At 34.1% G+C, this 72,089-nt stretch overlaps 1 protein-coding gene across 15 annotated transcripts; it reads left to right on the top strand.

Annotated features, from left to right (window-relative positions):
- Positions 1-13,416: 13,416 nt before the first annotated feature.
- Positions 13,417-47,145, top strand: LOC110608867 (disease resistance protein At4g27190). Of its 15 annotated transcripts, XM_043954439.1 has the most exons (11): positions 13,417-13,863; positions 14,016-14,066; positions 21,308-21,494; positions 21,650-21,716; positions 39,567-39,622; positions 39,715-42,346; positions 43,342-43,814; positions 43,857-43,905; positions 44,039-44,551; positions 45,744-46,430; positions 46,771-47,145. In XM_043954439.1, exons 6-10 carry the CDS (start codon positions 39,731-39,733, stop codon positions 46,425-46,427), a joined length of 4,335 nt encoding a protein of 1,444 aa, XP_043810374.1. In that variant the 5' UTR covers positions 13,417-13,863; positions 14,016-14,066; positions 21,308-21,494; positions 21,650-21,716; positions 39,567-39,622; positions 39,715-39,730; the 3' UTR covers positions 46,428-46,430; positions 46,771-47,145. The 15 variants fall into 15 exon arrangements, with proteins under 15 accessions (XP_043810374.1, XP_043810366.1, XP_043810361.1 ...); XM_043954431.1 differs by having other exon boundaries at positions 13,424-13,863; positions 21,308-21,475; positions 39,699-42,346; positions 43,342-43,905; XM_043954426.1 differs by having other exon boundaries at positions 13,424-13,863; positions 39,699-42,346; positions 43,342-43,905.
- Positions 47,146-72,089: the final 24,944 nt, after the last annotated feature.

Below are 72,089 nucleotides of genomic sequence, written 5' to 3'. Positions count from 1 at the left end.
CCGTATGCTTATGTGCACGTTTTCAATCTTGTCCTAAAGAGTCTCATTTGCATGCCGTTAAACGCATTCTTAGATATTTAAATTGTTCATTGCATTTGGGGTTATGGTATCCTAGAAGTTCTTCCTTTAGTTTATGTTCCTACTCAGATGCCGACTTTGCCGGAAGCATTCTTGATAGGAAAAGTACCTCGGGTACTTGTCAACTTCTAGGACAATCTCTTGTTTCTTGGTATAGCAAGAAACAAAATTCGGTTGCACTTTCAACTGTCAAAGCCGAATATGTGGTGGCGGGTCTTTGTTGTAGTCAAATCCTTTGGATTAAGCAATAATTAAGAGACTTTGAAGTATCTCTTGATCACATTCCTATTAAATGTGATAATACAAGTGCAATCAATCTAACCAAGAACCCCATTCAACATTCTAGAACTAAGCATATTGACATTAGACATCATTTCATTCGTGATCATGTGTTAAATGGTGATGTTGTTCTTGAATTTGTGGATACAAACAACCAATTAGCTGATATTTTCACTAAACCCTTAAATGAAGAAAGATTTAACTTCATTAAAAGGGAATTGGGAATATTAGATGGTGTTGCTTGTTGAGTGTAATTTTTTTATTATTATTATTTGTTTATCTTTTTGAATGTTTGTCAGTTTGTTTAATTTAGTTTTAATTCCTTTTTATTTAAAAAATAAAAAAAAGGGGGGGAAGCCCAAAAATTCCAGATTCGGAGGCACATTCGGCCCCCTAACCTTCAATTTCATAGGCAATATGAAAAGCGGGAAATTTCTTTTGTCTTTTTCTTTTCTCCTTTTCGGCCGCCTAACATTTTATTCGGCCGCCGAACTTTGTAACGTTTTGGCCGCCGAAGCTTAGTTCGGCCGCCGAAACTGCGCATGCCTTAAAAGCCCCCGCGACAGCTCATCGTCTTCCTCGCGCAACCTTCTCTCTCCCCCGAAGCTTTCTCTCTCTCCCCGAAGCTCCCTTCGTCTCCCTCTCAAAAATCTGCTGTTTCTAAGCCATTTTCCCTTAAAAAAACCTCCATTTTTCATCTTTTCTTTCACTCAAACGCCTCAAAACACCTTCTTTTCTTCTCAAGGAACCCATTTCGACCTTTTTCCATTTGGGTAAGTTTTTGTTTTCTCTCTCTATTTTTTATGGGTTTTTCATTATTTTCTGTTGATTTGTTTTTGTCCTTAGATCTCCTATTTGCCTAGGGCTGTGGTTTTTTTATTTTTTATTTTTTTATTGGCATATAAAATCTGCTGGATTTTTTTTTTTTTGTGTTGTTGCTCTCTTAATTTATACATGTTGATTAGCGGGGTTACTTTATTTGGTTAGTTTAGTTTTATGTTTTTTAAATTGTGATGCAAATCAAACCCAGGTTTTTTTTTTCTGATCCTGAATATGAATATGGTGCAATAACTGGTTAGCTGGGTTATCCTATTGTTAGCTAGGTACATATATATATATATATCAATGCCTGTTTTTGAATATGAGACTGTGATGCTTATTGGTTGTGATTTTGTGTTGATTATGGGTTGAGTCTGTGGTAATGTGTTGCTTATGGTTAGCTTTTCTGTTTTTGTCATTGCCTCTTTAGTTGTAGTTTGTCTGTCTAAAATGGGTAGAAAATCCACGGCTCGTAGACATCCATATTTTAGAGGTCAATCCAGTAGACAGTCTGAGGCTCCTAGGTCCCCCTCCCCTGACCCTCCTGCCTCTCCACCCTTTGAGTTCCCTGTAGTTCGAGAGAATGATCCTGCTTTTCAGCCTTTTTCTCTCAGGTTTGTTCATCCTGAGAGAACAGTTCATGCTAACAGTGTTCAGCTCTTTCGCTCTCAGGGATTCCTTCAGCCCTTTAGAGTCCAGGGTTGGGAGCACCTTCTTATCACTCCATCAGACACCCATCCTAGGATTGTTAGGGAGTTCTATGCAAACCTACACACCTTCACCCGTCACACTCCCCCCCACCTGGTCAGTTTTGTAAATGGTCAGAGAGTTTACCTCACTCCTGACATCATTGCTCGTCACCTAGGTATTCCCAACTCTGGGGCTGTTGTCTCCACCACTCATAAGTGGATCACTGGTGAGCCCTCTTCCCTTCACCAGACTAGAGTTATTTCAGGAGACACAGACCTTGAGGAGCCCTCTAGGCTTAAGGCCTGTGACCTCACCACTCTCCCTAAAGTGGTTCACCACATAGTCACCTATGAGGTTCTCCCTCGAGCAGGTCATCGGACTGCTCTATCCTACTTTGACATGTTTGTTGTGTCCTGTCTGATAGAGGGTTGAGCTCTTAACCTGCCTCATATTATGATTCACACTATAGCAGACTCCCTTAGGCTGAGTCGAGGTTGTCTCCCCTTTGGTCGTCATCTTAATCTTCTTCTTCGAGCTCTAGGGGTTGACCCAGGTACCGAGTCTGCCTTACCCTTGTCCAGTGAGTATACCCCTTACACTGAGGCTACCCTCCTCCACATGGGTCTGACTAGGAGAGGCAATGTTTTTTATAATTCTAGGAGAGATTTTGCAGCCCGCAGAGCAGCACGAGCAGCAGCACAAACACATGATGGTTCTGATAAGGAGTCAGATGATGCTACTCCTGCTGATCTTGAGACAGAGCGAGCTCCCAGAGGCGATGCTAGTACCGGGCGGTCCACCGAGCAGGGTACATCTTCTCAGACTGCATCTGATCTGTATGATGCCATGGGTCGTCTGGAGTTGCAGGTTGCTCAGATATCTGATCGCCAGATTCAGATGTTTGAGCGCCAGACTCAGTTGGAGCAGCAGGTGGGACGACTCACAGACCAGCAGCAGACCCTGATCGAGCAGCAGAGACAGATTTTGCAATTCCTTCAGCAGTCATCTGGAGTGCCACCTTCTCAGCCTCCTCAGTGATTTTCTTTGTTTATATAGTTGCTCTTTTTTTTTTTTTTCCTCTTTTGGTATTGTGATATTTTTTGTTTTTTGATGATGTCAAAAGGGGGAGAATGGTATAATGGTATCATATATGTATATATTTGATGTTTTGGATATTGGCTATATTAGTTTAACTCTTTTGGTTTTATGGATGTTGATATGTATCAACATCTATTTGACTCATGATTTTTGTGCATAATTATAGCTCTTCTTGAAATGCATTTTCTGTTGGAACTCATTCACTCATATAGGATCCATTGCATCTCATTGCATTGAGTCAAAACCTCCCTTATGTGTCTTCTCACATTTTAAATATGGCATAAAGTATTTTTGACAGGGGGAGCACATTAAGGGGGAGTGTTTTTTTTTTAAATGCACACACTACACCTATAATTATTATTTTATTGTTTACCAATTGTTTGTCATCATCAAAAAGGGGGAGATTGTTGAACCTAAATGCTCTAATCCTTGTTTTGATGATTAATAAACAATTGGTATGCTACTAATTATCTTCAAAAGTGTTTATGTTGAGCTTGTAGGTCCCTTCCTAACAAGAATGAAATTGCTTCAATCTCAAAAGGGAAAAATGCATATTTTGGAAGCATACTACAAGAAAGGGATCATAATGTAATTTCTTGTTTATGTTTTGTCAAGTTATTCATTGTGAATTTCAATTAATTAGTTGTGATGGCTCAAGGTTTCTTTCATTTCTAAAAATTTTTCAGATACGGCCAAATCTTTAAATACTTGACTTTTGGGGACTAAAATGAAATTTTTCAAAAGAAGTGTTTTTGAAATTATTCTTTATCAAAATCAAAGATAAAAAATGTGGGTTATAAAAATTCAAACGGATTGAAAAATGGAATTTTATAGCCTAAGTTATGATTTTTCAAAGAATTTAATGAAATATTTTTGTGCCTCCTAAAGCCAACTTTCGGCTTCCGAAAGTCAGGGACAGAGACGAAAGTCCCACATGTTCGGCCGCCGAACATTGACTTTCAGCCGCCGAAAGTGTGTTTTCAACTTGCAGCCTAAAGTCCAACCTTCGGCCTCCGAAAGTAAGGAACAGAGACGAAAGTCCTGTATGTTCGGCCGCCGAACATTGGCTTTCGGCCGCCGAAGGTGTGATGCTCCCTAAGCTAAACGTTTGGCTTCCGAAAGTGAAGGACAGAGGAAAAAGTCACCTGTGTTCGGCCGCCGAACATTACATTCGGCCGCCGAAAGTGTGGTTTTAGGTCTGCCTCCGAAGCCAAAAGTTCAGCTTCCGAAAGAGAGGGACAGAGACGAAAGTCCCACATGTTCGGCCGCCGAACTTGGACTTTAGGCCGCTGAAAGTCTATTTTTAAAGGATGTTGTTCTTCACCTCAAGAGGTTCGGCCGCCGAACTTTAGCTTAGGCCGCCGAACCTGAATTTTTCTGAGAACGATATAACGGTTATTTCTGTACTCAAACGGCTCTATTTGCATTTAATGCACTCCCAATGGCCATATTTATGACTGAACTAAAAATACAATGAGTTTTAGATATGAAAAGGTTACAACAACCATCTAAGCAAATATTTATTGAGATTACAGCATTTTTCACTCTCTCTCTCAAAACCTTGAGCCAAAGCATTAATTTCTTGAAAGCTCGTTTTGAGTTGTAATTGTTTGGGTTTACAGAGTGAGTAAAGGTTGTTGAGTGATTCTATTGTGGTGGGTGTGGTATTGAGCAAAGAATTGCTTTTGAGTAAAAAGGAGATTTGTAAAGAGCAAAGGCTTGCTCTAAGATTGTAAGGGTTTTAATCTTCACCCAAAGAAGATTTGATAGTGGAGTTGAACTCTCAAGGTGGGCCTTGAGGAGAGGACGTAGGCTTGAGATAGCTGAACCTCTATAAATCCTTGTGTTAATTTTCTTCTTCCCTATTGCCTTCTAATTTGTTCTTTTGCCTTAATTTTTTTTATAAACCCAATTCACCCCCCCTCTTGGGTTGCTTCAAGGGACAACAACGGCCTTTGCTCCCTCCTGTCCTAGGGCTGCCTATACACCTCTGGCTCCTTATTCTGTCTGCTGTCCGATCTCCTTTCCTCTATTGCCTTCCCTCTGTCTGCAACCTCTTTATCGAACCTACTGGTTGTCAAGGCGTCATCTTGCCTTATATACTTCTCAGCTCTCTTCATCAGTTCAGCCAGTGTAGTGGGTGGCTTTATGCATAGTGACCCAAAGAACTCAGGGGATGTGGTCCCTTTTTGCATGGCCTCCACAGCCCGACTTTCATCCAGCTCCGACATTTGCAAGGCTTCTGTATTAAAACAGTCCACATACTCCCTTAAGGATTCATTCTTCCTCTACCGGACGGTTTCCAAATAACTGGTCTTCCTCTCAGCCGGAACCCCTGCTATGAACCGGCTGATAAAAACATTAGCAAGGTCCCTAAAGCTTCTAATACTCCCCGCTTCCATGCTGTTGAACTAAGCTCTTACTGGTCTTGTTAGTGTCATGGGAAAGACCTTGCACATCAGGGCGTCCGACAGAGTTTGGAGCTCTATGAATGTCTTGTAGTTAAGGATATGCTCCCGTGGGTTTCCTACTCTGTAATATGTGGCCATCAGCAGCATCATAAACTTTTTGGGGATGGTTTCTTATTAGATCCATCCAGAGAATGGTGAGGATGTGGGTAGGAGGGTCTAGCTATTGTCTTTCGCCCCCAGCTCGGCTAAGAACTGCTCCTTCATTCTTTGTAACTTCTGGTCCACATCCACCTCCTTCTGTCTCGGCCTCTTCTCCAGGCAGTACCCTTCTCCCCATTCTTCACTCTTGGTTCTCCTGACTGTCCTTGCAGAGTAGCTCTCTGCTTTATCATTTTCAATGTGTTCTCTCACCCTTCTTCCTCGGGCTCTGGTTGTCGGCTCTTCCTCTCTACCAGCTCCCCCGCTCCCTTCTTCGGTCCTCTTGCTACTTTGCTGAGGGATCTGGTAGTTGAAAGTGGGCTGGGGCTCAGTGGTATGGACCCCTTCAGCTACAGGGGATATGTTTAATAGGGTATTGAGACCCCTCTGCTGCAGCATCTACCCCAGTCAGTGGGCAGTATTCTGTAGCTGAAGCACCATGGTTTGGAGTTCTTAATTGGATAGGGTGGCTCTTGGTACATTCTCTGCCGAGCTCGGCGAGGGATTGAATAATACTGGTGGTTGTTGACCCTCTTGAGCAGAGCTTAGATCATTTGGGATATTATTAGTGTGGTTTGCCATGTGGATCTCAGTGGGTATTATGAGAGCAGAACTCCGGCGATGAGAATATCTCTTTCATTCCCATAGATGACGTCAATTGATATTCTGAAATCCAAAAAATATAATTTACAGTGGCTGTATCAGTTTAGATGGAGAGGAAGATGTTTCTCCCCTTATCTCATGTTCACTTTTTTTATTGAGTCAATGTGCAAGTCTCCGTGCAGTAGTTAGCAAGTTTTTATATTGACTCAACATCGTTATGAGAGAAGAAAAAGGTTTTTATATTGATTATATTGATTGTTTTAATTTTAAATTATATATATACTCTTAAAATTAAAAATAATTATAGTCAAATTTCAAATTTCTTAATTTTATAAAAAAATTAAAAAATAATTTATAATTGTTTTTATTGTATACAACAAAATAAACTTTCCTTAAAAAAAACAAAATAAATTCAAATAATAATACAACAATTTAAAATATGTATATTGCTGCTTTAGATTTTAAGATTTAGCTATAATTCTATATATTTGATTCAAAATTAAAATTTTTAGTCATCATACAGAAAATAATTTATGTTTAAAAAATATTTTTTATAAAAAATACTTTATAATAGAAAATATTTTCACACGTGAAAATTTATTTTTATTATTTAATTTTAATTTAAAAATATAATTTATTAATTTAAATACAACTTTTTGAAGTATTTGAAAGGTATGCTAAAATAGTAATGATTAAAGAAATGCTTGTTAATTAATTATTTTATTATTATTATTATTTATTTTAAGAAATATAGATATATATGAAGCAACTTCTTGAGGAGGGTTTGCTTTAGGAGGTTAGGTGCTTTTATTTTCTTTTGGTTGACGAGCTCAGTCTTTACGCTCCTTCATAGTACTATAAAGAAATCAAGTGGGCCCGCATCAAAGATATCAAGCGTTCCATTTTCACCTTCGCTTTCCAATTTCCCTTCCTTACTTGAGAAGGCTTTTATGTTTTGAGAAATTATTATTTTTTTAAATTATATTGTTTTTATTGTTAATCAAAATATTTAAAAAAATAATTTTGAATGCAAAAATTAAGAAAATTATATCAATAGAAAAATTATTTGACTTATATGACAGAAATTAAATTTATTTAAAATTTAAAACAAAAATTAAAATAAAATAATTTTGTTAATATAATAAAACATTATTAGATAATAAAATAGACAACGTTATCAATGAATTTTAGTTTATTGATACTAAATAGTCTTTGGATTGTGAGGTTTCAATTTTAAATTATCAGTTAAAATTAATAAAAATAACGTTGTTAAATATTAAAAAACTATATAAATGATTAAGTTTAAATTAAAATTTAATTTGAAAAATGGGTATAAATTTTCAATTTTTTTACAATTACATTAGGAATCTAAAAGGACAGGAGTACTTGAATAATTTCACCAAGCAAAAGTTGAGCAAATTGATAAGGATTCTATTCCTAAACTCAATATTATATTCAAATTTCCTATAAAAAAAGTATACATAGTAAAAAAAATACTATAAAAAAAATATATATATAATTCCAAAACACATCAGTTTCATACTAAATTAGGGCAGCCCAAGCCCAGTTCTCTTTTATTTTTGAACAGTGTATATTGATGAATGATGAGTTATCGCCACCTATATTGCAGTCGAGCCTTTTAGGAGGATTGGGCTTAAGATTTATTAGAACCCATTATGCAAGTTGACTTGTTAGCATGCAATTTAGATTGACTAGAGACTGAACTCATCATAGAGAAACTAACTCATTTGACGTTATGGAGAATAGAAGAGTAAACTCAGCTATGCCACGACTCTATCAGCACGAGTAGCGAAAGAAAATTTTTATGTAATAGCGACATGTAGTATTGAAAGTAAAGTGACGGTTATACATCATTAGAGGATAAAAAAAAAAGAAATAAAAGAGAGAAGCGTGAACCATTCGGACTAAACTTATTTATATCAAAACTCCTTTTATCCACTAGTGACGTCTAACCGCTTTTCTGCTACAATGTCAACTGTCTCTGTCATTCAGATTGGTATGTACGGGTGCGTCAGAGTCTCTTTCCACCCCAGACGGCCATTTAATTTTCCGCGGCGCATGCGGGCAGGGCTGCGAGGTGACTTAGCCTGCTCTCTTTCCCCTTGTCACATTACTAGGCTAGGCTTCCTTGAGGTGGGCTTGCATGTGAGGTATTCCCGACCCGACTCTTCTGACAGGGCTGAGACGCGCGTCATGGGACTGGTTTTTCTTGAGAAGGACTTGACTGCCTTGAGTCTGTATTCTTCTTTCAGACCCGGCCTTGTCCTCAGGTAAAGAAAGTCTGGTGATCATCAATTTAGTTTAGTTAAATTTTAAATGGAATCGACCAAATGCTCACCCCTAATGATTCCTTATGTATAGATTGTCCATAATGCTATGGGTTGATTCCTTGCTGGGAGTACATATATTTATAAGTCAAGCCTTAAAAATGACTTCACGATAATTTATCATATACATGAAAAAGTAACATGTAATATCTTTTATTTTTATTCTAATTTTTATAATTTATTACTTGAAAATATTTTTAAATATTAAATATTAGAATCATATTTCATATAAAATAGAATAATAATTATCTAAATTTTATTTTACTATAAATATATATAACTTATATAAATTATTATTTAAAAATTTATTCATTAAAATAATAATTAATAAATAATTTTATTGCTGATAGAATTTTATATTGTTATTTTAGATATAAAAGTATTAAATTTTATTTAAAAAAATTAATAAATAATCTACGGGAAGTAGCTAATTCATATAATTTTTTATTTTAATTCTAATTATTATTGGTAGCAACTTTCAATTAGGAATAATATGAATAAAATTTAGAGTAGTTAGATCTCTATAGAACAAATTAAAAATAAGAAAAGGATTTTTTTATATATATAAATATATAAAAGTATTTAATATATTTATAACTATATTTTTATATTTATGATATGTTTAATTTATATAATTATAATATTTTTTATATATTTTTTAATAAAAATAAATTAGTAAATTATAGCTGTATTGTACCGTAATCAGTATTGATGTTTGTAGCCTTAATGTTTCTACACTCCATGCTGGACTTACAGTTGCAAAGATAAACAATTTTTTTTTATTTGTAATTTAACATTCAAAAGTATTTTTAAATTTTAAGCACAACAAAATTTTGTCTTATATAGGATATAATAATAGCTATTTAAAATTCCCTTTAATGTATAAAATTATAAAAATTATTACCTAAATATCATTCATTAATATTTTAAATAAAATTATAACTAATAATACTTTTATTATTAATAAAATTTTTTGTGTGAAGTTTAAAAATAAAATATAAAAATATATATTAAGATATTAAAATAAAAAATAAATAATCAACAAATTGCAAGAGTAAATACATATAAAAGAAAAATACAATAAAAGAGGGTAGTTTTCACTGTAAAAAAAACTCTAGTCTCTCTAACTTTTCTCTAGAGAGGAAATCTCTCTGTCTACTCTTTTTTCTTTATATGGCTCATCCATTTTCTTCTGTCATCTCTCGTGTGGCCATCCCCTAGCGAGAGACAATCGTCCTTCTTTCATCCAAAGTAGTGGATTTTCTCTCTCTACTTTCTAGATTGCGTGTCTAAATAAGTTTTTCTCTTAGTTTTAGGTAGATCTGAGCTATAGAGGATGGTTTATATTTGATTTGTTTTGTTTGTTGTTGTTGCTGTTTTTCTTGGTTCTTTTTTGTTGTTTCTATATAGGTGGATTTCAGAATTTCTTGAAGATTATTTTCTGCATGCACCGGAAAAGAGTGGATGATTTGGTTTGGATGTCCTCCCTTTTAGCCAGCCTCACCCTTTGATGCCTATTAGAGTTTCAAATGGTAACAACTTACTTTCTTGGTAGTGGAAAAATCTAAATCTTTTTATTCTGTAGAGAATTTCTAGGTTCTATTGCTCTCTCTCTATGATGAGAATCTGATCCTCAAGGCACATTGTTTTGTCAACGAGCTCTCCTCCACAGCTTTTTAGGCGTTTCTTTTGGCCTTGCTCTTCTTGGGATTATGTGGTCCTTTTGAGGTTGGTTTTCTTTTTGGATGGGAAGGGTTTGATACTCTCAAGGTATTTGCTTCTTATTTTGAATACCGACAAAACTTTCGACTGTATCATGCAACGTAATCCAAAAGATCTTCCCACCTTCTGCAAGCTAGGATTTGGATGTTGAGCTGGGCTTCAACCTACGTCACTTAGGCTTAGTTTTTTAGGCTTTTGTAATTTTAGCATGTTTTCTTGTGATGGTCATGAGTGTAAGTTCTATAGGTTTTAAGTCTTTAATATAACAATTTTATTTTCTGACAAAAAAAACAATAAAAGAAGGTATAGTGTGAAAGGCTCTTAATCACACACATAGAGGTCTGAAAGAAAATCTTTTATTTATTAAGCAACATTAGGCTTTTATAGGCTTTACATGATAAGATTACTAGTAACATCCATTTACAACTCGTACAGACTAATTCAAAACTAACTCTATCTACTTGACTCCTAACTACTAGGAGTTTATTAGCAAAACACTGACAACTTTGAAATAGTCAAACCCAACAATGCCTCCCCTAAACTGAACGCAGTAGCATTCAATTTAAGCTCAGAGGTACTTCACACACTCCAAGCTCTTCTCGCAGCTTTATGAACACATCAAGCTTTAGGGGCTTAGTCATTATATCAGCTACCTGCTCCTTTGTGCCATAATGAACAAGCATCACAACTCCCTCCTTCGTAAGATCCCTTAGAAAATGGAATCTGACATTAATATGCTTACTCCTGCCATGTAGAACTGGGTTCTTGGACAATTTAATTGTTGAATAATTATCACAAAGGATAGTTGTGGGCTGTTGTTGTAGACAACCAAGTTGCTGCAGAATCCTTTGCATCCAGACACATTGATAGGCACAAGATGTTGCCGCAATGAATTCAGCTTTCGTGGTTGATAGTGTCACCACCGGCTGCTTCTTTGAGGCCCAAGAAACTGCCCCTCTATTCATAAAAAACACATAACCACTCGTACTCCTCTTATCATCGATGTCCCCTGCATAATCACTATCTATATAGGCAGCTAAATCTGTTGTATCACCTCTCTTGTAAAGTTAACCCAAAGACACAGTACCCTTAAAATAATGCAGCACCCTTTTTGCTGCTTGCAAATGCAACTCTGCTGGACCGACCATATATCTACTTAACAAACGTGTCACATACATTACATCTGGCCTTGTAGAAGTAATATACATGAGACTCCCAATTAATTGTTTAAATAAGGTTGCATCCACCTTAGCTCCTCCTCCATCCTTCGAGAATTTAGAACCTGGTATAATTGGATTCTTAACTGGATTTCCATTATGCAAGTGAAACCTCTCCAACAACTCACTGGCATATTTCTTTGACTTAGATAGATACCTTCTGAATTTTGCATAATCTCAACACCAAGGAAGTATTTCATCTTCTCTAAATCCATCTCAAACTCATCTTTCATAGAGTTCTTAAACTTCTCAAACATGTAAGAATCATTACCAGTAAAGATCAAGTCATCAACATACAGACTTACAATTAAAACTTTCTTCCCTCCTTCTTCTGACTTAATAAAGAGAGTATGCTCATAATTGCACCGTGTAAAGCCTTATTTGAGAAAATAAGCCTCAATTCTACTATACCAAGTACGTGGTGCCTATTTTAATCCATAAAGTGCCTTTCGAAGTTTGTAAACCTTCTGTTCTTCACCCTTTCGAACATATCCCATTGGCTGCTCCACATACACATCCTCATCCAATTCACCATGAAGAAACGCACTTTTAATATCAAGTTGGTACACACCCCAACCTTTTTGTGCTGCTAATGCTAGAATCATCCGAATTGTATTCCATCTTGCAACTGGCCAAACACCTCATTGTAATTGATCCCATGCTGTTGAGCGTAACCTTTTGCAACCAACCGGGCCTTGTACTTGTCCACCTCACCATTCTCCTTTCGTTTGATCTTGAAAACCCATTTGACACTGATTTTCTTTGCCCCAACTGTTGGTTGTGTAAGCTGCCAGGTCTCATTCTTCTCAATAGACTCCATCTCATAGTCTATAGCTTTTCTCCATTTTTTTTCTTTTGTTGCTTCTTCAAAGGAACAAGGATCTTCATAGGAAGCAAACATCGCAAGATTGTTTGACTCATCTTCTTCTTCTGAAAGTCCTTCTCCTGATACGTAATCTTGCAAGTACGAAGAGTTTGAAGCTGAGCACGCTGCACCTGAGCATTCCCCTGATACTTAACCTTCATTTAGTCCCACAATTGTTTGGCCGTTTGCTTTTGCAAAATTGTCTTCAGAATGGTCTTGTCAATGGAATTGAAGAGATAATTCTTGGCCTTCAAATCCTTTAACATTGTTTATTCTAAGGTCTTCTTCTGAACTGGTGTTAGTGCTTCTTCATCAGCTGGTTCTGTGTAACCTTTTTGGACGACACTCCAGTACTCCTTTGATCTAAGGAGATTTTCCATGATCGAACTCCAATGATCATAATTCCCATTAAACTTGGTAATGCATGCTTGTGCGAAGCTGTTAGTTTCAGTCATTGTCACACACTACCTACACTCGCAGTGTTTGAGCATTACAGACCTCTTTGTGACTCTGATACCAAATTTGAAAAGTTCTTAATTATACACATAGAGGTCTAAAAGAAAATCTTTTATTTATTAAGCAACATTAGACTTTTATAGCCTTTACATAATAAAATTACTAGTAACAACCACTTACAACTCAGTAGTGTTTATTATAGACTAATTCAAAACTAACTCTATCTACTTGACTTTTAATTACTAGGAGTTTATTAGCAAAACACTAACAACTTTGAAATAGTCAGAGCCAATGTAGTGAACATAATTAGAAAATGGATGATAAAAAGGAAAAAAAAAATTATTTATATATATTAATATGAAAACCTGAAACAATAGATAAAAAAAAAGTAAAAATGAAAGTTTAAGTATTTTTAATGAAGAAATTAGAGTTAAATAACATAACTGAAAAGGAATAAAATTTAAGTGATTAATTTAAGTGATTTAGAGTGAAAATTAAAATTATACTTCAAAAGTGATAGGAATGGACAGTTTTGATATAGGGTTTATATATACTTTTTTTTAACCGATAATTATTTTTATTAAAAGTGACCAGTATTATTTGGATTAATCCGCCAATTCACATTTATTTCATGATATTATTATATTATATATAAAATTTAATAATAAACATATGAAAAATAATAATTAGTATGTACAATAATTACAAATGACGTGGAATGCATCGATCTTCTAACCTAATAGCTCAAAAGACATGGTTGGTGAATTATTTCGGGACCACCTAAAAAGACATGGTTGGTGAATTATTTATGTTCCCTTCCCTTGCTTTTATATTCTCTGATATGCATCGACCTTCTAACCTAATAGCTATTTTTTATCATTGGATACCTGTCTGTGGTTGAGCTTTCTGCACTAGCTGATCCTTTTGCCGTTGCCGTTGCCGTTGCTGTGTGTAAAGAGATGGAAGAGTTCCTGCTTGCTAGCTAGCTACTCATCCCATGCCTGCTGATCATTCTCATCAAAATCACCGCTCCAAAGGACTCTACATGTTGCAGATCTTGGTTTGTTCTTCAGATCTAGGTTCATTATTATTATTATTTTTAATTTTATTAGTTATAGGTTAATTTTTAATTATTTTTTATTTACTTGCCCTCCTTTTATTTCTTCTTTTTTTTTTTTTTAATTTTAACTCGTTTTTTTATGTTTTTTTGGCTTAATTATTTGTGTTCCAGCTCTTGGTTATTCCAGTAACAAAGATTCTCATCATTTCAGTACATTTTCTGGTAAAATTACTTTCTCGCTCCAAATAATTTATCATTTGTGTTTACTTCCATTGATATAGTCTCACTCAATTGATATTTTTGTTGTATTATATGATGAATTTGGATGTCTTTGCATGATTTTTTTTTTCTAGGTAATTCATGCAGATATATATTTGCTTTTCTATATTTTTTTTTTCAAATTTTTCTGTTTGATAATTTAAATTTTAATTAACAATTCTTAATTAAAATTTTTATTTTATATAAATAATATACCATAACAAAGATGAGATAATATAATTTTTAATGTGCAATTAATAATACTTTACCATATTTATTATAATACTTATAAAATTTAGAATTTACTAAAAATCTTATTTGAAAAATATATATAATCAAATTAAATTAAAATAATCCCCTTATCCTAAAAGAAATAACCAAAATATTTTATAGTTTTTTTATTGATTCTTGTCCTGCACTACTTGTTTTTAGAGGTATTTAAAAAATCATTTAAATAAAAAATAATTATCCACCTATAATTTATATCTACATTTAAATGTAGGAAAGAGGGGAATATTAAGTTTATCAAAAATACCCCTACCTTTATATTATGATTATAAATTTATTTTCATTTAAAATTTTTAATTTAATTAAAAATTATATTAATATTTTATTCAAATTAAAAGTATGAGTGACCTCACACTATCATTATTTCAATATATATATATATATATCTTTTACAAAAGCAGTTAATAACACTTTCAGAAATTATGAATTTAAAAGACTATTACAATAAATTATATAAATATATTAAGAAATAGCATACCATGTAAACTAACTTATTTTCTTATTTTCTTTATTAATTAAATTTATTATTTTTATTTACCATTATATTGATAATTGTCATATATTGTATGATCTTTATAATAATAATAATAATAATAATAATAATAATAATAATAATAATAATAATAATGTAAAATAAGAGAGAATCATTATTTAACATGTTTTATTATGATAATTATCGATTGGTTTTAGCATTATTTCAATTTTTATTAGTAAATTTATTAATGTTATTGAAATAGAGGTTCATTAATTTATTATTCTATAATTTTTTAGAAAAACAAATTTAATATTAAGGAGATAAAGACATTTTCCTTAATTAGCCATCCAACAAAATGCTATATAAATGAGTTTAAAATATATAATTATTTTGGATAATTTTAACAAATTATTTAATTAATTTATTATTTTATAATTAATTTATTGGATAAAAATGCTTTCATAAGATAATATATTAGAATTTTTATAATTTTTTTTTAAGTATTTAGATAATCTTAAAATTATGATAATCATTTTACTATTAGATTTAAAATTATTAATATGTTGATAATTATTTTGTTGATAATTATTAATATGTTGATAATTATTTTCTAATAGTTTAATAGTGTGATAACTATTTTAATATATTAATATATTTAATTAATATTTAAATTTATTATTTTCATAATCATATCTCAAAAAATTATTTTTTAATTTATTAAAATTGAAATATTATCAAAATTATTAATTTTTAATAATTATCCTTCTCTATATGACAACCTATATATATAATAATGGATAATGATTTTATTATTTAATTTATTTTTAGATTTATTAAAAATATCAAAGTTTTGAATGCTCAAAAATACATCAAGGTTAAACTTTGAAGACAAGAATTATTAAAATATATTTAAATATTAATAATAAATAAAATTAATTAAACTAAAAGACAAAAAAATTTAAATGTACGTGTATCTAAAATAATTTGTAACCCGTAATATTCCATCCGTTTTACACTTTACTTTTTTGACACATATTAAAAATAATAATTTTTATATTAATTTTTTAATTATATCCATTTTTAAAAAAAAATTTATTAAACAAAAAGAGAGGTTTTGATAATTATTGAGAGGTTATTTTAAGATATAATAAAATTAAATAAAATTATATATTAATTATATGTATAAAAGAAAAATAAATAATAATTTTTGAATAATAATAAAAAATTAAATAAAAATTATCAAACAAAGAGAACAGATTTTAAAATTTAAATTATTTTAAATAATAAAATCTTTATTTATTTTCAAATTTAAATTCAATAGTAAATAAATAAATAATCTAGCGGTATGATATTTTAATATTTTTTTCTTTTCACTTTTATATATAGTGTAGATATAGATAATTAAAATTAGTAGTAACACAAAGTATTAATAATAAATGTATAATTAATTAAATAACCATTATACAATGTATAATACACAGTAAAAAAACTAGTTTTAACTAAAATTGTTGGGAGTTTATATTAATATTTAATCCTATTAAATTATTTTTTATTATAATATAAAATAAAATTAAAAAAAGTTAACTAAAAAAATAAAAGAAAATTTATATTTATACACAATTTTTCTTCATTGCTATTATTTATGGCTAACATTTTTAGAGTGAGTTATATTTTAAAAGTTTTAATAATGATATTTTTTGTTGTTAAATAAATATTTTTTGTCACTATAATATGTTATTAAAACGTTAACCTAAATTATATTCTAAAACTTTTTACAATAAAATATTTTTATTTGATAAATTAAATGTATACCAGATTTATTTTGAAATAGTTTTAACACATTAATTTTTTATTTCAAATCTGTGAGTATAAGGGAAACTCATTTTTCCTACAAATGTATTTACTTTGTCGCTATTGATTTGTGATTCCAACAACACGACTAAATCCGACCAACGTTTCTCCACAAATAACCTGAAAGCATTAAAGAAAGGGAAGCTTCATGCTCCTTGGCAGTTCCATATAAACACAGACATATTAAAAATGTAAGAGAAGAGAGAACGGGAAACAACGAAACCAAACCTTAGTCCTGTAGGTAAGGATCCACAAATGGTTCCTTCTCAAAATCACTACAAATGTTGACCAGTTCCATATCTTCATTGTCACCATTTTGGTCTACCCTCATTTCCTCATCCACGGCCAGCTGAGTGGAAATGGATGGTAAAGCTTCCTACATAAGAGCCCCATCACTAGAGAGTAAGCTTGGTATAGAGGAAAAAGGAATCAAATAGGAGCTAAGGCTTGTATTTGGTGGTTTGCTATGCATAATATTGTTCTTATTTTTAACCGAGGTCCCATACTTATGGCTTTAGTTAAGGGCCTCCTTATTTATAGCTTTCATCGAGGGCCCAATACTAATGAAAAAATGATTCGTAGGGTCTAAGGAAGTCTTCATGCATGAGATATCTGCATGAGAACTCTACATGGGATTTGACATATGTGGGGAATCTGCTAGCGTGTTGATTTGAAGGAGCATACCTTTTCCTAGGATCTCCACCCTATCCTTTTTGCTTCGATTGTGCCCCTACTCAATATATATCTGCCTTTTTCGCATATTTGACCTTCCCTTTTTCATGGGTATCCATTATAGAAACAGGCCTAGTACTAACCACAAATAGGGCATCAACTGATTGATTCTCATAAGCTAGAGTTTCCATCTCTACATCTTTTGTTAAGGAATCAAATCGAGATCCTTTACCAGCCTGATTAATGCTCTCCGAAACTTTCCTAGTATGCACTTTCCTTCCTCTATGAGTCACAACCATCCATTCCTCATAGGCAGTTTCCAGCATCGGAGGAGTCTACTCTTTTGCATTTAAACTTCTAGGTATCTCAGAGCAACCCTTTCTGAAAATGTAAGTAGGTATAGAGTGTCTTACCCGTCAACATTGAAAATAAATGTGAGGTAGGTTTTCATACTCAATCAACTGAACTCTACCCCTAATATCCACTTTAGAGAAAAGCGGCTTGGTGATATTTATTGAAATAACCATTCTCCCATACTACCCTTTTAAAACCACAGAGATGGTTTCAACGATTTTAACAAGCTTACCAACTGACAAGCCAACTCCGTGGAGCATTTTCTTGTTGTAAAGATGCAGGGGTAGGTCAGGTAATCTGATCCAAACCGCTACTGATTCCACAACATTGGACGAAACATCAAAGGAGGGATGCCATTATTGAATCTATAAGTAGCTTCCTAGCACCACCTAAAGCCCCTTTATAAGGGCTCTGCAGTACCCTTCATCATCAAAAAAGTTGGCCAGAAAGAAGTCGTTGCCGAGATCAAAGAGATTGAACTTCATCATATTCAAAAGCTCCTTGAGGCATGTCTCAAGGGCTTTGAAGCCCATCTTTCTTCCTAAAAGGCGATGATAAGAGCTTTGTTCTACTTTCTTACTAGGTTATTCTCCAACTCATCCGAGAAAAAATGACCGGATAAAGGCTTGTCAAATCAATAGTAACCTCCGATTTATTAAAATCAAAATCAGTAAACTGAACTACCAATGATTCATGATCCATATATGCAACTCCTAGAACTTTATCCTTGAAAGACACATTAAATTGCACAAATGAGGGGATGTGATCCCTATGCTTCACCTTCTTTGTGGTGCGATTAGAGTTAGGATTGAAATCATCTAATCCTTTTCGTTAGGAGAGCGAGGGGAGCCATACTCATTTTCTTTATCTAATTTTAATTTTAGTGAACTATTAATTTTGCTAAACTACAATTTTTCATAAAATTTAAAGTAAAAATTAAAAAATTAGCTTTATATTCTATTTGTCCTTTCTTAGACACTTTTTTTAAGACAACAACTCATCTTCCCTCTTTTATATATACTAATTTTATTTACTTGCAACACATGTTTTTTTACTCGTTTTAATTTTTTATATATTTTTATTAATTTTTACTTTTTTATTCTTAAAATATTTTTATTTTTTTAAAAGAATATTACTTTTTAATAGTTATAATTTTAATCTTTAATTGTTATAATTAAAATTTTTAATTAATGACTAAATTTTATATTAGTTACAGATTAAAAAGTTTAATTTTATTATATATTTATAAATATTTTAATAGAGTGATTCATAAATAAGAACTATATAGTTACTTTTAACAAAATAAGAAGCTATTAATAATTTATCCTAAATAAAAATTACAAATATATGAAAATAGGGAAAAAAACTTTGTTATAAAAATTGAATTTATAACTCTTACATTTTCTATGAACATATAAATTTAATTATATCAATAATTAATAAATTTTCTATATAATTTTATTATTAGTTTAATATTTATAAGATAAATAAATATTAATCAAAACAATTTTTTAAATAATTTAATATTTTTATAACCATATACTTTTAACTTATAATAGAAATTAAAAGTAGAGATGCCAACAGGTAAAATTACTTATAAATATTATTATATTCGCAGCCAAACTCAATTAATATTTTCAATATTCAAATTCATTTTATTTTATATATTTTAATTAATAATTTATATAAAAAATATTTTTAATTAATAATTTTCTTCTAAAAAAAATTATATTTCAAAAAAATTATAATCTATTTTTTAAATGAAAATATATGTAATAAGATAAGAAATAATTGAGCAATTCCAGTATATCTTCTCTATTGAGATAAGTGTGTATATATATACAGATTATAAGGTTTTGTTAAAGTAACTTCTAAAAATTATCTATCAATTAATTAGCCTATGATTATGTAATCTCCTATGATTATATATAGATTATGTTCACACTCTAACACTCTCCCTTAAGTTGGAGTATAGACTTTTATCATGGCCAACTTGTTAGAAATATATTCTATTCGAGACCCATTTAAAGTTTTGGTGAGTAGATCACCCAGTTGCTATTCTGTCTTTACATAACTGATGGAGATTAAATTTTCTTGAATCTTCTCACGGATGAAATGACAATCAACTTCAATATACTTAGTTCATTCATGGTATACTGGGTTGGAAGCAATGTAAAGAGCAACCTAATTATCACACCAAAGTTTCGCGGGTGACGCAACATCCATACTAACTTTCTTCAACAGATGATTTATCTATAGAATCTCATAAGTAGATTGAACCATGACCCTGTATTCTGACTCGGAACTGGATTTGGATACCACATTTTGCTTTTTGATATGGAACAGTTAGCCTTAGACTTTACGGCAGATTTGGACCGGACCTAACTTTTGCTGCCGACATCCGATAGAGACCCACGATAGCTTTTCGGAAAGGGAATTTTGAGACGCACGACTTTCAAAAATGTGACAATGGCCATAGGCCTGGTCACAAAGTTCGATATGGAAATTTCATCGTTTAGGGGGTCAATTTTGCAGTTTAATTATTATTTTTAGATATTTTAGGTATTTTTATAATTTTGCATATTAGGGTTTTATTTCTATTATAAATAGCCTCCCTTGGCTATTAGAAACACACTTTTCAATCTTTAAGAAATTTCAATAAGACTTTTCGTCTTTTAGCCTATCTTTTCTCTTATTTCGTCTTAGCCAAACGACATTGGTTAAAACTCCTGACGGAGTCTAAATAGTCCTTTATCAGCTTTTTACTTTTCGAAGACACTAGGTTTCCTCCAACAAATACACAGTAGCCTATAGTCTACCTTCTATCACTTTTGGATCTCACCCAGTCAGCATCAGAAAAATACTCAAGTGCAGTATGTTCATAATCACTATAGAGCATATCGAGTCCAGGAGTCTCTTTTAGATAACATAGAATTTATTTTAGAGCGGTCCAATATTTCACAGGTGCATATATAAACTGGCTTACAATGTTTACTGCAAAAGTAATATTTTATTACTATACTAAAATAATTTTTTTTAACTCTAAATTAAAAATTGACGTAATTTTAGAAATTACTTTTGTAAATAGGCTTCTTATTCTAAATGGATTGCTTATAGATATTAGAAATAAATCTTCTGTTATAAATTATTTTAGCCAAAGTAATTTTTACCTTATTTTTACCCACTATTAACCTATACTTAATTTGTAAATAAAAATACCTATTAATTTTAGGCTAAGTTGGTGCTAATATTTTTTAGTGTAGTCCTATCCAAAAATAGTTTAATTGAATTATTTTTATTTTGATAAATTATTGCATGAACATATGGTTTGATTCAAGTGAGTATGAAAATTTTAATTAAAATTAAAAAAAAAATAGCTAAAATTGTGAAAGTGCATAAAAGGGTTGACTAAAATATATAATTAGCTTTTATTTCGGGACCCCCTAAAAAGACATGGTTGGTGAATTATTTATGTTCCCTTCCCTTCCCTTCCCTTCCCTTGTTTTTATATTCTCTGATATCCATCGATCTTCTAACCTAATAGCTATTTTTTATCATTGCATAGCTGCCTGTGGTTGAGCTTTCTGCACTGGCTGATCCTTTTGCCGTTGCCGTTGTTGCTGTGTGTAAAGAGATGGAAGAGTTCCTGCTTGCTAGCTAGCTACTCATCCCATGCCTGCTGATCATTCTCACCAAAATCACCGCTCCAAAGGACTACATGTTGCAGATCTTGGTTTATTCTTCAGATCTAGGTTCATTATTATTATTATTTTTAATTTTATTAGTTATAAGTTAATTTTTAATTATTTTTTATTTACTTGCCCTCCTTTTATTTCTTCTTTTTTTTTTTTTTTTTAATTTTAACTCGTTTTTTATGTTTTTTTTGGCTTAATTATTTGTGTTCCAGCTCTTGGTTATTCCAGTAACAAAGTGAGAAAATTGAGATTCTCATTGTCATTTCAGTACATTTGCTGGTAAAATTACTTTCTCTCTCCAAATAATTTATCATTTTTGTTTACTTCCATTGATATAGTCTCACTCAATTGATATTTTTTTTGTATTATAGGATGAATTTGGATGTCTTTGCATGATTTTTTTTTTCTAGGTAATTCATGCAGATATATATTTGCTTTTCTTTATTTTTTTTCCAAATTTTTCTGTTTGATAATTTAAATTTTAATTAACAATTCTTAATTAAAATTTTTATTTTATATAAATAATATACCATAACAAATATGAGATAATATATATTTTTAATGTGCAATTAATAATACTTTATCATATTTATTATAATACTTATAAAATTTAGAATTTACTAAAAATCTTATTTGAAAAATATATATAATCAAATTAAATTAAAATAATCCCCTTATCCTAAAAGAAATAACCCAAATATATATATATCTTTTACAAAAGCAGTTAATAACACTTTCAGAAATGATGAATTTAAAAGACTATTACAATAAATTTAAAAAAATAATTTTCAACAAAAAAAAAATTTAGAAAAGTAATTCTTGAATAAGAAAAAAAAAACTTATCTATCCCTCCAAGGTCTAAATGAAATTAGATATAAATTTTCATAATTTCATATTGATTAATTATCATCTTATAAATTTAAATTTTTTATCTAAGGATGTAATATTATGACTATTATTTTAATGTTTATTTTTAAATAAATATAAATTATCATCAGGATATAACTGATTTATATTATTATTTTATTATTCAATAATATTTTTTAAATTAAAATTATTATCTAATAATTTAATTTTATTAACATATTAATCATCTATTCCTCCACATTAATTTGGATTAGTACTCAGCCAATATCTACCTGTAGTAAGAGTATGGATAGAGCAAATACTATTCAACTTGACAACCTTATTTTTAAAATTTTGAAATTCCAAAAATAAATTTATTATTTTTTACTATATTCTTTATTAATTAAATTTATTATTTTTATTTACCACTATATTGATAATTGTCATATGTTGTATGATGATGATAATAATAATAATAATAATAATAATAATAATAATAATAATAATAATAATAATAATAATAATAATGTAAAATAAGAGAGAATAATTATTTAACATGTTTTATTATGATAATTATCGATTGGTTTTAGCATTATTTCAATTTTTATTAGTAAATTTATTAATGTTATTGAAATAGAGGTTAATTAATTTATTATTCTATAATTTTTTTAAGTATTTAGATAATCTTAAAATTATGATAATCATTTTACTATTAGATTTAAAATTATTAATATGTTGATAATTATTTAGTATATCCTATAATTTTTACCTTTTAAATTTGAACTTATTATCTAATAGTTTAATAGTGTGATAACTATTTTAATATTTTAATATATTTAATTAATATTTCAATTTATTATTTTAAAAATCATATCTCAAAAAATTATTTTTTAATTTATTAAAATTTTAATATTGATTTAACATATGGAGATTTAATAACTTGTGTAAATTTAATAGGATTAAGGTTATGTAGAGATATAAAATTACAAAATAAATTAAAAACAGAAAACAGACAATCAAGAAAAGAATTAGGAAACTGGTGCGAACAATTTGGATTTGGAAGTACAAAGAAACCAAAACAAAAGAAATATAAGTCTTTTAGGACAGATAAAATTTACAAAAAATCTAATGATCATCAATATGAAAATAAAAATAACAAACAAATAAATAAGAAAAAACAATTTAGAAAAAGAAATTATAATTATAGAAAAACCAGGTCAAAAGATAAAATAACATGCTATTTATGTAATCAAAAAGGACATTTTGCTAAAGAATGCCCTGCAAGAAAAAAGATACATGAATTAGGATTAGAATTAAAAATTGACAATATTGAACAATTATTAGATAAAATAGACCAGATTAATTTATCCTCATCAGAACTAGATGATAATTATAGTAGTGACCATTCCTCAGAAACAATAGGAAGTAGTGAACATAATTGCAAAGGAGAAATATGTGTTTGTAATAATAAAATAAATATGTTAACAGAATATAACCAAGTATTAGAGCAAATAGAACAAGTTCAAGATTCTAATATAAAAAGAAAATTTTTCAAAAAATTAACAAAAATAATAAATGAAGAAATGAAACAAGGAACAGAATCACCAACAACTTTTGAAGAAATAGAACAAATGTTTAAACAAAAGAAACCAATAAAAACAATCTCTTCTATGGATTTACAGTCAGAAATTAGACAATTAAAATTAGAAGTAAAACAATTAAAACTTAGATGTGATCAATTAGAACAAAACCAAAGCTTAGAAAAAATCAAAATAAAATCAGAAGATGTTGGTTCGGATAACGAAAGTGACAAAAAATTAAAATTTAATCATATTACTAGAATTAAATTTCAAAAATGGTATGTTAAAATTGCTTTAACAATTAAAGATTTTAAAATAGAAACAATAGCTATGTTAGATTCAGGTGCAGATATGAATTGTATAGACCAAGAAATAATTCCTAGTAAATATTTTCATAAAACTAAACAAATCCTATCAGCAGCAAATTCGACTAAAGTAAAAATAGAATATAAAATACCCAGTGCACATATTTGTAATAATAATATTTGTTTTAAAACAAGTTTTATGTTAATAAAAAATCTTAATACCCAAATAATACTAGGAAATCCTTTTTTACAAATGTTATATCCTTTTAAAGTGACACAATTAGGATTAGAAACCAACATTTTAGGACAAGATATTATATTCAAATTCATATCCCCAATTACACATCATGATGTAAATTTATTTCAACAAATAAATGTAAGCAAAATAAATAATATAGAAAATCAAATAAAATTCTTAAAAGAAGATTTGCATTCTAAAAAGATTGATGAACAATTAGATACGCCACAAATACAACAGCAAATAAAAAACATACAAGAAAAATTTGAAAAAGATTTATGTTCTGATTTACCTACAGCCTTTTGGAATAGAAAACAACATATAGTGACATTACCTTATGAACCAGATTTTAAAGAACAAGATATTCCAACAAAAGCTAGACCCATACAAATGAACCAAGAAATGCTCGAATATTGCAAAAACGAAATTCAAGATTTATTAACAAAAAATTTAATTAGACCAAGTAAATCTCCCTGGTCTTGTGCGGCTTTTTATGTAATAAAAAATGCAGAATTAGAAAGAGGAGCACCTAGATTAGTTATAAATTACAAACCTTTGAATAAAGTTTTAAGATGGATTAGGTATCCTATACCTAATAAACAAGATTTATTAAACAGATTATATAAAGCAGAAATATTTTCAAAATTTGATATGAAATCCGGATTTTGGCAAGTCCAGATAGCAAAACAAGATAAATACAAAACTGCTTTTACTGTACCATTCGGACAATATGAATGGAACATCATGCCTTTTGGGTTAAAAAATGCACCAAGTGAATTTCAAAAAATAATGAATGACATTTTTAACCCATATGATTTTATCATTACATATATAGATGATGTTTTAATTTTTAGTCAGAATATTTCTCAACATATTAAACATTTACAAATTTTTTATAATGCCATAAAAAGAAATGGACTAGTTTTATCTAAACCAAAGATGAAAATATTTCAAACAAAAGTTAGATTTTTGGGACATGAAATTTATCAAAATACAATAGTACCAATTTAAAGAAGTATAGAATTTGCAGACAAATTCCCAGATAAAATTAAAAACAAAAATCAATTACAACGGTTTTTAGGATCTCTAAACTACATTTCTGATTTCTATCCAAAATTAAGGATTTTTTGTAAACCATTATATAATAGGTTAAAAACAAATCCCAAGCCATGGAGTAATGAACATACAAAAATAGTCTAAGAAATTAAAAAATATGTAAAGAATTTACCATGTTTAAATATTTGTAATCCAAATTTTTCAAAAATAGTAGAAACAGACGCTTCAGATATAGGATATGGAGGTATACTCAAACAAAAGATAAATGATAAAGATTGTATCATCAGATATTATTCAGGATTTTGGAATCCAACCCAAGAAAAATATTCTACAATAAAAAAGGAAATTTTAGCCATAGTATTATGTGTTACTAAATTTCAAAGTGATTTATTAAATCAAAAATTTACTATTAGAGTAGATTGCAAAGCCGCTAAAGATGTACTAACAAAAGATGTAAAAAATCTAGCAGCCAAACATATATTTGCAAGATGACAAGCTTTTTTTATCTATATTTGATTTTGAGATTACTCATATTAAAGGAAATAATAATTCTATTGCAGATTTCCTGACTCGAGAATTCTTACAAGGCAAATAATGGACAAAGGAAAAGATACTGAAAAGATATCTTTGAAATCTCAGACAAATATTTCTAAGACCAATTTGACAAATTTACAATTATTTACTTCTGGACAATCTTCTGTTCCTAGACCAATTTTTACTAGTACTGCAAGTATTATGCAGAGACCAATGGATCATATATCAAGTGCTCTAGTTCTGCAACCAAGTGACCCAAGACCCAGATCACCAAGGCCCAACTTTACTTCACTTAACAAATTCAGCCCATTACAATCCCCCACAAGATTAATAGAACCAGTAACACCATCCACCTTTAAACAAGCTGTTACAGGCCCATCTACTTCAAGCCCAATAACTTCACAAGAATTGGCTCAATCAGAATATAAATATAAACCCATTGAAGACTATGTACTCACTATAGAACCTGAATATTGGGCCCAAAATCCCAATTTAAATGTCTACCAGTTTTGTGAATCCATCTTTCCCAAAACCCATTATTATATTCCCGATAATTTCCATAAATCTCAGCAGTATTATGAAGCCATCCTCATCAACACAAACTCCATTCTTATTCATAATAATTTTGATCCAAAGTCTCCTAACAAACTGAGATATTGCAAGGTACGTATTTTAAAAATATGGACACTTTCAGATTGGGGACAAGAGCCCCATAAGACAAAAGAAATGACTTTGACCAATGGACAAATGAGACAAATTGTTAAATACAATTATTATGATTATCAAAATGCTTGGGAAAGAACATTCCTGAAGCAAAATGACCAATTATCTGTCTCTTTCTTTTTCTTCTTTTCTGACAATTTTATATATCCTATACCATATTGGTTCCATCAATGGTGGAATAAATTTGGTATAAGCAAAGAGATTATTCCAGATCAAATCCAAAATGCACAAGACCAATTCTTTGAGAAAAACAAATTACCAGATACTATTAATTGTTCACCCAAATGGCTAATTTATTGCCATTACTTTCATATACCATGGATCCTTATGATAGAATACCAAATAAAAGACCAGTCTATTGACAACTTCCAAATACCAGTCCTTATCAGAAAATATAAAATCAAATGGTGGATCAAGACTGATTTACAAGCTTGTGGCCCAAAAGCCATAGAACAATTCTTTCTAAAACATCCTGAATATTGCAATACTGCAAATTTAGGTCTATCCACTATAACCAAACACGAAACCTTTTTGGCAAAGAAACAACAAATAATGTCTCAAATGGCTGCATGTACTTCAGAAGAAGAATATAGAAAATTACTGGAAGAGTTAAAAGAGACAAGAAGTTCTACAGCATCACCAATTGATCTCTCTAATGAAAATGATGATTTCTTTACTCAAGTGGAAATGTCACCGACAAAAGACAAAGGACAGCTCAAAAGAAAAAGCATCAAAGAACTCAGTAATTGGCCGACAAAAGCATCACCGACAAAAGACAAAGGACAGCTCAAAAGAAAAAGCATCAAATTGAATTGAAGAAAAATTTGAAATCCGCTTCTATAAATAGAGCTATGTATTTCATTAGGAGGGCATCGAAAAATTTCTCTGAACTCTCTTTGATGTTCTTCATGTTTCAATATCCAAATTTTATTTCTTCTACAAATTGTAAGGAGACCATAGTTTACTACAACTTGGTCGTAGCAGTGTAATTGTATTACAAATTTAATACAAAGTGAGTATTTGTATTTACATCTTGTATTATATGAACTGATACTTGATAAGTCCGTATTGACGGCAATATTCTTTCTCTCATCCCACTCCACTCTAACTTAACTTTGGGCAATCCAAGTTAAGATTCCAGGAACCCTAGCCATTTAAAAATATTCATCATCAAATAAGTATGCTCTGTGGTTGCAGCTTTTGCTGATCTTCCACATCAGAAATTGTGTTAATCATTTAGTTACAATTTATAATGTACTGTTATCTTTATTATAGTGTTTAAATCATATCTAATGTACTGTTATCTTTATTATAGTGTTTAAATCATATCTAATTCCGAAAATGGTATCAGAGCCAATTGAAGTTCTATCTATTCTAATAAACTCAAATTAAAAGTTTAGGGTTGAAACTGTGATCACGAAAGTTGTAAGTCAGGCAGAGAGGTGTAAGTCCTGCAGAACGAGTAGAGAAGGAAGTGTATGTGAAAACCCTAGAATTTTAAAATGAGTCTGTTTAGAAGAAATAGATCTTCTAGGTCCCGAAACTCAGATGAGGAACTTATAAATGATTTAAACATAACTAAAGATAATAATAGAACAATATTATCTAGAGAAAGTAATTGGAATACTAAACAATTAGCTAATTGGAAACCACCTATAACTCCAATATCTACTATATATAAGAAAGGAATTTTAGATTTTAAATCTGCTAGAGCTATTAAAACTAAAGAAAAAGTAATATCTTTATATTCAGAAAACCAATCTATGAGTTTACTAAGTAAGAAAACAATAATAAAATATATTAACCAAGGTTATAGATTTATGCATATAGGATTAGTACAAATTGCAATTAAACCATTAACAGTAGAAGGATTAAATACCAGCATGCATGTAGCTTTAAGAGATTGTAGACACATAAATTACAAAGATTCTTTGTTAGGATTATTTGAAACCAGTTTAACAAACGGACCAATATATTCAAATTGTTTTCCTAATTTTACAATATCATTAACAGATCCACACATAATGAAAATATGAACGTTAGATATATTGACACACAATTATAATATGTTAAAAGGATCACACATTTATGAAATATTTTATAGGTTAAATTATAAAATAATGAACACAGGTTTATGTCCTAATGCAATAGACCATAATAGAGTAGAAGGCGAAACAATATTCTGGGAAATAGATCAATCTAAAGCAAATATAACTATTCCTAAAACTATACAATGGAAAGATGTAAGTTTACCTGAAAGCTGGAAATACCCAGTAAAAACAATACCAAATTTACCTTTCAAAGAAAATAAAGAATTAGATTATATTATACAAAATGAAGATGGTTCAGGAGAACTAAAATTTAAAAGATCAAATTCTTTTCGGCAAACCAATTCCACTATTTATCAACCTTCTAGACATTCTATAGAATCCTCAAGAAGAAGACAAAATATAGAAATACAAACAGATACTAGTATTTCTAAGGAATCTACTGTTCCTCCATACAAAGGACCCTTTTTCGGCGAAACATCTGGTACCAAACCTCTAGAAGAAACTTTTGACCAACAAACCAAACCACAAAATACTACAAAAGGAATAAAAATCCAAGAAGGCATTTTTAGACAAGGACAATTCAGTCAACCATATGAAGATAATGATTTTACCATAAATACTTTATCACATACCTATAAATTTGAACTTATTATCTAATAGTTTAATAGTGAGATAACTATTTTAATATTTTAATATATTTAATTAATATTTCAATTTATTATTTTAAAAATCATATCTCAAAAAATTATTTTTTAATTTATTAAAATTTTAATATTATCAAAATTATTAATTTTTAATAATTATCCTTCTCTATATGACAACCTATATATATAATAATGGATAATGATTTTATTATTTAATTTATTTTCAGATTTATTAAAAATATCAAAGTTTTGAATGCTCAAAAATATATCAAGGTTAAAATTTGAAGACAAGAATTATTAAAATATATTTAAATATTAATAATAAATAAAATTAATTAAACTAAAAAATAAAAAAATTTAAATGTACATATCTAAAATAATTTGTAGCCCGTAATATTCCATTCGTTTTACACTTTACTTTTTTGACACATATTAAAAATAATAATTTTTATATTAATTTTTCAATTATATCTATTTTTAAAAAAAATTAAATTTTATTAAATAGTATTGAGAGGTTATTTTAAGCCTATGATAAAATTAAATAAAATTATAATAGTCGATTTATATATTAATTATATGTATAAAAGAAAAATAAATAATAATTTTTGAATAATAATTAAAAAATTAAATAAAAATTATCAAACAAAGAGAACAACTTTTAAAATTTAAATTATTTTAAATAATAAAATCTTTATTTATTTTCAAATTTAAATTCAATAGTAAATAAACAAATAATCTAGCGGTATGATATTTTAATATTTCTTTCTTTTTACTTTTATATATGGTGTAGATATAGATAATTAATATTTAATCCTATTAAATTATTTTTTATTATAATATAAAATAAAATAAAAAAGTTAACTAAAAAAATAAAAGAAAATTTATATTTAAAAAATTATAAAAAATAGTATTTTTAGTGATTTATATTTGAAATCATCACTAATAATAAATTTAGTGACGGTGCTGCTGTTACTGCACAAAATTTCTTCATTGCTATTATTTATGGCTAACATTTTTAGGGTGAGTTATACTTTTTTTTTTTGAAATAGAAAATGGGGGAGTAAAATTTGAAATCTCTTATATTTACTCAGATACATTTACCATCATACTAAAACTGTGAGTACAAGAGTTATATTTTAAGGGTGAGTAATATTTTAAAAATTTTATTGAGAATATTTTCTGTTGTTAAATAAATATCTTTTGTCGCTATAATATGTTATTAAAATGTTTACCTAAATTATATCTTAAAACTTTTTACAATAAAATTTTTGTACTAATAATCTTTAATGACTAACATATTATTTGATAAATTAAATGTATACCAGATTTATTTTAAAATAGTTTTAACACATTAATTTTTTATTTATAAAATTTAAAATAAACTGAGTATTAATCTTAGAAGAAAATATTAAAATAAATGAGTATTAATATTTTTGATAAAAATAAAATTTTATTAATAATAATCTTTTATTATTTTAAAAATAATATTTATAAAATACTTGATAAGAAAAAATTAGTCCTATCTATCAAATTGTAAATAACTAAAATTAAAAATAAATAATTAATGTAAAATAAAAACAAAAATTATTAATTTTAAGTTTTATTATATTAAGATAAAGTTAATAATTAATACACTATTTATTTTACTTACAATTTATTTTATAATTGCACTATAATAATTTGATAATAATTTATTTATATAATTGAGAAATTTAATTATAAAAATTAGTTTACAATATATTATATACATTTATCTATTATATGTATTTACAATTAAGTTAGAACATATTATTATATGATAAAGTCAATAAATTTTAAATAAATTTTGGAGCTTAACATAAAAAATATTTGGTAGTAATAAATTTAAATTATATGACCATTAATTATGGATGACGATTGATTGAGTATTTTTAAATATCTGATTCAATATAAACTTATTAGAATAGGTTTACATAGCATATAATTAAGTTAATAATATAAATTAATTAAGAGTTTAAAAATTGAGGCTTAATTACATATGAAATCGTAAAAAAATCATAATCATATCTTCTTTAAAATTAGATAAAATCATAAAAAATTAAAATCATTTTTAAAATATTAAAAGTCAAGTTGATTTTGGTTTTATCCGCACCTTTGGCCAAGCCTACCTTACATATTGGAGCAATTACAATTTTTTTTTTTTTTTTGGTGAAGAGAGGAAAGGAACAAAGGAAGTTACCCTAGTTCTATGCTGGTGATGCCAGTAGCTTCCGAAGAGACTATATCCATAAGCCTGGCTAGAGACTGATCGATGATATCTAACCTCACTTTAATACTCGTAGCCCAATTTGCCATATAATCTACACGCCTGTTAGTCTCTCGTAGAGCATGAGTGAACTGAGCCTTAAGTTCGCTGAGGACAGAACATGAATGGTTCTGAGTGTTGAAGCATTGGCGTCGTTCACCTGGGTTTTACCATTCAACATATCAATAGCATTTAGACTATCGCTTTCCATAATGAGGTTATTGTAACCCAGAGCCTTTGTGACCTTTGGGCCATGAAAGATTGTTTCTAGTTCAACATTGAGAATCGATCTCCTGTCCAGAGAAGCAATAAAACCTTTGACGCAACCACCTGTCGAGTCTCTGAAAATCCCTCCCCTAAAAGCAAGGTGTTCGTTTCTAGTAATCGTTGCATCCGTGTTCAACTTGACTGTGTTCACCAATGATTTCTGCCAATTGACCCTTTATGCAGTTTTATATGGAGAAAGGCCATGGCTAGAGATCTTACTTAGAGCTAAGCACGTCTCTTTGGCTTCAGTGAGAGCACAATTTATAAGATTATCCAAATTCATGGCCTCCCTCATAAAGATGGAGTTGCGATATATTTCCACAATCTCAGACGATCAAGCAGAAGAGTAAAGGCAAGAAGATGTTATCTCGTGTATTGAGAGTGAGCTCTAAGTTCCATCTCATCCGGCTCTTGATCGAACCCTGACTGAAGAAGTCTCTCACCCTGCATTTCGGCAGAATCCTTTTCCTAACCTGGGCAGCCGATAGGTAGTCCCTTAGAGCATGTAGGGACGTCTCATTGTCTAGACTGCACATCTCACAAAGCATTGAGGAGTATAGATCCTTCACTCGACATTCATCAGAACTTTGTCAAGTGTGTATATATATAGATTATAAGGTCTTGTTAAGGCAACTCCTAAGAATTCTCTATCAATTAATTAGCCTATAATTATGTAATCTCCTAAAATTATGTAATCTTCTATGATTATATACATATTATATTCACACTCTAACAATATATAGAAAAAAATTTCTAAATTATATTATAAAATATATATTTTATATTAAATTAATTATTTATATAAATAAATTTGGATGATTGATACTCAAAAAATAAAATTAAGAAAATAATATTCTTCACAAATAATAAAAGTATGAACTTAAACTAATTACCATTACACCGAACAGAATTTAAAAAATTAAAAAATTAAAAAATTAAAAAATTAAATCATTTATAAATTATCTAACCAATATTATGAAATAATCATATTAAATGGAAGTAATTAATTTTATATTAAATTAATTACACACAAATCAAGCCTGAAACCGTAAAGGGTCGACAGGTCGTCAAGACATCAGACAGGTCAGCACAAGTCGACAGGTTGTCAAGACTGGTACAGGTCGACAGATCATTAAGACTTCGGACAGGTCGATGCAGGTCATTAAGAGGTTGGACTCTCAGGATGTCTGGTAAACATTGGTTGACAGGTCACTTATAATACCCCCTCAAGATGGAGCATGAAGGTTCCGAATGCCCAACTTGCCAAGAAGAAAATGAAATTAATCGTTGCCCAAGGCCTTGGTGAAGATATCAGCCGACTGGATGGAACTACGAACATCAGCCATGCGAATGTTGCCACTGAGTATTTCATTGCGAATAAAGTGGTAGTCCACTTCGATATGTTTGGTGTGTTCGTGATAGACAAGATTGGCTGTAATGTGCAAAGCAGCTTGACTATCACAATACAATTGCATAAGCATAGTTTGAGACACTCCAAGAGAGATTAGGAGGCCTTTAAACCATTTAAGTAGTGATCATAGACCTGTATTCAACCTCACTCCTCACAAAGGAGTGAGACACAGTCAGCTACTTCTTAGTCTTCCAAGAAATGGGAGAGCCACCCAAAAGAACAAGATAGCCAATAAGAGACCTGCGGGTCAAAGAGTAACTAGCCTATTCAGAGTCACAGTAAGCGGTCAAGGCAAGGTTAAAATTGGTAAGCATCAAGATGCCCTGGCTGGGCTGGCCTTTGAGATAACGGACTACTCGGAGAGCAGCCTCTCAATGAATTTGCATTGGTCGTTGCATGAACTGTGCAAGAATATGCACATAGTAGGACAATTTGAGCTGAGTAATAGTTAGATAAATAAGATGACTCACCAAGCACTGATAGGAAGTAGGAGTAGCAAAGGTAGCATCCTTCGCAAAAGCCAGCTTATGACTTTATTCTAGAGGAGTGGCAGTCGGTTTGAAACCCAACAAACCAACATCAAAAATTACATACAAGGCATACTTATGTTGACACAGAAAAAGGCTTTCAGTGGTGCGGGTTACCTCGAGTCCTAAGAAGAATTTCAGGGTATCTAAGACTTTCATGTGGAAACAGCGGCTCAAGTACTCCTTGAATTTTTGAACAGCAAAAAGATTATTGCATGTGATAATGAGATTATCAACATTAATAAGAACATTCAAAGGAAGCGATCCAACGTGAAGAATGAATAAGGAGTAATCTGAATAGAATTGTTGAAATTCATAGGCTTGTAAAAAAGCAGCCAGCTTGACAAACCAACAACGAGGAACTTGGCGCAAATAGTAGAGAGACTTGCAGAGGTGACAGACTTTGCCAGAGGAGGAAGAGCAAAGCCGGGTGGCATTTTCATGTAGACTTCTTCTTGCAAGTCACCGTGTAAAAAATCATTATGGACGTCCATTTGATATAATTCCCAATTCTTGGTAGCTGCGACTACAAGAAGAGTACGAACCGTACCCATTTTCGTTGTGGGTGCAAAGGTGTCCTGATAATCAAGCCCTTTAACTTATTTATTGTCTAAGATAACCAGTCGTGCCTTGTATCGTTCAATACTCCCATCAGAATTATACTTGATTTTGTATACCCATTTGCTGGCAATTGTGCGCTTCCCAAAAGGTAAAGCTTGACTGTCCATGTACCATTGTCCTCCAAAGCTTGAATTTTTGTGTGCATGGCCTCTCTCCATCGGGCATCTTGAAAAGCTTCAATATAAGAGGTGGGTTCATGTCCTGCAGTAATCACTCTCAAGAAACACCTATGTTGTGTAGAGAATTTATCATAACTCACATAATATGCTATAGAGTAAGGAGTACCTGAAGAAGAAGCTAATGGAGAGGATGAGTACGGCGAAGGGCTTACATTGATGGCGTGAGTCACATAGTCTTTTAAATGAATCGAAACCTGCTTAGTTCATTGTCCCCTTCCTAACAGCTCAGAAGCTATATCACTCCTTTCGACCTCTTTATTGCATCCCCTTCCTGACTACTCGAGAGCTACATCACTCCTTCTAACCTCTTTATTGCATCCCCTGCCTAACTGCTCGGGAGCTACATCACTCCTTCTGACTTTCACACTTTTGTCAAATTGACATTTGATCATGGCTATAAATTTCTTAAGAACACATGTCTCGTCACTTTTATGATTGAACAAATAAATCTATATAGCACGCAAATAATCATCAACTACAATCAATAAATAACGAGCTCCACAAGAAGCGAGAATTGTATAGGGTCCCCACAAGTCACAGTGTATCAAATCAAAATACTGTTGCTTTATTATTACTAGAAAAGAAAGCCTTTCGTCTATACAATCTATCAGTTTCTGAAATCAAGTCTGTCACCTAAAATGATGGATGTCCCATTCTATTATGCCAAAGCTCAAAGGTCCCTCCACTACTCAGCTTGCAAGCATGAACTGAAGCGACTCCTTTGAGAAAGTAAAGCCCCTTTCATTGCTCACCCACTCCAATCAAAATCCTCGAATTTGGGTCCTATATAGCACATATTTTGTTAGTGAGTTGAATAACTAAATTTGAATCATTAAAAAGCTGAGAGACAGAAATTAGATTGTATTTCAAATTGAGAACAAAAAGAACTCGTCATAATTTTAAATTTCTGCCAAGCAACATGGTTCCTTTTTTTACTACCATTGTTTTCTCCCTATTAGGCAATCCAACCGAGCATGGTGCAATGTCACGTAAGTCGGTTAGAAAAGCCTTAGTTCCTGTCATATGATGGGAGGCTCCTTTGTCAATAATCCAAGGAAAATTTCTTTATTTATCTGTTAACCTCTCATTAGTATTCTGATGAGAGTTTAACATATCTAGTAGAGCAGCCCATTGCTCATCATTTAGTCCATTCAACCCCTTTCAATCTGCATCTGTCATTGCTTTTTGTCCAGTATCAACTGCAACTGCTTGCGCTGCGTGTGCACGCACAACACTTCCTTTGTTACGTCCTCCTTCAGTCCCACACTTTTGAGTACTACCACGCACACCTAAGTTGCCAAGAGGCCAAGCACCCCACCATTCTGGATAGCTTATTAATTGAAAATAACTTTCAGTGTCATAACCCTTTCAATTGCAATGAGAGCAAATAGAAGTTTTATCTTTATCCCCTTCTGGATTCCGAACACTAGCCTGAATTACAAAACTCATAGGGTTGTCCTGTTCAACTTTGCTTCTCTTCACGATTCTCGCTCGCTCTTGCTGAACCACCATAGCATAAGTATGATTCAAATTAGGAAAAGGGTCAGTGCTCAAGACATAAGACTCCATCAGAAACTGATGAACTCTTTCTTCTTTACGCTTTCATTCCATTTCAATGGTAAGATTGCATTTGAAGCCTGTACATGCACCCTTTAGTATTTGATCATAATTATTAATCTCATCCCATAAGGTTTTGCGTTCACCGAAATAGAAAATAATGGATTGACCATCCTACCTATAGTTTGCTAGGTCATATCTCAACTGCTGCATTCATGGTCCATTTCTAATTGGGAACCTCTACTTAATATCTTCCCACATATTCTTCACCTTTTTGGTAGGAGAGATAGTTGATGGAAGTGTTGGTTCAATAGTATTGAATACCCAAGAAACCAATATAGAGTTAACTATCCAACAATCTTTGAGTTCCAGTGCATTGTCCTCTGGTTGTTTGATGGATCCATTGATAAAGCCGTATTTCTTTTTGGCTTTCAGCATAGTCCGCATGGCCCTTGCCCATTCTTTGTAATTTTCTCCTTTTAACTTCACTTGCATAATCAAATTGCCTGGGTTGTCATTGGAATTTCGTGCATAAGGATTGAAAGAGTTTTTCATTGTTCCTGAATTCTCCCCGTGTTCCTTTTCAACCTCCATAGCTCTGATACCATGTGAAAACGAAGACTCGCACAATTTGGGAATGAAAGTTCTTGCCCCCTTTTATTGACCATAATGTGACAATATATACACTAGGTTTACCCCTGTTTAGGAAAATCTAAGAATGTAAAACTTCATATACAATACAAGCCAAACTTTTTATGCTGTACAAACTAAGCTTCCTATACTGCACAAGACAACAAAGAAAAGAAAAGATATTTACATACAAATCAAACCTGAAACCGAGATGGGTCGATAGGTCATCAAGACATATGATAAGTCGATACAGGTCAACAGGTCGTCAATACTTCGGACAGATTAGTGCAGGTCATTAAGAGGTCGGACCCTCGGGATGTCTGGTCGACATTGGTCGACAGGTTGCTTCCAATATGATAAAATTAAGTTTGGGATTGCAGGAGAGGATTGTCATTTACAGAGAAAAGTAAGATTTTTAAAGGAAACAAAGATTTAATTGAGAATGAAAATGATGTTTAGAGAGGAATCAATTGCTTGATAATCATGGTTTCAGAGAGAAAGAGGATTGCCATGGGAAGTGGAAATGGAGATTGATTAAGAATGGAGTTATGTTGTACATGAGGAGAAATCTAAATAGGTGATTAGTAAAGACGACTAATAGTAGGGTATAACAAAAATAGATATTTTGAGTCAATTTTTCACTATCAATAAGTTAAGGACTTCGATAGACAAAAAAATTTATTAGAGGTTTAAGTGAACAAATAAAAATTTGTCAGCAATTTAAAGAGGCTTTTACCAATTATATATATATAGTCTGTGTTCGGTTCTCAACAAACTGAGATGTAAATATACAACCTCAATATCATTTAAATTTATCAAAGGAATAATAAGAATCAAACAATCCAATTCCAAGTAATAATTAAAAATGTAAAATAGTGCATATCACATGCTTTAGAATCATAGATTTTGAATCTGTCATCATGGAATTTTTTAACAAAATAAAATGCAGATTTTAAAGAAATACAAGAAGAAAATAATTAAAGAAGAAACCCATTATAGCATCTCATTGCATCTCAAATGAGCTCTCGTCATCTGTAAATCCACAAAATAAAAGAACTAGCTCTAAATGAGGTCATGAGTCTTATCTACTTCTAGTCGACTGCTCTATGATGGACCTCCCTGTCTTTTGCTTGTTCAAAAGATGCTCATCTTGAATATGCTATTACTGAGATCTCAAAAAATTATCAAAATCCATAATATGTATGAGATTTTGTCAATATGGTATAAAGCAAAGAAGAAAAAATAATTAAACCAAGGCCACCAAAATAGAAAAGAAAGAAGAAGCAATAAAAAAGAGAAGAGAGAATTAGTGGGGCAAGTGGTGGTAAAAAAAAAAAAACAGATTAGGTTAGGGGACTTGAAAAAATATTACATATATATACTACAACATAATAATATAATAATGTATTTTACTAATTTCAGTTCCGTTCTACTTTTTAATTTTTAATTAAAAAAAATTAAACCGAAAATTAAAAATTCTATAAAATACTAATCGAACCATACTAATTTAATTATAAAATCAAATAAAACTAATTTAGTTCGATTTATTTTTTTAGTTAGCACTGAAAAGTGCTCAGTCCTGAACCAAATCGAACTATAATTAGGGCATATTTGTGGTATATGCTCAGCTAAATATGCAATATGTAAGCAACCAACCTAGTAAATACGCGATTAATCTTCAACTCAAGTACCAGTAAGTAAGATATCACAATTTAAATCAGGAAAATTAAGGAGTTGATTCTTCAATTTAATTAAAAAATATCTCAAGTAATAAATTTCAAGACAAGATACATTAAACTACAGAAGTGCTGAAATTTAAAGGGATTAGGGATAAGAAAATAAAAAATAAATGATTTATAGTGATTGGCCTCATTAGTCTAAAATTAAATTTATATTAAAATAACAATAATTAAAGTCATTCTAATTTTTTAATAATAGCATCAATATCAATTTAGAAGTTTTTTCTTTAAAATAAAAATTGAGAATTGGAGAAATAGAATTTGAGATATCTCAGATTTATTTAAATACACTTGGAGTTGTAACAGTAAAATATGTCATATTGTAACATAAAAACCCATTTACTTTCTTTTTTTTAAACAAAATTTACTTTCTATTCAAGTAATATAAAACTTATTTTATTTATAATAGCAGATTTTTAGATTATTTTGTTGATGTGGCACTTATTAAATTATATATATATATATATATATATATATATATATATATATATATATATATATATATATATATATATATATATTCTCTTATTTTTAATATGTAATTAATTTTTAAACATTTTAAACAATAAATAAATTAAATTTTAGATTTATTTTAAAATAATTAAAATTAATTAAATATTATATATTAGAGAATATATGTGTTTTAAATAAAAATTGAGAGGATTTTATATTATAAAATGAAGTTTAAAATTGTAGAGTTTAATTAGTAAAAGTAAAAAGATAGGACTATAAAAATATAAAAAGAATTGGCTTTCTTCTCATTAACTCTTTTTAAAGATTAATTTCAGTCGCTGGTTATTAATTTGGAGATCAATGATATTCTTGGTCTTTGCTATTATTTAACTAGTGTTTATTTTATTGGTTATTTGTTGCTTTTAATGTCCAAATTCAATGAAAATAAATTTTTTTTAAATGATTGGCTGATTTTCTTTTGCAGATTAGTGTACGCATACTTCTCTTTGCAGATCTATTAGCAATCCGTCCTTGGATTTTGTAAGATTTTAATATACTTATTGTTTAATTTAAACTGTGTTTTACTTTTCTTGTCGTGCAATTATATTAATTCTAGGACTTGGTTATTGTAGAAATATAACAAGAGAAATGGAGGTTCTCCTTGCCATTGGAGGTACAATTGCTGGTGAAATTGCTAAAAACTTGGTGGCTCCTATTTGGCGACCGTTTTATTATCTGATTTACTACAAACATAACATCGAGAATTTGAAAGAGGAGCTTCAGAAACTGGATGACAAGAGAACTGAGGTGGGGCTACGTGTGAATAACGCCAAAAGCAACTTGCAGGTTGTTGTTGATTCTGTAATTCGTTGGCAAGAGAAAGCAGATGGCATTGATAGGAGGAGTAGAGAATTTATTCAAAATGAAATGAACGTGAACAAGTGTTTGAACCGTTATTCGTTGAGTAGAAAAGCTAAGAAGATGACAGAAAATATGCTTGCTTTGCTCGAAGAAGCGAGGAATTTTGGTGAAATAGCCTATCCTGATCCTTGTCAAAAGATAGAATTATGGTTCAGTGATGAACGCATCAAGAATTTTAAATCAAGGGAATCAATTCTACATGACATCTTGATGGCCTTAAAGAATGACGATCTTCGTGTGATTGGGATTTGCGGAATGAGTGGTATCGGTAAAACCACTATGGTAAAGCAGCTTATGAAAAACATGGAAACAAAGAAATTGTTTGACGAGTTTGCTATGGTAGCCGTGTCTGATACTCCTGACTTCAGAAAGATCCAAGATGAAATTGCATCTTGCTTGGGATTGGAACTCAAGAATGATGAAAGTGAGGTGGTAAGAGCAAGCAAACTGCATCAGAGGCTTACCAACTGTGATAAGAGGATCCTTCTAATATTGGATGATGTTTGGAAGGAGGATGGTTTAGGAGAAATTGGAGTTCCTTTAGGTTGCAGGAGCAATGGATGCAAAATCGTGTTGACTTCACGAAATGAATTTGTGTGCTCTAGTTTGGGAAGTCAAAGAAATTTCCTAATGAAAGTTCTGAATGATGAAGAAGCTCTAGTTCTTTTCAAAGAGACAGCAGACGACTCAATTGGCCATGATTTACTCGACACGGTGAAGGAGATTGTAAATGAATGTGAAGGCTTACCAATTGCCATTGTAACTCTTTCCAAGGCATTAAAAAACAAAAACAAACACATTTGGAATGATGTGCTTCGACATCTAAAGAATTCTAAGCTGGAAGATATCTCAGGAATGAAGGCAAAGGTGTTTTCTGCAATTGAATTAAGTTACAATTATTTGGAAGATGAAGAGGCCCAGTCATGCTTTTTGCTTTGTAGCTTGTTCCCTGAAGATTTCAATATTCTGGTTGAAGATTTGCTTGAATTTGGAATGGGCCTAAGGCTGTTTAAAGGTGTTGAATATGTGCATGAAGGAAGAGATAGGATCTATAAGCTTATTGATATGCTCAAAGGGTCAAATTTGTTGCTTGAAGGTGACGACATATGGAACGAGTCTGTCAAAATGCATGACCTTGTCCGTGATGTAGCCATATCACTTGCCTCCACAAATAAGCAGTGGCACACATTACAAAGTCAAGCTAGAATAAATGAGTGGCAAGGTAAGGATTGGTACAAAAATTGCACTGCAATTTCACTTCTGTGTGAAGACATCAAAAAACTTAAAGATCATTTAAAGTGTCCGAACCTTGAACTCTTACAGCTTTGGCATGATTGTCAGAATGATTGTCAGTTACAAAGCCTTCCAATCAACGTGTTAGAAGGGATGAAAGGACTCAAAGTTCTATCTATAGCCTCCCGTATCCCATCACTGCCACAATCAATTGATGTCTTGAAGAATCTTCAAACCTTATGTCTTTGGAATGATAGGCTAAACGAGATGCATACAATTGGAGATCTCGTGAAACTGGAAATACTTGAAGTTCGTAGTTATCGTTTAGAAGAGCTGCCAGCAGAAATAGGAAATCTGAAAAATCTAAGGTTGCTAAACCTGCGCAGGGTCGAGAACCTTAGATACATTCCACCAGATGTATTAGTAGGGTTGTCCAAACTAGAAGAGTTGTATCTTCCACTTAGATATATGATGAAATGGGAATGGAAGGAAGACGAAGAGAAAACCAATGCAAGCCTCAGCGAGCTAGGGACTCATCATATAACTGCATTGCATATTACTGTAGTAAATGCCTACATTTCACCTAAAGCTTCAGTCTTTAGAAACTTAATAAGATTCCACATTTTTGTAGGCAAATCAAAGGTTCATATTGTTCACAAAGATTCAGAGAATGTGTTGCATCTTAAAGGAGATGCAAGTGATATTAAAGGGAGTGGGATATGTGTTTTGTTGAGGAAAGTTGAAGTCTTGTATTTGGAAGAAGTGAAAAATTTGAAGAAAATTGTAAATGAGATAGAAGATAATAGTTTTGCGGATTTGAAGCGAGATGAATGTGTTGATGCACTAGTGAGAATTCCAGAGTCTCCAAAAAGTCCCCTCTCATGCTTGAGCAATTTAAGAAAAGTAGAAATATATGAATGTGATGAGTTGAAGTACTTTATTCCACTATCCATGGCTAGAGAGTTGAGGCAACTTCACAGCATGACTGTAATGTCGTGCGAAAAGATGGAGGGAATTTTCTACAGAAACAAAGTGAATGATGAGATTGAGTCGCCACTTACAACTCTCTGTTTGAATAACCTTCCAAATTTCATTGGATTTATCTATAAGGTAAGCTTTTATATTTTTTATAATTAAAGAAAATTTTAGTTTAAATATGAAGACCATTTTATAATTTTACTTGTTTTTAAATTTTTAATAATTATTTTTATTACTTAAAAAAATATTTCATTATTTTAAATATGTATGAGTAATCCCTTGAAGAAAACATAGTATTTTTATAATTTGTTTTTATCACTAATATGACTTGGCGACAAATTAATGAGGAAATTTTTTCTTGTGAAGCCCTCAAACTGACATATTAATCCCTTGCTTCATAGCGTGACTGAAAAAAAAATTTTAAACTTTTTAATAAGCTCTATTTATTTCAAAAAAAATAATTTTTAAAACAATATTTTTCATTTTTATAAAAAATTTAGTTAAAAAAATATTTTTCTAATAAAAAAATAAATCAAGAAAATAATTTTTACGTTTGAAAAAATAAAATCATTTTTCGCATCTTAAAATATTTATCAAGACATTTATATATAAATTTATTAATAAAATTTTATTTTTTAAATTAAAATTAAATAATAAAAAATAAGTATTTCATTAAAAAAAAATTTTAAAAAAGCATTTTTTATAAAACATATTTTTTAAATACAAATTATTTTTTACATATAAATAAAACCTTAATTTCAAATTTAAATCCAATCGGTACATGTCTCCAATGCATAATTTACTTTATTATTATTTCATAAAACTCACTTGACACATTATAAATTTACTCAAAATTGCATTCACAGATTTAGTTTGATGGTAAATATATGAAAAGTAAATCTGAGATATTTCAGATTCTACTTCTCCAATTTCTAAATTCCCATTTTTTTTTAAAAAAAAAACAAAATTTATCCAAAATTATCTGCCCATTACTGATATATGTTATTTTTCTATAATTATTTTCATCCATACCTTCTACATTTGCTAATTGTTTTCATTTTATATAGAATAAATTGAGTTTTAATTTTTGTTCCAATGGCTAATATATATATATTCGTGTTTGACAGGATATAGAAGAGTCGAGTGCATCTGAAATAAACAATAGGATGGAAATTGTTCAATCTAAAACTGAACCAGTGGAAAAGATTTCTATATTTTTTTCTTCTCTTTGGCTACGGCTATCAAAGTTGCAAAAGCTTACCTTGCGTAATTGTGGTTTGGTAAAAGCACTGTTTCATCCTTCTGTTACCCAGCAATTTTTGCAGCTTAAAGAATTAAATATCTCAGCATGTTGTAAGATGGAATATATAGTTGCAGAAGCAAAAGAAGAAGAAAAAAACAAGGGCATAAGCAAAATAGCGTTTCCTAATCTAACTAAGCTTGATCTTGGTGATCTACCAGAGCTGGTGGCTTTCTTTGCAGACAATGATATTTCTTTTGAGTTGTACTCATTAGTATGTTTGGATATATGGTCTTGTCCTAAACTGAAGACACATTATTGTGAAACTCCAGACTCATCAACTTTGAACAAAAGTTACGATCAAAGTGAGCTCAAACTCATGTTCCCAACAAGCTCAATTGCTCAACGCTTACTAAGAAGAGGAAAGCCAAAAGATGTTTCCAAGAAAAAGGTATGTACTCATTGAATTTCATAACGTAATGCCATTGAAATTGTTGAAATTTACTTTAGAGTTTGGGAGTTAGAAGCATTACACCTACAATAGCAATGAATGAATTAGATGATCTCCCTAATAAATTTGGCAGGATATGGAGATGGAGCAGCCAAGCACATCTCAAATGAAAAGTGGACCAATGGAAATGATTTCTACATTATTTTTTCCACCAAGTTCACCATTATTAAATTTGCGAGAGCTTCATATCTTTGGATGTGATTTTCAAGAAGCAGCCTTTCCTCTCTCTGTAGCTCAACAATTGGAGCAGCTTAAAGACTTAACCATTTCGTCATGTGAGAAGATGGAATACATTGTTGCAAAAGATAAGGGAAGAAGCAAAATAGTATTGTTTCCTAGCCTAACTGATCTTGACCTTTCACATCTGCCAAATTTGATGGGTTTTTGCAAGGATAATAATGTTTCTCTTGAGTGGTCTTTGTTAGAACGATTGTGGTTTTATGAAATCGTCCCTTCCAAAATCGTTTCAGTTCCAAAATCGTCAACATTGAGTACGAATGATGAGGTTGATCACCTTGATACTACCTTTTGTGCCACATTGATACCACGAAGAAGGAAAAAGCAAGATAATAATTTCAGCAAAAAGGTATGAAAGATAAATTATAATTATTTGAAATGAATAAATGTGAATTTGAATTTAGTATTTATTTAATTTCTCAATTTTTATTTATTAAAATTTTCAAATCAGTTATATATTTTATTTTTATTTAAAAATTTCATATTTTTGTAGTTAAATAAAAAAAATTCATATTTTCTAAATAATATATTATAACTATTTTATGCTGACACACATGATATATTTTCAAATTTTATATTTTACAAAAATTTATTCACTATTTATCAGTGTAATTGTTTTTCTGCTATATTGGATATAAAAAAATAGATAAATATTTACACAAATTCATATTTATATAATTTATTTTAAGATAAAAGGTAAAACATTAAGATTTAGTACTAAACATATACTAAGGTCTTTAAAGTTTTATTTTATTAATAAAATAGTCCTTTGAACTAAATATTTTTATTTAATCATGTCTATTAAATTCATTCATATTTTTTTATTAGTTTATTATTTTTCCTTCTTAATAATTAAAAATTTGTGAAAAATAACTTCAAATCAAATTAATGTATTTTAATTTTTATTAACATATATTAAAATAACAAAATGATGTTTTTAAATTAATTTTAACAGTATTTTATTTATAATTTTTAAAACTTATGTACATAATTTTTAATATTATTAAGCATGGAATATGAGCATAAATATTGAATACAACTTTTGATAGATTAACTTATTGATACTCAATAATATTGAAAATCATGCATGTAACTTTTAAGAATTAAAAAAAAAATAAAACTTTTTAAATATATTATTTTGTTATTTTAGCATTAGTTAATAAAAATTTAAAATGTGTGGAATTCAATTTAAAACTTATTTTCTATAATGTTTTAATTATTGAAGAGAAAAATGTTATAATTGATGAAAAAGTACACAATTGACTTTAATATGGACAAAAAATGATATTATCAAAATAAAAATATTTATTTCAAATGTCCATATTTTAATTTTATAATATAAGTTATCGTTAATTTTTTAAAATTTAATTTAGTTTATTAGCTAATTAATATTAAAATTTTAGTTTTATTATTAAAAAAAATTATCTGTTTATGTTGTTTTATAAGGAAAATTTACCAATCTAATTACTGATTTATGAAAGTGAATCAAATTATTAAATGATGTTTTGTATTTTTATAAAATATATATGTTGGTTTGGCAGGTTTCATTAATAAAGAATCAGAGGGATCCATCTGTTAGCAATACTGATGAAAGTTGTGCATTTCCGTCCAAATTGATTCAACAGTTGCAAAATCTGAAACACCTTAGGATTCACGGCAGCGATTCAGTGGAAGTAATATTTTCATTTGAAGGGCTGATTAATGGAGTGCTCAATTCAGTGGAAGAGATATGCTTAGTTAATTTACCAAATTTGAAGCACGTTTGGTTCAAGATTCCACCAGAAGTCACAGCCTTCCAAAACCTGCGAGAGTTGATTGTAATAGATTGTGATAATTTAATAAACCTTTTCTCAATTTGCTCGGCCAAACTTGTAGGAAATCTACAATCAATAGAGATTAGAAGGTGCAACAGGATGGAGGAAATTATTGGAAAAGAGGATGAAGAAATTAGCACGCAAAAAATTGTGTTCCCTCAACTAAGGTCTCTGACACTTGAGGATTTACCCAACCTCAACAGTTTCTGCAATAGGATTTATGCTCTTGAATTTCCATTTCTAGAAACATTGAAGTTTTTGAACTGGAAAAGGATGGAGACATTCTTCTATGGATCATTAAGCATGCCAAAGCTAGAGAAGGTTATGATAAATAGAAGGTTGCATCAATTAATGGGATCTGATCCAAACCTTAATGCAAAAATGAGTGAGTTGTTAAAGATGAATCAATAAGAGGTATGATTCATTTCCTAATGCCTTTATTTAGAATGGTAAATTTTTAGAGAATTCAAGTGAATTAATTTTTTTTTTAAATTTTTGTGTTTAGAAAAATTAAGAATATAAGAATTTTTTTAAATTTTTGTGAGAATTGATTTTGAATTAAAAATTAAGCATTGCTTTTCTTTAGTTATCATATGTCTTTTGAAATTGTGAATTTAGTTTGGATTGGTGAATAACCCACACTTGCATAATCTCAAGAATATCTTATAAATAATTAAATATGATAAATAATTTATTTGTTACACAAGAACTTGATGCCACTAACAATGGTGATTTTGATTATTCCAAATTTCAGGAAGAAGGAGAAGCTGAGTTTGAGTCGTGAAGAGGAAAGTGATGAAGCTGCTTTTAATGGAGAATAGCATTGGGATCAAGGTGTTCAATGAAGATTGAATATTTAGGATTTTTTTTTCTCGAGTCTTGAAGTTGAAAAAAATAAACAATTCCTTTCTCTCGTGATTTCTCATCAACAAAATTTCATGAGTCTTAAAATTCTAAGGCAAGTGTTAAATAACTTTACTGTTATTAAAGACATATGAAAGATTTGTTCATGTTATTATCATGCTATGTTTAGTTCTTTTCATTGGTTTTTCAATGGGACGACAGACAACTATGTCCATAGTTCATATGGATTGTCTATCATCAGTAAGGTGACTTCTTTGTCTTATTTGATTATTTTGTGGTTGCTAGTTGTATAGTGCGTGAAATTGTTTGGTTCGGTTTTTTTGTATTTTTAAATTTCTATTCTGATAATATTTTTACTGTTTATGAATAAAAAAAGTAAATTATATTTTAGTCTCTAAATTTTAACATAATTAATAAATTGATTTCTGTATTCTTAAAATCAAATACTTAAATCCCTATATAATTATTCCGTTTAAATTGGAGATCTTTCTCTCCATAATTCCATTAGTCAAATGTTCAAAAGATAATAAACATTTCAAATAACTAAAATATCATCATAAACACTTAAATCCTTTTCAATATAAGTGAGAATTTTATGTTATATAAATTATACTTTGATCCTTAAATTTTAGCATAATTGATAGATCAGTTTTTATATTTTTAAAACTAAATCTTTAAATCCCTCTATATTTAATTCATTTAAAATTACAGTTATTTTATCCACTATAAGCATTAGTTCAAAGCTAGTGTATGATCAAATTTTTCCAGAAAGTACAATTGTTTCCTAAAATACTCTTTATAAAAATTTATAATTTACTTAAAAGTTGGTAACACGTAAAAATAACTGAAATTGTAAGTATTTTATAAAAATTATAAAATTATAAGTATTGAAGTATTTTAATGAATGGAAATTGAAGATAAAAAAGTATTAAAAATTAGTTAAATGAGATATTATAGATAAAAGTTAATGAAAACTTAAGTATTCTTTCAAATAAAAAATGAAGGATCAAAATGTTTAAATTATAATAAATGAGGATAGACTGACCATAAAGGGATTTAAGAGTACGATTTTTAAAATACAGGGACCGATTCATTAATGTTAGAGTGTGAACATAATCTATATATAATAATAGGAGATTATATAATCATAGGTTAATTAATTGATAGAGAATTCTTAAGAGTTGGATTATTAAGGCCTTGTAATTTGTATATATACACACTTACTTCAATTAGAATATACACTAAAATTGCCCAATTATTTCTTATTTTATTATATGGTATCAGAGTCTCTCCCATAGAGATTTGAATTTTTCCTTTTCTGTTATGTTTAGAGAATTAGGGCTCCTATTCTTTTAGGTTACAAATATAGGGTTATTTGCTTTTTACTCACCTCGAAGTCCCCTTATCAGATCTATGGTCCGTTTACCGTTTGAGTATTGAGTGGAGGTATTTTTGGTTTGGATTGCATTCTAGTATAAGAGTATAGAGTTTTGGTTGAAATGGTTTCTGATAATAAGACTCATATTGTTAAAATTATCCTAATGCCTTCAGTAGCGACTAAAACAGGTAAAACTTGTCTTATTTCCTCTTCGTATAAATGGGGCATTGATTCTGGTGCCACGGATCACATGACAGATAATCCTCATATTTTTACTAGCTTTCGATCTCATAAAGTACCTTCTCCTATTATTATAGCTAATGGGCCAACCTATAATGTTGAGGGTTCTGGGACTGTTAAACTCACTCCTTCTATTACTCTATCATCTATGCTAAGTTTACCTAATCTTGCCTTTAATTTAATTTTTGTAAGTAAACTTACCAAAGATCTAAATTGTTGTATTTCTTTTTTTCCTGATCATTGTCTCATTTAGGATCTTGTGATGAAGTAGATTATTAGCAAAGGACATATATCTGGGATCTCTACATTTTGGATGAATGGGTGCCTCGGTCTGTTGCCTGCTCCATTGTCGTGTCTCCATTTGAAGCATATTGTCGGTTGGGACATCCTTCTTTGCCGATTTTGAAGAAGTCATGCCCTTAATTTCATGAGGTATCTTCATTGGAATATGAATCATGTCATTTTGCAAAACATCATCGAAACTTTTTAAGTCCTAGAGTCAATAAACGAGCTGAGTTTGCTTTTGAATTAGTTCATTTAGATATTTAGGGCCCATGTTCGGTTGGATCTAAGACTGGGTTCAGATATTTTATCACTTTTGTGAATGATAACTCTATAATGACTTGGATTTATTCTATGAAACATCGTTCGGAAGTATTTTCTCATTTTTCTGCCTTTTGTGTTGAAATCAAGACTTAATTTAATGTTTCTGTGCAAATTTTGCGAAGCGACAATACTAAAGAATATATGTCAGAATCAGTCTAGGCTTATATGATTCAACATGGTATTCTTCATCAATCGTCATGTATTGATACACCCGCTCAAAATGGGATAGCTGAAAGGAGGAATCGATATCTCCTTGAGACTGCTCGAGCTCTGTTGTTTCAAATGCAAGTTCCTAAGCAATTTTGGGCCAATGCTGTCTCTATTGCATGCTTTCTCATTAATCGCATGCCCTCCACAGCACTAAATGGTAATACTCCTTATAATGTCCTCTTTCCTAAGAAACTATTATTTCCTCTAGAACCACGACTTTTTTGGCAGCACTTGCTATATTCGGAATGTCAGACCTCATATGACTAAATTTGATCCTAAAGCTTTGAAGTGTGTTTTTTGGGATATTTTTACCTTCAGAAGGGGTATCGATGTTACTCTCTAGACCTCAACAAATATCTGGTCTCAACAGATGTAGCCTTTTTAAAAAAAATTCCTTTTTATCATATTACACAAATCTCTTCTAATCAAGAAGAGGATGATGAGTGGCTCATCTATAGAAACATATCTGATGGTGGGACCTCTTCGAGTATGTCTTCTACTGTACAATCTGATGGTAACATTCCTTCTAGTACTCAGCCTCCTATTAAACCGTCAGTTATTCAAGTTTACTCTCAGAGACCAGTACCTGATGATATATATCCTGCACCAGAATCTTCTTCGCCATTGGATCCACTACCAAGGTAAACGACAGTGTAAATCTGTTTATTCTGTTCCTAACTTTTTATCTTATAATCACCTGACTCCTTCTTCTACCTCCTTAAATTGTCTATCTAGATTCCATTTCTTTGCCTAAGTTAGTTAAAGAGGCACTGACCCATTCTGGATGGCGTGATGCAATGTTTGAAGAGATCAAGGCTCTAGATGAAAATCATACTTAGAAACTAGTTGATTTACCCTTTGGCAAAAAGGCTATGGGCTGTAAATGGACTTTTGCCATCAAAGTCAATCCAGATGGTCCCGTCGCAAGGCTTAAGGCCCGTCTTGTCACCAAAGGTTATGCCCAAACCTATGGCGTTGACTATTCTGACACTTTTTCTCCTGTGGCAAAAATGACCTCAGTACGCTTGTTCATCTTTCTAACTGCTTCTCAGCATTGGCCTTTACACCAGTTAGATATCAAGAATGTATTTTTACATGGTGACCTCCAGAAGGAGGTGTATATGGAGCAACCATCAGGGTTTGTATGTAACGCCCCGGAAATCCGGACCGCTACCGGCGCTAGGATCCGGGTCGACTTAAGGCCGCCGGGACCCGTAGCAAGCCTGACATAAAACCTGTAAACCTGTATAATCCCATACATGATCAACAACATGCATAAAAATTTAAAACTTTACTTCATACATACTGTCATCAACTAACTCAACCTGTGCATACTCTGAACATATACATAACATAGTCCCTCTGTGGGATCTCATCAAGCCTTAAAGGCAAAACAACCTGTGTTGAGTTAGTTTACATAAGCATCATAACATAAGATCATGTATATACAAAAGGGATTAACAATATGCTATGGTCAAGCACAACTCTATCCTCAATAACCTCATTACATAACATCCTGAATATTTTTACATTTCATCATAATACAATTGTCATGTCCACAAACTAACTATTACACACTTATGACTTTTTCTCTTCTTGCCTTCTCTATCTATCCCGTACCTGCAAACCTGGGGGTTAGGGGAGAGGGGTGAGCTAGATGCCCAGTGAGTAGAACTATAAAAAAGAATATTTAAAACATGCTATCATGAAATGCGTCACTGCACAAACAAATCACATCACGGATGGACTGATTCAAAAATCCCTCAACTCCATGCCCAGCCCTATTATGGGCACCACAGGACTTCGTATTGCCCGGCCCTACTATGGGCACCACAGGACTTCGTACTCGGAGTTATTGCCCGGCCCTATTATGGGCACCACAGGACTTCGTATTGCCCGGCCCTATTATGGGCACCACAGGACTTCGTATATAGAAGGCTAATGAATCATCCTAATGTCCATCCACTCTCATCTATCACAACAATACAATGCGGCATAGTCTTGAATTCTAATGCAAACAACCTATAATATGATCATGATGCATGAAGCATGATAAAAGCATTTCATTTCTTAATTTAAAAGGTTAAGTTTAGTTCCACTCACCTCTGGCTGACTCTGACAAACTCTGTAGCAGCTGGCTCACTGCTGGGGTCCTTGGTTCCTCGGGTCCGAACCTACACAGGTGGACTCCAATGAGGGACCAAACATACATAAACATAACTCTAATATATTCCCCAAAAACCCCCAAAAACATCCTGAAAACATCACATGAAAATATGCATGAAATGGCTGAACAGGGCACTTTCGGCGGCACCTTCGGCGGCCGAAAGTCCTGGACAGAGACGAAACTCAGGTAGGTTCGGCGGCACCTTCGGCGGCCGAAAGTCCCAGACAGAGACGAAAGTCTCTTTTCGGGGGCAACTTCGGCAGCCGAAAGGCCTGCCTCCCCAGCCATGTTCGGCGGCCGAAAGTGCCTTCGGCTGCCGAACCTGGTTTCTGCCAAAGGGTAGAAACTCGGTTCCTTTGTGCATTTTTGCCTCCAAACTCACCAATCATGCATATACCTCACTTAAAACATGCATACAAGATCCTAGGGGCCTCAAAACATCAAATACCCCAACTACAACACTTCAAGCATACTCAAACATGCCACATTGTTCAAAAAGTCATCAAAAACCCATAGGTTCAACATATACCCTAACATGCATTTTACCCCTTAAAACTTCATAAAACTTGTTTAAATCATACATTGAGCTTAAGATCGGCTCTTACCTCTTGAAGATCGAGGGTTGAGGAGATCTAAACTTGGAGATGGGAGAAGTTCCAACTTTTGGTCTCCAAGCTCCAAAACTCGTTCTAAGCTCAAAGATCTTCAAAACCAAAGTTATAAACTTGTAAAGATCATGGAAAAAGGAAGGAAAGACTCAAGATTGGGGAAGGATGGCGGAATGCTCACCTTGGCCGAAATGGGGAGAAAAAGCTCGCCCATTTTCGGCTAAGGGACCCTTTTATAGGTGGCTGGCCAGGCCACGTTCGGGGGCCGAATGTGCCTCCGCATCCATGCAATGTTCGGCGGCCGAACTTGACTTTCGGCGGCCGAAACTGGACTTCCCTAACTCATGCTTTCGGGGGCCTAACGTGCCTCCAAAACGCATGCATGTTCGGCGGCCGAACTTGACTTTCGGCGGCCGAACCTGAGTTTTCCTCCAAGGACTTTTCATGCAAAAACTCATTTAGTTTCATACTTTAAAACATTAAAATTCATGAAAACATTTTACAAAAAAACATGATTCTACCCTTCTAGAGATCTCCGACATCCGAGATTCCACCGGACGGTAGGATTTCCGATACCGGAGTCTAGCCGGGTATTACATTCTCCCCCCCTTAAGAACATTCGTCCCCGAATGTTCCTCACTAGCACACATAGCATGGCAAAGAACATAACACACATAGGGATCTAACCTTAAAAGAGATGAGGGTACTGCTGGAGCATAGACTCCCGTGTCTCCCAAGTGCATTCCTCCAAGTTGTGGTGGTTCCACAGGACTTTCACCATCGGGATTTCCTTGTTTCTTAACTTTCTGATCTGGGTGTCTATGATCCGCACTGGCTGTTCAACATAGGTGAGATCCTCTTGGACCTCCACATCAGGCTCACTAAGAACCTTGCTCGGATCTGACACAAACTTCCTCAACATTGAAACATGGAAAACCAGATGGATTCTTTCCATCGAAGCAGGTAAATCCAGCTTGTACGACACATTCCCAATCTTTTGCAAGATTTCAAAGGGTCCGATGTATCGTGGGGCTAGTTTACCTTTCTTCCCGAAGCGAACCACTCCCTTCATTGGAGACACCTTGAGCAATACCAGATCCCCCTCCTGAAACTCTAACTGTCTTCTGCGGATGTCTGCATAGCTCTTCTGTCTGCTTACAGCAGTCTTGATTCTTTCTCTGATTATGGGTACCACCCTGCTGGTGATCTCTACTAACTCAGGCCCTGCCAAGGCCTTTTCTCCAACTTCCTCCCAGCAAACAGGTGATCTGCACTTCCTTCCATACAAAGCTTCATATGGAGCCATCCCGATGCTAGCATGATGGCTGTTGTTGTAGGCAAACTCCACCAAAGGTAGATGTTGCCTCCAAGAACCGCCAAAGTCCAGCACACACATTCTCAACATATCTTCTATGGTCTGGATGGTCCTCTCTGACTGTCCGTCTGTCTGTGGATGGAAGGCAGTACTGAAATCCAACCTGGTACCCATGGCATTCTGCAGACTCCGCCAAAACCTGGAGGTGAACTGGGGCCCTCTATCTGACACTATTGAAACGGGAACCCCATGCAGTCTGACTATCTCATCAACGTACACCTGCGCCAACTTGTCCACAGAATAGCCACTCCTGACAGGGATGAAGTGAGCAGATTTGGTGAGTCTGTCCACAATCACCCATATGGAGTCCAATCTGTTGGACGTCGCCGGTAACCCCACTACGAAGTCCATAGCTATATTCTCCCATTTCCACTCTGGAATAGGTAGCGGGTTAAGCATTCCAGCCGGCTTCTGATGTTCCAGCTTCACCCTCTGACATACTTCGCAGGCGGACACAAACTGTGCCACTTCTTTCTTCATCGCTGGCCACCAATAAACTTTCTTCAAATCTTGATACATCTTGGTGGCTCCGGGGTGAATGCTGTATCTTGCATTATGAGCCTCTCTCATAATGTCTCCTTTTAGCCCAATGTCATCTGGTACACATAGTCTGCTCCCATAGCGGAGGATCCCCTTACTGTCGAATCTGTACTCGCTATCATTGCCTGACTGAACAGTCCTGGCAACCTTCACTAACTCCGGGTCCTCATGCTGTTTCTGAGCCACCTGCTCCAGAAACACGGGTGCTACTCTCATCTGGGCCACTAAGGCACCTGTACCAGACAACTCCAACTGTAGACCTTCCTCAAAAAGCTTGTAGAACTCCTTCACCACTGGTCTCCTCTCTGCCGTGATGTGGGATAGACTGCCTAGTGACTTCCGGCTTAGGGCGTCTGCCACGACATTCGCCTTACCCGGATGGTACTGGATCTTGCAATCATAGTCACTCAGCAACTCTACCCATCTCCTCTGTCTCAAATTTAGATCCCTCTGACTCAAGATGTACTGCAGGCTCTTATGATCTGTAAAGATCTCACATTTTACCCCATAGAGGTAGTGCCTCCACATCTTGAGTGCAAAGATTACTGCTGCCATCTCCAGGTCGTGTGTGGGGTAATTCAACTCATGCTTCTTCAGCTGCCTAGAAGCATAAGCGATCACCCTCTCATTTTGCATAAGCACACAACCCAGTCCCACACGAGACGCATCACAAAAGACTGTAAAGTCCTCTCCACTAGATGGCAGAGCTAACACTGGTGCTGAAGTCAACCTCTTCTTAAGCTCTTCAAAACTCTCTTCGCACTGGTCGGTCCACAAAAATTTCTGATTCTTCCTGGTTAATCTGGTAAGAGGAGCTGCTATCTTTGAGAAGTCCTGAACGAACCTCCTGTAGTAACCTGCCAAACCCAAGAAACTTCTAATCTCTGTCACTGAAGTGGGTCTAGGCCAGTTAGCCACAGTTTCTGTCTTCTTGGGATCTACCTCAATACCATTCTCTGACACTATATGCCCCAAGAACGAAATGCTCCTCAGCCAGAACTCACATTTAGAGAACTTGGCATACAAGCCACGTTCCCTCAAAGTCTGCAAGACCAACCGCAGATGATGGGCATGCTCCTCTGCATTCCTGGAATACACCAAGATATCATCTATGAAGACAATAACAAAGTGATCCAGGTACTGGCTAAACACTCTGTTCATGAGATCCATGAATGCTGCAGGGGCGTTAGTTAACCCGAACGGCATCACAAGGAACTCAAAATGCCCATATCTGGTCCTGAAAGCCGTGTTTGGCACATCCTCATCCCTTATCCTTAGCTGATGGTACCTCGATCTTAGATCTATTTTGGAGAAACAACCCGCTCCGGCTAGCTGGTCGAATAGATCATCGATCCTAGGCAATGGGTACCTATTCTTGGTAGTGACTTTGTTCAACTGCCTGTAGTCGATACAAAGTCTAAGGGATCCATCCTTCTTCCTCACAAACAAGACCGGAGCACCCCAAGGTGAGGTACTCTGTCGGATGAAACCCTTTTCTACCAGCTCTTGCAATTGCTCTTTCAACTCCTTCAACTCGGCTGGAGCCATCCTGTAGGGAGGGATAGAGATCGGTCTAGTGCCAGGCACCAACTCTATCTCGAACTCTATCTCCCTAGCAGGTGGTAAACCTGGAAGCTCATCAGGAAAGACATCCTGAAACTCTCTGACAACTGGCACCGAGGCCGGCTCCCTGACCTGACTGTCTAGCTCTCTCACATGAGCTAAGTACCCCTGACATCCCTTCCTAAGCAACCTACGAGCCTGAAGAGCTGATATCAGACCTCTAGGTGTGCCCCTCTTGTCTCCTCTGAAGACGACCTCTGACCCGTCCTGATCTCTGAACTTGACTACCTTGTCTCTGCAGTCCAAGGTAGCACCATGGGTAGATAGCCAATCCATCCCTAGAATGACGTCAAAGTCTGTCAAATCTAGAACCACAAGGTCGGTGGAGAGGCATCTTCCCTCAATAAAAACTGGACTGTATTGGCAGACTGACACTGCCACTGACGGGTCACACTTGGGTCCACTGACCCATAGGGGACACTCTAACCCAGAGACTATCAGACCTAACCTCTCAACGGCTCTCGGAGCAATAAATGAATGAGATGCACCCGGGTCCATTAATGCATACACATCAGAACACCCAATGACGAGATTACCTGACACCACGGTGTTGGATGTGTTAGCCTCCTGCTGTGTCATGGTGAAGATCTTGGCTGGAGCTGATGGACCTTCACCTCGGGAACCAGAAGAAGAGGCTGCCCCTCTCCCTCTACCTCTGCCACTGCCCTGAGTTGTGGCTGGAACTGCTGGCTGTGCCACACTACCAGAAGCTGTCTGCTGGGGCTGGCCCATAAAAGGCGCTCTAGGACAATCCCGAGCTATGTGTCCCTCCTGTCCACATCTGAAACATGCATTAGTCCCAGCTCGACACACTCCCCTGTGCGGTCTTCCACATCTCTGGCATTCTGTACCGTCTGAGCCTGAGCTCGAGCCACCGCCGAATCCCAGACCGGATTTCAACTTGTTCCAAAACTTATTCTTCTTCGGCTTCTTGGTGGTGTTATCCCACCTCTTCTTACCTGAGCTCTGAGAAGAGAAACCTGGTCCTCCTCTGCTTGGGGTCTTAACCCCTGAAGACTGGGTCACTGACTGCTTCACTGACCCTTCAACTATAGCACTTGCCTCCATTCTTCGAGCCATATCCACCACAGTGTGGAAACTTTCTCTCTCAGCTGACTGAACCAACGAGGAGTACCTGGAATGCAGCTTCATAACATATTTCTTGGCTTTCTTCGTATCTGAATCTAGAGCTTGCCCTGAAAAAGGCAATAGCTCCAAGAATTTATCCGTGAACTCCTCTACACTCATGTGTTCTGACTGCCTCAGTTGCTCAAACTCAATCATTTTCAGTTCTCTAGAACTGTCTGGAAAAGCCCATCCAGCGAACTCGTTCTCAAATTCCTCCCATGTCATATCGTCTAGTCTCGGGTCCACATAACACTTGAACCATTCCCGTGCCTTCTTGCACTTTAAAGTGAACCCTGCCATCTGAATGGCCCTGCTGTCACTTGCCCCTAGCTCATCAGTTATTGTCTTCACTACTCTCAGATACTCAAAGGGGTCATCCCCTGACTTGTATTTGGGAGCATCTAGCTTGAGGTAATCTGTCATCTTTACCTTGCTCCCATCAACTGAGCTAGGTCTAGGAGGTTGAGTAACTGGGGCTGCTGGTTCTGTAGGTGGTGGAGGTGGAGGTGCAGCATTCCTCGAGGCGGGGTTTGCAGGGTTTGGATAGAAGGGTGAGGGTGGATAAGCTGGGTACTGTGTGTATGGTGGGTAGAAAGGTGGATAAGGCATGTAGGTAGGGTAGGGGTTAAAGCTGGAGTAATCCGATGTACCTCCCATCGGATATCCTGAACCCTGTGGGAAGGGTGGATAATGGGGTGGAAAACCATACCCCGAGGCCTGAACGCCTCCCTGTGACTCCCCTGTCCCTTCTTCCTGCATGCTCACATCCAAGTTCCCATCCCTCCTCTGATCCTCTTCCATAACCTCCCTCACATCTGAAGAACTTCCTCCTCTATCAGTCCCCCTTCTGCTGGCATCAAAAGACCTTCTAGGGTCCCTTGACACTCTATCTCTGTTGGCTCTACAAGACATTGCCCTAGGCAATGTAGGAGGACGGGCGCTCGTGCCCTCATCCTCAGGTGGCACTCCAGTCAATCGCGCAGATCGACGAGTTCCTCTCATCCTATTCTCTGAAAAACAACTCATAACAAGCAAACATTAGCATCATATGGTTCATGTGGGCACACATGAACCCTCATCGCATACATCACATAGCATATCATATCATTAATGCACATGCATAAAGTCATGGCATTTCACATCATCATGCAAGACAGGACTCAACATCCTATCCTAGTGGACATGACCTTCCTATTGTGCTTGACCTTCTATAACATCTATGAGCCCGACACTCTAGGTCCGATCCTTATGAACCTAGGGCTCTGATACCACTCTGTAACGCCCCGGAAATCCGGACCGCTACCGGCGCTAGGATCCGGGTCGACTTAAGGCCGCCGGGACCCGTAGCAAGCCTGACATAAAACCTGTAAACCTGTATAATCCCATACATGATCAACAACATGCATAAAAATTTAAAACTTTACTTCATACATACTGTCATCAACTAACTCAACCTGTGCATACTCTGAACATATACATAACATAGTCCCTCTGTGGGATCTCATCAAGCCTTAAAGGCAAAACAACCTGTGTTGAGTTAGTTTACATAAGCATCATAACATAAGATCATGTATATACAAAAGGGATTAACAATATGCTATGGTCAAGCACAACTCTATCCTCAATAACCTCATTACATAACATCCTGAATATTTTTACATTTCATCATAATACAATTGTCATGTCCACAAACTAACTATTACACACTTATGACTTTTTCTCTTCTTGCCTTCTCTATCTATCCCGTACCTGCAAACCTGGGGGTTAGGGGAGAGGGGTGAGCTAGATGCCCAGTGAGTAGAACTATAAAAAAGAATATTTAAAACATGCTATCATGAAATGCGTCACTGCACAAACAAATCACATCACGGATGGACTGATTCAAAAATCCCTCAACTCCATGCCCGGCCCTATTATGGGCACCACAGGACTTCGTATTGCCCGGCCCTATTATGGGCACCACAGGACTTCGTATATAGAAGGCTAATGAATCATCCTAATGTCCATCCACTCTCATCTATCACAACAATACAATGCGGCATAGTCGTGAATTCTAATGCAAACAACCTATAATATGATCATGATGCATGAAGCATGATAAAAGCATTTCATTTCTTAATTTAAAAGGTTAAGTTTAGTTCCACTCACCTCTGGCTGACTCTGACAAACTCTGTAGCAGCTGGCTCACTGCTGGGGTCCTTGGTTCCTCGGGTCCGAACCTACACAGGTGGACTCCAATGAGGGACCAAACATACATAAACATAACTCTAATATATTCCCCAAAAACCCCCTAAAACATCCTGAAAACATCACATGAAAATATGCATGAAATGGCTGAACAGGGCACTTTCGGCGGCCGAAAGTCCTGGACAGAGACGAAACTCAGGTAGGTTCGGCGGCACCTTCGGCGGCCGAAAGTCCCAGACAGAGACGAAAGTCTCTTTTCGGGGGCAACTTCGGCAGCCGAAAGGCCTGCCTCCCCAGCCATGTTCGGCGGCCGAAAGTGCCTTCGGCTGCCGAACCTAGTTTCTGCCAAAGGGCAGAAACTCGGTTCCTTTGTGCATTTTTGCCTCCAAACTCACCAATCATGCATATACCTCACTTAAAACATGCATACAAGATCCTAGGGGCCTCAAAACATCAAATACCCCAACTACAACACTTCAAGCATACTCAAACATGCCACATTGTTCAAAAAGTCATCAAAAACCCATAGGTTCAACATATACCCTAACATGCATTTTACCCCTTAAAACTTCATAAAACTTGTTTAAATCATACATTGAGCTTAAGATCGGCTCTTACCTCTTGAAGATCGAGGGTTGAGGAGATCTAAACTTGGAGATGGGAGAAGTTCCAACTTTTGGTCTCCAAGCTCCAAAACTCGTTCTAAGCTCAAAGATCTTCAAAACCAAAGTTATAAACTTGTAAAGATCATGGAAAAAGGAAGGAAAGACTCAAGATTGGGGAAGGATGGCGGAATGCTCACCTTGGCCGAAATGGGGAGAAAAAGCTCGCCCATTTTCGGCTAAGGGACCCTTTTATAGGTGGCTGGCCAGGCCACGTTCGGGGGCCGAATGTGCCTCCGCATCCATGCAATGTTCGGCGGCCGAACTTGACTTTCGGCGGCCGAAACTGGACTTCCCTAACTCATGCTTTCGGGGGCCTAACGTGTCTCCAAAACGCATGCATGTTCGGCGGCCGAACTTGACTTTCGGCGGCCGAACCTGAGTTTTCCTCCAAGGACTTTTCATGCAAAAACTCATTTAGTTTCATACTTTAAAACATTAAAATTCATGAAAACATTTTACAAAAAAACATGATTCTACCCTTCTAGAGATCTCCGACATCCGAGATTCCACCGGACGGTAGGAATTCCGATACCGGAGTCTAGCCGGGTATTACATTGTAGCTCAGGGAGAGTATGGGAAAGTCTGCTGTTTGAAGAAATGTTTGGAAAGTTCAGTGAAGTTGTTCAAAAATTTGGATTGAAAAAAAGCAAGTGTGACCATTCAGTCTTCTATAGAAATTCAGATACTAGTATCATTCTCCTTATTGTGTATGTTGATGATATTGTCATTATAGGAAATGATAGTACAGGAATCTCTTCTCTCAAAAATTACTTGCATGAGAGTTTTCATACCAAAAACTTGGGTCAGCTTAAGTATTTCTTAGGAGTTGAAGTCTTGAGGAGTAAAAGGAAAATTTTCCTGTCTCAAAGGAAGTATATCATTGACTTACTTGCAGAAACTGGAAAGATGGATGCTAAACCATGTAGCACACCAATGATTCCTAATATATGTCTCACAAAGGATGACAAAGACCCTTATGATGATTCAGAAAGGTATAGAAGGTTGGTTGGAAAATTGAACTCCTTTATGGTGATGACTCGGCCAGATATTGCTTTTGCAGTAAGCGTTGTAAGTCAGTTCATGTCTGCACCTATGATAAAACATTGGACTGCTTTAGAACAAATTCTATATTATCTAAAAGGGACTCCTGAACTCGGTATACTCTATAGTGATCATGGGCATACTGCACTTGAGTTTTTTTTCTGATGCTGACTGGGCGGGATCTAAAAGTTATAGAAGGTCGACTACAGGCTACTGTGTATTTGTTGGAGGAAATCTAGTGTCTTGAAAAAGTAAAAAGTAAAATGTGGTATCTAGATCCAGTGCCGAGTCAGAATATAGGGCCATGGCTCAATTCACTTATGAGATTCTATGGATAAATCATATGCTGAAGAAAGTTGGTATGGATGTTGCGTCACCTGCGAAACTTTGATGTGATAATCAGGCTGCTCTTCACATTATTTTTAACCCAATATACCATGAACGAACTAAGCATATTGAAGTTGATTTTTATTTTATCAGTGAGAAGATTCAAGAAAATTTAATCTCCACCAGTTATGTAAAAATAGGAGAGCAACTGGATGATCTACTCACCAAAGTTTTAAATGGATCTCGAATAAAATATATTTCTAATAAGTTGAGCATGATAAACATATATGCTCCTACTTGAGGGGAGTATTAGAGTGTGAATATAATCTGTATATAATCATAGGTTAATTAATTGATAGAGGATTCTTAGGAGTTGCTTTAACAAGTACTTATAATCTATATATATAGACAATTATTTTAATAGATGATATATATTGAAATTGCCCAATTATTTTTATTTTATTACAATTAATTATGTTAAAATTCAAAAACTCAAGTGTAGTTTATCCATTTAAAAAGGGTAATAAAAATATTTCTACATTTTTAATGAAAAAAATGGATGGAGGACCTCTAATTTGGATGAATTGATTATAGATAGATTTAAGTATTTAGTTTTAAAAATATAAGCATTGATGTATTAATTATGTTGAAATTTAAAAATTAAAATATCATTAAAAGGAAAAACATCCATTGACTTTTGTTTTTTTATATATGTTTCATGTATCAAGGCATAATCCGAGCAATAAGTTCCCAAACCATGGTAAATTTGCACTCGCTCTTCATTGGTTATAATTTGCTAGGGTATGTCAATTGGGTCCTCGTTGTCCACTCCATCTCTAGACCCAAAGCCCTTGTTTCCACCTCAACTCATCCATGTCACGGGTGGAAATAGATATTTTTTTAATAAAAAAAATTTTACTAATCGAATTTTCAACCAATTTTAAAATGTTTCATGAATTAAACTAAAATTATATAATAAAATTAAAATATATGTTTTATTAATTAAGTACTGTATATATAAAATAAAATATTATAAATAAATTTATAGTTAATTGTCAACTGAGAATTAATCAAATCGATAACTAAAAATTAAAAAAATTGAAATATTATAAAATTAATTAAAAAATCAGCATTAAAAGAATTCCTATTCAAATAATCGAATTTCATATAATAATATAAAAAAATCAAATTATAAGATTTTTATTGAACTATATTCTTGTAAAAAGTTTCATATAGTTAAAAATTAAAAATAATATAAATCTTAAGTATAATATAAGATTGCATGATATGTAGTTAATACAATGAGTTTCATTTAGTTTTAAAAATAAATTATTAATTAAATTTTAATTTGTATATATAAAAATTTCAAAATAATATTTAAGTAAACTTATGTGTTTTTTTTTTTTTTTTTATAATAACCAATTAACTTTGATTGCTTCAGTTTTAAGTATAATATATATTAGAAATTATTTAGGAAGTAATTAAAATTTTGAAGAGTCAATTAATGAAAATTTAAAATTTATTATACTATCTCCGTTCCATAATTTTTTTTATTTTAATTTTTTATATAAATTAAGAAATAATAGTTATTTTAGTTGATGTGTAAAATTTTTTTTATTAATTTTCTAATTATACTCCTTTTAAAAATAAAACAAGAACATTAAGTTTTATTGAAGCAATAAAATTATTATTAATAACATATGATTTGAATTAAATACTAAAAGATGGTTTGGATTCATATTTGAAAACAAACAAACAATTAATGAGAAATTATGTTAAAAATAAAATAAATTAAATATCTTTATAATAATTAATTTATATGTTATTCATGATTATAAAAAGAAAAAAAGTATACAATATTTTAGAACAATTATAAATGGAAAAGTGGATAATAGGAGATAAGGAGTAGCTACTAAAAATTTTTATAAATTTTTTGGAGGGCCAATAGAAAATTTTAAAAAATCAATTAATAAAGAATAAAATTTACTATGAATAATTAAAAAATTTAAGAAATCTTGAGGGGGCTAAGGCCCCTAGCCCCATTGATTCTATCTCTGCCTCTTGTGGAACTAAATCCAGCTCAGCTTGTACCATCTCCATTTCAACATCCCATTATTACATGATCTAAAAACTATAGTTTAAGTTTAAGAAATGCACATTTATCTTCATAATCCACTCTTACTCTCTCTACCATGAACTAATTACCATTCATCTATAATCTATGAATTGAGGTAAGTAATGTCTGAGGAATACAACGCTCTCCTTTGCAATAGAACATGAAATCTTATCCCACCAAATTTATGCCAAAATATCATTGGATGCATGCAAATGGATTTTTCAACTTAAAGAAATCCTAATGTGACCATATCTAAGCACAAGGCTCACTTTGTTGCAAAGGGTTTTTACCAAAATTTTGGTCTTAGAGTTTTAAGACTGTAACGACCCGGAAACCGATACCCTACCGTAACGGCCCGAACCGCCACCGGCGCTAGGATCCAGATCGGCTTAAGGCCGCCGGGACCCGTAGCAAGCCAAACATACCTCCTATCACCTGGTCAAATCCCATACATGATCAAAACTTAAACATAAAAACTAAGACATCTGATGTATATACCGAGCTTGACCTGTACGCGACATAACTGAAAATATAAAAGGATCCCCTACTAGAGTCCTCATCATAACTCTAGCTGGGTCAACATAACATACATCAAGCCGGAGTCACATCCAAAGGACTAGAACCTAACCTGTGCATGCCTCAAACCACAAACATAAGACCTCCTCTAGGGTCCTTATCCATTACCATAGCGTGGTAAACAACACATGCCACAAGATTAGCTCAACACAACTCAACCTCTAGCATAACATACATCATGTATTAAACAGGGACTAACCAAGTCTCAGGGCCAAGCACATTACTAAACCATAAATATAACTCCAATTAACCTTACATTTCAATAACTCAGTTACATTACATCATCTTATATTACATGTCCACTTCTAAAACTACTAAACTGTAACGTAAACATAAACTACCACATTACAAACACATGTCACTTAATCTTTACCCTGCTGACTTCTGAGCTCTGACTCAAACCTGCAACACTGGGGTTAGGGGAGAGGGGTGAGCTAAAAAGCCCAGTGAGTAGAAACATAGAAAACAGTTCATTAATTACATGCTTTCATGAAATGCGTCATATCACAGAGAAATCACATAACTGGGTCCGTCTCGGGGTTCATGCAAATAAATATTCCCCACGGACTGTTTTTTTTAGAGTTTCTTTCTTTGCTAGCATCCTTTACTCTCAAGGATCAGACATGACCTCAAAAATCCCTCTGTCGGTGCCCGGCTCCCCCGAAGGAGCTCACACAGGACTTTCACATACATGACAGGGTGCCTAGTCCACAGAGAGCTCACAAGGACTTTCTTATATGTACTTGTCCGGCTCTCAAAAGACTCACCCAAGACTCAATGACAGATATGGGCTATTTAAGTCGCCTTGGTCCGAACCTCCTGAATCAACATCAAATAATGCAATGCGTCACATTCGTGAAACTAGTGCAATCATCCTGTTACATATATAAACATGATGCATGAACATGCTTTAGGCATTTGATTTTATAAAATAAAAGATTAAGTTAGTTCTACTCACCTCCTGGCAGACGCTGACTGACTCTGCAACTGCTAGCACTACTGGCCTCCTCGGTCCTTCGGGTCCGATCCTACACAGGTGGACTCGAATGAGGTGCCAAACATACTCTAAACAACTCATAAACATACCCCCAAAAACCCCTCTAAACATCACCAAAACATGCATAGAAAACACCCAAGAAACGGCTGGACATGGCACTTTCGGCGGCACCTTCGGCGGTCGAAAGTCCCTTCCAGAGACGAAACTCGGGTAGGTTCGGCGGCAGGTTCGGCGGCCGAAACCCCAGGACAGAAACGAAACTCAGCCTTCGGGGGCACGTTCGGCAGCCGAAAGACTGCCTCCCATGCAGGTTCGGCGGCCGAAACTCCTTTCGGCGGCCGAACCTGGTCCCCTCTGGACGACAGGTCCGATTCTGCCAAGCCAAAAACCAAACTCAAAACACCCAAATCCTTACATACTCTCTCCCAACATGCATACTCACTCCCACAAGCATAAAGGAGCATAAACTAACATAAACTCCTCAACACAAACATCACATAACATACATTGGGCATAAAACCCACATAAACCTAAACATGCATATCTACCCATACTCAACCATCAAAACCTTCATAAAACTTCATAAAAACACTAGGGAAGCAAGGATCTACACTTACCTCTTGAAGATCGAGGGTTGCGTGATCTCTAACTCGGAGGTGTGGAGAATCCAAGCTCCAAAAGCTCCAAGCTCCCAAAACTCCCTTTAAGCTTTAAAGCTCTTCAAAACCAACATAAACTCATAAAAACGTGAAGGATTGAAGAAAAAGCATGAAAACGACTTAAGGAGGACATGAACACACCTGAGCACGAGAATGGGGAGAAAACTCTCCCATTTTCGGTCTGAGGGCCTCTTATAGGTGGCCGACTAAACCTCCTTCGGCGGCCTAACGTGCCCCCTAAACTCATGCAAGTTCGGCGGCCGAACTTGACTTTCGGCGGCTGAACCTTGGCTCGTTCAAACAAGACTTTCGGAGGCCAAAGGCGCTCCCGAAGCCTTTCCATGTTCGGCGGCCGAACTTCACTTTCGGCGGCCGAACCTGGCAAACGCCTCCTTGGTCTTTTCCTTTTCAAACTCAAATCATTTCCCTTTAAAACCATGAAATCATGTGAAAACATTTTAGAAAACACATTTTACCCTTCTAGAGAGATCCAACACCCTAGATTCCGCCGGAAGGCAGGAATCCCGATGTCGGATTCTAGCCGGGTATTACATTCTTCCCCCCTTTAAGAACATTCGTCCCCGAATGTTCCACAACAAACAGGCATCAATCATACATAAACAAGCAAGCAAACCAGCAAGCAAAACCTAAAAATCTCTCTCCTGAAAGAGAGACACAGGCACTGCTGGAGTAAAACTCACGGGTCTCCGAAAGAAACACCTTAGCAGTACCCAACCTGCTCCTAAACTCCACTGGTTTCCGCTGCGCTACTCTGATCCTTACTCTTTCTCTTCATCTCATCTTTACTAACAGGCTTCTTCTCACTGCTAACCCACAACTAACTCTAACTCTCACAGGTAGTACCCGGATTTCAGACCTATCTTGGAAAACAAACAGCTCCTACTAGCTGTCCCAATAGATCATCCATCCTGCATGGGAATACCTGCGCTCTTGGTAGTGACCTTGGTCAACTGCTTACAGTCGTTACAAAGTCTCAAGGATTCATCCTTCTTTTCCCACCACCACACTGGAACACTCCAGGGCAAGGTACTAGGTCGGATAAAACCCTTATCTACCAAGCCTCACCTCTATTCTGACAACTCTCAGCTACAGATGCCATCCTATAGGGAAGGACAGAAATGGTTCTGCGTCCAGACACCACTCCTATACTCAACTCTATTTCCCTATCAGATGGTGAACCTGACAACTAGCCGAGGAAAACATCTAAGAACTCTCTCTAACAACTAACACTGAGGCTGGTTCCCTGACCCGACTGCTAAACTCTCACACAAGAGCTAGAACCCTCTGACAATTCCTCCTACGTACCCTACGAACCTGATAGGCTGACATCAAACCTCTAGGCATCCCTACACTGTGTCCTCTCAGAAGACTACCTCTGACCCATCCTGTCCTCTGAGCTGGACTACCTTGTCTCTGCAGACCAAGATAGCACCACGAGCAGAAAAATCCAATCCAACCCTAAACTGACGTCCAGACAGTCAAGTCTAGGACCTCAAGGTCGAGTGGAAGGCATCTACTCCCAACTGACACTGAACTGGACCGGCAGACTGACTCTGCCCCAGATGGATCACACTCGAGTCCACTGACCCAAAGAGAACACTCTAGCCCAGAAGCTATCAACTCAACCTCTCAATGGTTCCTAGAGCAACTACAGAAAGAGAAACTCCAGGGTTCACAAAACATACACATCAGAACATTCAAAAGTGAGCGTACCTGACATCACCATGTTCGATGTGTCTGCCTCTTGCTGAGCTTGGGCGAAGATCCGAGCTGGAGCTGACGGACCTTCTCCACGGAAACCTTCAGAAGAAAAGGCTAACCCTCTTCCTCTGCCTCGACCACTCACCTGAACCACGGTTGGAGCTACTGGCTGAGCCGCTCTACCTGAAGCTGCTTGCTGGGACGGAGTCAACCTGGGCACAGTGGGACACTCACGTGCTATGTGCCCCTCCTGTCCGCACCTGAAACAAGCTGTTGTCCCATAACGGCAGACTCCCTTGTGCGGCCTTCCGCACCTCAAGCATTTCGAACTGCCGGAGCCAGAGCTCGAACCACCAAAACCCAGACTAGCCTTTAAATTCTGCCAAAACTTCTTCTTCGACCTTCTGAGGCCTTTGCCCCACTTCTTACTTTTCGTGGAGGCTGTACTCACAGTGGAGGGATCAATCCCTCCTGAACTTGAGATCCTGGAATCCTGAGTCTGAGCATCCTCCCGAGAATCTCCCATACCTTCCTCTGGCACTCTGATTCCCGAACTAACATCCCTTCTCTGAACCTCCAACTCTACTTCCCTCATACTAGCTGACATCCTTCTCGGAGCCATTGCTTCTCTGCTTACATCAAAAGACCTTCCAAGGTCCCTTGACGTTCCCCATCTGCTGACTCCCCATGACTGCGCTCTAGGCAGAGCAGGGGAAAAGGTGTCCATACCTTCCCTCTCAGATGGAACTCCAGTCGATTTCACAGATCGATGAGCACCTCGCATTCTGGCTCCTCTGAAGAACAACACACAAGCAATCAATCAATCATTAGCATCATACGGTTCATATGTAAACACATGAACCTGCAACACATACATAACATATCATACATAACATTAATGCCCATGCATAAACTCATGGCATTCCACATCATCATTCATACAAGATAGGACTCAACATCCTATCCTAGTGGACATGATTTCTGCCTATTGTGCTTGCCCTTCTATGACCTCTAAGCCAACCTCTTTCCGATGTGCAACACACCGTACTCTCGAGGCCCAAGGCTCTGATACCATTTCTGTAACGACCCGAAAACCGATACCCTATCGTAACGGCCCGAACCGCCACCGGCGCTAGGATCCAGATCGGCTTAAGGCCGCCGGGACCCGTAGCAAGCCAAACATACCTCCTATCACCTGGTCAAATCCCATACATGATCAAAACTTAAACATAAAAACTAAGACATCTGATGTATATACCGAGCTTGACCTGTACGCGACATAACTGAAAATATAAAAGGATCCCCTACTAGAGTCCTCATCATAACTCTAGCTGGGTCAACATAACATACATCAAGCCGGAGTCACATCCAAAGGACTAGAACCTAACCTGTGCATGCCTCAAACCACAAACATAAGACCTCCTCTAGGGTCCTTATCCATTACCATAGCGTGGTAAACAACACATGCCACAAGATTAGCTCAACACAACTCAACCTCTAGCATAACATACATCATGTATTAAACAGGGACTAACCAAGTCTCAGGGCCAAGCACAGTACTAAACCATAAATATAACTCCAATTAACCTTACATTTCAATAACTCAGTTACATTACATCATCTTATATTACATGTCCACTTCTAAAACTACTAAATTGTAACGTAAACATAAACTACCACATTACAAACACACGTCACTTAATCTTTACCCTGCTGACTTCTGAGCTCTGACTCAAACCTGCAACACTGGGGTTAGGGGAGAGGGGTGAGCTAAAAAGCCCAGTGAGTAGAAACATAGAAAACAGTTCATTAATTACATGCTTTCATGAAATGCGTCATATCACAGAGAAATCACATAACTGGGTCCGTCTCGGGGTTCATGCAAATAAATATTCCCCACGGACTGTTTTTTTTAGAGTTTCTTTCTTTGCTAGCATCCTTTACTCTCAAGGATCAGACATGACCTCAAAAATCCCTCTGTCGGTGCCCGGCTCCCCCGAAGGAGCTCACACAGGACTTTCACATACATGACAGGGTGCCTAGTCCACAGAGAGCTCACAAGGACTTTCCTATATGTACTTGTCCGGCTCTCAAAAGACTCACCCAAGACTCAATGACAGATATGGGCTATTTAAGTCGCCTTGGTCCGAACCTCCTGAATCAACATCAAATAATGCAATGCGTCACATTCGTGAAACTAGTGCAATCATCCTGTTACATATATAAACATGATGCATGAACATGCTTTAGGCATTTGATTTTATAAAATAAAAGATTAAGTTAGTTCTACTCACCTCCTGGCAGACGCTGACTGACTCTGCAACTGCTAGCACTACTGGCCTCCTCGGTCCTTCGGGTCCGATCCTACACAGGTGGACTCGAATGAGGTGCCAAACATACTCTAAACAACTCATAAACATACCCCCAAAAACCCCTCTAAACATCACCAAAACATGCATAGAAAACACCCAAGAAACGGCTGGACATGGCACTTTCGGCGGCACCTTCGGCGGCCGAAAGTCCCTTCCAGAGACGAAACTCGGGTAGGTTCGGCGGCAGGTTCGGCGGCCGAAACCCCAGGACAGAAACGAAACTCAGCCTTCGGGGGCACGTTCGGCAGCCGAAAGACTGCCTCCCATGCAGGTTCGGCGGCCGAAACTCCTTTCGGCGGCCGAACCTGGTCCCCTCTGGACGACAGGTCCGATTCTGCCAAGCCAAAAACCAAACTCAAAACACCCAAATCCTTACATACTCTCTCCCAACATGCATACTCACTCCCACAAGCATAAAGGAGCATAAACTAACATAAACTCCTCAACACAAACATCACATAACATACATTGGGCATAAAACCCACATAAACCTAAACATGCATATCTACCCATACTCAACCATCAAAACCTTCATAAAACTTCATAAAAACACTAGGGAAGCAAGGATCTACACTTACCTCTTGAAGATCGAGGGTTGCGTGATCTCTAACTCGGAGGTGTGGAGAATCCAAGCTCCAAAAGCTCCAAGCTCCCAAAACTCCCTTTAAGCTTTAAAGCTCTTCAAAACCAACATAAACTCATAAAAACGTGAAGGATTGAAGAAAAAGCATGAAAACGACTTAAGGAGGACATGAACACACCTGAGCACGAGAATGGGGAGAAAACTCTCCCATTTTCGGTCTGAGGGCCTCTTATAGGTGGCCGACTAAACCTCCTTCGGCGGCCTAACGTGCCCCCTAAACTTATGCAAGTTCGGCGGCCGAACTTGACTTTCGGCGGCCGAACCTTGGCTCGTTCAAACAAGACTTTCGGAGGCCAAAGGCGCTCCCGAAGCCTTTCCATGTTCGGCGGCCGAACTTCACTTTCGGCGGCCGAACCTGGCAAACGCCTCCTTGGTCTTTTCCTTTTCAAACTCAAATCATTTCCCTTTAAAACCATGAAATCATGTGAAAACATTTTAGAAAACACATTTTACCCTTCTAGAGAGATCCAACACCCTAGATTCTGCCGGAAGGCAGGAATCCCGATGTCGGATTCTAGCCGGGTATTACAAAGACACTTTTAATTTTATTGTAAAGCCCACCATTATTTGTATTGTTCTTTGCTGAGATCTCTCTAATAAGTGGTCACTTCATCAATTAAATGTCAATAAGGCATTTTTTTATAGTCACACCTCTTAAATTATTTTATGGCCCAACACATGACTTTATCAATAAAGCATATTATAATTATGAGTGTAAGCTTCATAAAGTCCTCCATAGACTCAAGTAAGCACCTCGTATTTAGTATAATAAATTTTGCTCCTTTCTTCTTTCAGTTAGTTTTCAGATGTCTAAATCTAATAATTTTCTCTTCATTTATTCCCATGCCACCATCGCTATGTATCTCCTAATTTACATTGATGGTTTGATGCTAATCAGAAGCTATCCTAAAATTGTAATTAAGCCACTTTATTGCTTTTTTAAGTGCCCATTTATCAATGAGTCTCCTTCAAAAGAATTTTAGCTTATGAATCAATGTGGCAATGATTCTTTATAATCCTTCTAGTTTATTATTGTGGTTGAACCCCAACAAGCGCTTCGAGTGAACTAAAAAGTGTTAAATTAGGCGCTCACAACAACAATGTCTCTCTAACCTATCAATTTTTTTTTATCAATGATACCATATTTTTAGCCTTTCTATAGCTTCAAAATATCACTGCCATAACAAGAATTCTTAAATGATTTTACTATTTGTCTACTTTGAGAGTTAATTTTCACAAAAGCCAACTTATTGCCATTAATGTCAATGAAAATCTTTCTGTTGTAAGTTCATGTTGTTGCAAAATGGAAAGTCTATCAATAAGATATTTGGGGTTCTATCTAGGAGCTAATGGTGGAAGATGCAATACTTGGAATCCTCTCACTTAAAAAGTTGAAAATAGGCACTCTTTTAGAAAAAAAAAGTTTTATCCTTTCTTGGAAGACTAACATTGAATCTTGCATTACCTCTATGCTTTTATGTTATTTATCTATTTAAAAAATTCCAAGGAAGTATTGGGAAAAAAAAGAAAAAATAATCTTCACTATTTTTCCATTGTTTTCAAATACAAAATACATAAGTATATATATAGGAGTATATATGTGTCTCTGGAACTTTAGTATATGAACGCTTTAATGCATGAATCCTACTAATGACTGATACATGAACTAACTCATACATTGAACCTTGTACACACTAATCAAGGCACATAAAACTTAATACATCATTGACATAAGAGCTGTTTATAATGACTAATATAACAAGTTTATCCTTTTAATACCCCTCCTTAAACTTGTCATACCGACACTCCAAGATAAGCTCTTAATCTACAAAAAATTTCAAACTTCAATGCTTTAGTGAATATATATGCAATTTATTCTTTACTCTTCATATGCTTCAAAGCTACTTCCTTCTTGTTGATACTTTCTCTTATAAAATGATATCTTGTGTCTATATATTTGCTCCTATCATGAAAAATTGAATTTTTGCTCAAAGTAATCGCTAACTTACTGTCAATAAAAATATTAGTA

The sequence above is a fragment of the Manihot esculenta genome, chromosome 2, assembly GCF_001659605.2.
Source record: "Manihot esculenta cultivar AM560-2 chromosome 2, M.esculenta_v8, whole genome shotgun sequence".
Lineage (NCBI taxonomy): Eukaryota > Viridiplantae > Streptophyta > Magnoliopsida > Malpighiales > Euphorbiaceae > Manihot > Manihot esculenta.
The sequence above is the reverse complement of the archived record's forward strand: the minus strand, read 5'-3'. Positions and strand labels throughout refer to the sequence as shown.

Excerpts from the sequence above, each read along its gene's own strand:
- LOC110608867 (XM_043954437.1), top strand. The coding sequence starts at position 39,731 with ATGGAGGTTCTCCTTGCCATTGGAGGTACAATTGCTGGTGAAATTGCT. Across the intron at positions 43,906-44,038 it reads AAGATGTTTCCAAGAAAAAG|GATATGGAGATGGAGCAGCC; the intron begins GTATGTACTCAT and ends TAAATTTGGCAG. Across the intron at positions 44,552-45,743 it reads ATAATAATTTCAGCAAAAAG|GTTTCATTAATAAAGAATCA; the intron begins GTATGAAAGATA and ends TTGGTTTGGCAG.